Source organism: Salvelinus alpinus, chromosome 6 (assembly GCF_045679555.1).
Source record: "Salvelinus alpinus chromosome 6, SLU_Salpinus.1, whole genome shotgun sequence".
Taxonomy (NCBI): Eukaryota; Metazoa; Chordata; class Actinopteri; order Salmoniformes; family Salmonidae; genus Salvelinus; species Salvelinus alpinus.
Window position 1 is genome coordinate 56,564,382 of NC_092091.1, and position 71,207 is coordinate 56,635,588.

The 71,207-nt window shown below is 41.4% G+C and overlaps 5 protein-coding genes and 1 long non-coding RNA gene across 14 annotated transcripts in view; 3 read left to right on the forward strand and 3 right to left on the reverse strand.

Moving 5' to 3' along the window:
- The first annotated feature begins 2,179 nt into the window (after positions 1–2,179).
- Positions 2,180–6,498, forward strand: LOC139578940 (SLAM family member 5-like). Of its 5 annotated transcripts, none has more exons than XM_071407095.1 (6): positions 2,180–2,329; positions 2,802–3,122; positions 3,358–3,660; positions 4,202–4,303; positions 4,415–4,465; positions 5,404–6,498. In XM_071407095.1, the coding sequence occupies exons 1-5, from the start codon at positions 2,287–2,289 to the stop codon at positions 4,438–4,440; spliced, it is 795 nt and encodes a 264-aa protein (XP_071263196.1). In that variant the 5' UTR covers positions 2,180–2,286; the 3' UTR covers positions 4,441–4,465; positions 5,404–6,498. The 5 variants fall into 5 exon arrangements, with proteins under 5 accessions (XP_071263196.1, XP_071263198.1, XP_071263197.1 ...); XM_071407097.1 differs by having other exon boundaries at positions 5,485–6,498; XM_071407096.1 differs by having other exon boundaries at positions 5,511–6,498.
- Positions 6,499–15,256: 8,758 nt separating this feature from the next.
- LOC139578946 (uncharacterized) lies at positions 15,257–16,575 on the reverse strand. Its single transcript, XR_011675655.1, has 2 exons — positions 16,160–16,575; positions 15,257–16,010 (listed from the first exon to the last, which is right to left on the reverse strand). It is a non-coding gene; the product is annotated as an uncharacterized lncRNA (long non-coding RNA).
- Positions 16,576–31,316: 14,741 nt separating this feature from the next.
- LOC139579712 (uncharacterized) lies at positions 31,317–59,940 on the reverse strand. Its single transcript, XM_071408542.1, has 16 exons — positions 59,637–59,940; positions 58,306–58,638; positions 57,930–58,223; positions 55,615–55,938; positions 55,126–55,422; positions 54,885–55,022; positions 42,848–42,945; positions 42,675–42,734; positions 42,193–42,408; positions 39,290–39,403; positions 37,487–37,589; positions 36,156–36,488; positions 35,843–36,073; positions 33,480–33,803; positions 32,991–33,287; positions 31,317–32,889 (listed from the first exon to the last, which is right to left on the reverse strand). Exons 1-16 carry the CDS (start codon positions 59,722–59,724, stop codon positions 32,750–32,752), a joined length of 3,390 nt encoding a protein of 1,129 aa, XP_071264643.1. The 5' UTR covers positions 59,725–59,940; the 3' UTR covers positions 31,317–32,749.
- LOC139578939 (SLAM family member 5-like) lies at positions 40,986–50,650 on the forward strand. Of its 4 annotated transcripts, none has more exons than XM_071407092.1 (5): positions 40,986–41,104; positions 47,230–47,562; positions 49,561–49,860; positions 50,166–50,261; positions 50,391–50,650. In XM_071407092.1, exons 1-5 carry the CDS (start codon positions 41,059–41,061, stop codon positions 50,441–50,443), a joined length of 828 nt encoding a protein of 275 aa, XP_071263193.1. In that variant the 5' UTR covers positions 40,986–41,058; the 3' UTR covers positions 50,444–50,650. The 4 variants fall into 4 exon arrangements, with proteins under 4 accessions (XP_071263193.1, XP_071263195.1, XP_071263194.1 ...); XM_071407091.1 differs by lacking the exon at positions 40,986–41,104 and adding an exon at positions 45,377–45,964; XM_071407094.1 differs by lacking the exon at positions 47,230–47,562 and having other exon boundaries at positions 40,995–41,104.
- Positions 59,941–62,611: 2,671 nt separating the features above from the next.
- Positions 62,612–65,368, forward strand: LOC139578948 (uncharacterized). The gene is made up of 2 exons (XM_071407102.1): positions 62,612–62,796; positions 64,235–65,368. The coding sequence occupies exon 2, from the start codon at positions 64,240–64,242 to the stop codon at positions 65,176–65,178; it is 939 nt and encodes a 312-aa protein (XP_071263203.1). The 5' UTR covers positions 62,612–62,796; positions 64,235–64,239; the 3' UTR covers positions 65,179–65,368.
- A 780-nt stretch (positions 65,369–66,148) lies between these two features.
- LOC139578947 (ribosomal protein S6 kinase beta-2-like) overlaps positions 66,149–71,207 on the reverse strand; it is a 13,895-nt gene continuing 8,836 nt past the window's right edge. For both annotated transcript variants that reach the window (XM_071407100.1, XM_071407101.1), the window contains 3 exons: positions 70,747–70,854; positions 70,124–70,236; positions 66,149–68,441 (listed from right to left, as the gene is read on the reverse strand). In XM_071407100.1, the coding sequence (XP_071263201.1) occupies positions 68,249–68,441; positions 70,124–70,236; positions 70,747–70,854 (414 nt within the window). In that variant the 3' untranslated portion in view covers positions 66,149–68,248. The remainder of the gene's footprint in view (positions 68,442–70,123; positions 70,237–70,746; positions 70,855–71,207) is intronic.

Below are 71,207 nucleotides of genomic sequence, written 5' to 3' on the forward strand. Positions count from 1 at the left end.
AACGTTTTTCTTGTTGTCTTTGTGGGCCTGAAAGAGCAAACTTGAGGTGTGTAGGTGGGGAGAGGCTAGTTGCCATCAAATTGCATGAATGAAGTGACACCCAGTATAGAATGTCCTTTTAATAGAGTTGTGATAACATATTATGTTGTGGAGTAACAATTACAACCCTTCTCTGGAAAAGCCTACTTTTACCTGGGGGCATGCTTTGTGGACCATTCAAGGTGTTCCTAATTTTGGTCCCCCTAAAGAAACCCACATGTTAAGATAGCTTAGAAATAGTTGTAGTGGTTATGGTGGTGAATTCCCAAAGGAGAAGTTAAAATCCTTGCAAGAGCATGCCAACTTGCTTTTGTTGCCTTGACAGAACAATGTTGAGGTGGGGTTCCGGAAGGACATTAAACAGCAAGGGAAATTGGATTATAAAATGTTAGATTATAGCAACTGGTGTTGAGTAGGAGTGCTGAGCTACGATCAAACCCACCCCTGTCCATATAATCTTGTTCCAGAGACAACTGGTTCAGTATGATCTAGGCAAAGCTGATCGTAGAACAGTACTCCTCTGTACGCATTTATGAAATGTCTCAGGCTAAGAATGCTGAACTGGAATCAGTTCCCTCCCCCGCCAAAGTAATGTTATTCATTCTACTCAGAAATGCTAAACAGATCCTAGTTCAGCACTCCTACTTTAAGCCACCAAGTGAATGGTGGGTCTTGGGTGCTAAATGTCTTGAACAGTGGTTGAAAAAGTACCCAATTGTCAAACTTGAGTAAAAGTAAAGATACGTTAATAGAAAATGACTCAAGTAAAAGGGAAAGTCACCCAGTAAAATACTAAGTAAACTCCATTGGTAAAATATACTTAAGTATCAGTGGTAAAGTATAAATTATTTGATCTTCCTTATATTAAGCAAACCAGACAGCACGATTCTCTTGTTTTTTTATTGAAGAAATAGCCATGGGAACACTCCAACACTCAGACATAATTTACAAATGAAGCATGTGTTTTTGTGAGTCTGCTAGATCAGAGGCAGTAGGGATGTTCTCTTGATAAATGTGTGAATTGGACCATTTTCCTGTCCGGCTAAGCATTTGAAATGCAACAAGTACTTTTGGGTGTCAGGGAAACTGTATGGAGTAAAAAATACATTATTTTCTTTAGAAATGTAGTGAAGTAAAATTAAAAGTTGTAAAGAAATAGAAAGAGTAAAAGTACAGACACAAAAAACCTGACTTAAGTAGTACTTTCAAGTATTTTTACATCATGGAAACTGTATGGAGTAAAAAGTACATTTTCTTTAGGAATGTAGTGGAGTCCCAAGGCCAGTAGTTGAGAAGCATTTCCCTCTAGCAATGTAAAAATGTCCTTGAATGTACATGACCCATCTGAATGTATATATATAAATATACATGTAGTATATTGTATTTAAACTAGTGGAGTACTTTAAATACATTTATGTTAAGTAATTTACACCACTGGACTTGAAAGGAACACCGTAATTACCTCGACTAACCAGTTCCCCGCACATTGACTGTTCCACGTGTATATAGCCTCGCTATTGTTATTTTACTGCTGCTCTTTTTAATTATTTGTTACTTTAATTTCTTATTTTTACTTAACACGTATTTTTCTTAAAACTAAATTGTTGGTTAAGGGCTTTTAAGTCAGCATTTCACTGTAAGGTCTACACATGTATTATTCGGCGCATCTGACATACAAATTGATTTGTTCCACATGAAAACATGTTGTGAACCTGGTGTGACATTGAAACTGTGCTGACACCTAGTGGACATTAAGAGGGACTACACCACACACACACTATAACCTTAAAACAGATGGGATGCTTTACATACATTGCTCTTTTTTATTAGACACTAATATATATGTCCAATAAACAGACATTCAAAAGTCGGAATGTAAAGTCGGAATGTAAAGCACAAACGACTGGAAAGTTCTTCAAAAGCAGCTGTATTGAGTCAAGCATCTTGAGGTTGCCTGAATATATTTTTAATTTTCTAATTTATTTAATCTTTATTTAACTAGGCAAGTTGAACTCAACAACATCGACACAGACACAAGTTACCTGATATATTTGGGAAACAGGATTAAAACAGAGAGAACTTCCACCACTGATATCCATCCCGTTCCATCCCGTTCCACAAATGATACCTATCCCGTTCCACAAATTAAACCCACCCATAAACAGAAAGACACATGCAGACCGTTGCGTGTTGATGAAAATGTATCTTTGAATTACACTTAATCTGAGTACCCTATTGAAATGGAACATGATCAACTCCGTTCTCTGGATATTACTCTTGCTCGAAAGTGGTAAGTCTGTCTTGCCAAACTGTGAGTCAATTACAAAAGTAGTCTACTATCATGTTACATAACTAGTGTGTAAATTATGTGAATAAGCTATTACAAAAGTGCAGAAAGAAATGCTGTTATAATTTTGCTTTTTGGTCATGTCGTTATTGTAAAAGAGAAAATGTGTTCTCAATGACTTACTGGTTAAATAAAAAATAGTCTTATTTAGTGTTCATGAGTTAGAAATGTGAACTAGGCTACACCTAGGAGCCATAACTACGACTCAATGGAACACATTTTTTAAATAAACAATACAAAGACAATAGAAACAAAAGTAAGTAGGTCACTGCGTACTGTAAAAGTAGAAATAAATTAATCCTAGTCTATCATGTGCTTGGCTTGCATCCGGGATCACCTACAGGATTTCGTCCTGTTAATGTCTTGTATTGATGTAGCTACTGCCCTTAGCCTATGTTTTCTTTCTTCCTTTCAGATCTGATTGATTCTGTAAATGTGTCGGGAAAAGAGGGAATGAGAGTAACTTTACAGACTGGACTTACTGAACTACCTAGCGGCATTATTATAGCATGGTCTTTCCCATTGAGTCGTTCAGATTCATTTGATAACATAGCTCTGCTGAATGCTGGTGTAATTAAAACGGACTACAGTAGGAAGTTCAAAGACAGACTGAAGCTGGATACTCAGACTGGATCTCTCACCATCAGAAACCTCAACATCAACGACTCTGGACTTTATAAAATACTTATCATCAATACACAGAGTTCATCTAAGATTGCAAATCTAACTGTCTATGGTGCGTGTCTGGCTTCTTTTTTTACTTCCCTTTTTTCCATTCTCCCATTTAGTCTGTTACCCAGAGTTGTTTCAATGAAGATCAAGAAAGACCTTTGTATTTAGAGTTTGAAAAAGAAGTAGCCCACTTCTTCATATATGTTTAGGTCTCATTTATGACATCTTAGTTTTTACTGTAACACATTTTTAATCTCTGTTTGTCATTGAGTCACTGCCTAATCATTCTGCTATCCCAGCCTCAGTGTCTGCTCCTCACATCAGTCGCTCAGTGGACAGTCCATTTGAAAAAGTGAGCTGTTCCTTGGTGTGCACTATGAAGAACGGGAGAGAGGTGATCTTGTCCTGGTACAGAGGAGAGGAGATATTCAACCAGACCAGCAGCCCTGATCTTCTCGCCAATCTCTCTCTCCCTCTGGAGTTAAACAAAATAAATGTTGACACCTACAGCTGTGAGGCTTCCAACCCTGCTGACTCAAAACCAACTCCACTCAACATTCAAACGCTCTGCCCTCAATTGTCCTCACGCTCTGCCATCAAAGGTATCTCAACACTGCATATAGTATTGTTTTTCCACTTTGTGGATCAGTGAGGGACCATAATGACAAACCACTAAATAGCAAGCTCTGTTTATAATGAGCTCACCAGAGATCTCATTGGACAGAGCCAATGCCCAGACAGATTGTAGGGGGAGAAATATTTTAACATTAAAACCTGAGGGCAGTTTTTACAAAATCCCTCAACATGCGTATTATCATATTGTCATTATTTTAACTTATGTATTACAGCAAGCTGATTTCTGTATTTATTTGCCTATGAGCCGTGTAGCCTACCTTATATTACCTTCATCAATGTCATTCATCGGTATTGACTAAAGCACATGGCATGGGTTTGAACAGCTGAATTTCACTTAGACAGGACGAATATAGGCTGCAGGTGAATACAGGGCAAGGCCACATACAACATACAGTTGATTAACAAATATGGTAGATGAGAAAAAGTGAATGAAAAAGATATGACAAGCAATGCCAAATGAGTGACTGAACAGTTCCCTCCCCCCACCCTCCATTTTACTCCTGACAGAGTCTGGTCCCAATCCTGTCGCAATCACACTGGTCACATTGTTAGCAGTTGGGATAATAAGTGGTGGTATATACTGGGCAGTTAAAATAAGAACATGTGGCGGTAAGTACAATCTGTGTTACATTTCACATCATACAGAGTACCCTGAAGGTAACAAACACAGAACATAGGTAATCGTGTAATATTATGCCTTTTCCCTTTATTTCAATGCAGCCTGCAAGCAAAGAGAAGAAGAATGATGCTGATGTGAACTGTCAGAGATCGGTAAGGTCAATGTGTATGGATGTGCATGCATATTATGCTACTTGGTTTTCAATGCAACTTCTGTATCTGTGAACACACACATTTAGGAAGGAAGTGGTCACTTGTTGTTGGCTTGTATAACATACCAGCCAATGTGAAAATACAGAATACACAAGAACAAGCATAGTATGCAAATATACTGAACAAAAATATAAACGCAACACGTAAAGTGTTGGCCCCATGTTTCATGAGCTGAAATATCCCAGAATTTTTCAATACGCAGAAATAGCTTATTTCTCCAAATTTTTTGGCACAAATTTGTTTATATACCTGCTAGTGAGCATTTCTCCTTTGCCAAAAAAAATCTATCCACCTGACAGGTGCGCATATCTCGAAGCTGATTAAACAGCATGATCATTACACAGGTTCACAATAAAAGGCCACTCTAAAATGTGCAGTTTTTTCACACAACACAATGCCACAGATGTCTCAAGTTGAGGGAGATTGCAATTGGGATGCTGACTGACGGAATGTCCACCAGAGCTGTTGCCAGAGAATTGAATGCTCCCTTCTCTACCATAAGCCACCTAAAACGTTGTTTTAGAGAATTTGGCAGTACGTCCAACCTGCCTCACAACCGTAAACCACGTGTAACCATGCCAGCCCAGGACCTCCACACCCAGCTTCTTCATCTTCACCCACCCGGACAGCTGATGAAACTGAGGCGAATTTCCCCAGTGGGTGGGCCTATGCCCTCCCAGCCCCACCCATGGCTGCGCCCCTGCCCAGTCATGTGAAATCCATATATTAGGGCCTAATTAATTTATTTCAACTGACTGATTTCCTTATATGAACTGTAACTCAGTAAAATCTTTGAAATTGTTGCAAGTTGCATTGATATTTTTGTTCAGTATAGTTGGATTTTATTGAATACAGGTTTCTGTTTCCATTTGTTTAAGTGCTGACTTTACAAGTTGGGGATATACTGGTATCTGGCACCAGAGGAGTCTGTTTACCAGAGGAGTCTGTTTTGTACGCAGATGTCAGAATCTCACCTTCTGTTCAGACAGGACTGGATTCAATCACTCCTCTCTCAAAGCTGTGACCTTGGCGTGGTTTAGAGGCTTGTGTGTCTCAATGACCCTGAGAGCTACGCCGGAGGGGGCTTTGGCCCCTGGTAGGTTTAGCCATTCCGGATTGGTCTCCGGTGAGGGGCCAGACCAACGACAGCATTGGTCCTACATGTTTCACATTGGCATGGTGCTATAGGTATGCAACTATACCACTCTGACAATGTTACATGCTGTGTGTGTCTTTACTGTAATTTTAAATGTGTATTTTTCATGGTGTTGTGCATTACTTTGCAAGAAATGTGTTTGATAAAAATGCAATTGAATTGCTGTTGTTTAAGTCTTAACATTTGTCAACCACAAGGTTGACCTGGTCCTTGTGCTCCAGCTCAGCAAATTACATTTCCCCCCAAAAAACACCCCAAAAAACATAAAGATTTTATACCGATCTCACATTTATACCTTTCATTGCCACTATTGTATTATTGAGTATGACGTTTCACATACAAATAGCACCGCTATTTATTTGTCTGCTGCATGCTGTGTGTGTCTTTACTGTAATTTTAGATGTTTACTTTTTCATTGTGTTGTACGTTACTTTGCTAGAAATGTGCTTGATAAAAATACAATATTGTTATTTAGGTCATAACATTTGTCTGAAAACCAGGATTAGTAGCATTTAAACAAGCAAATTAGTTAAATCATGGCACCACATCCACTCCCTGAAACACTTTTACCATTTATTTTCAAAATGCTTGTAACCGACTGCCCAAACCTGCTGATCTCATGGGCATGTTTAAACTTGTGGAGGAATGTTTTCATGTAGGTTTGTCCTGCCTTTATCTCCACTCTAGAGAGTCTCTGTTATGTTCTCCACTATTTACCAAACTACATTAAAGCCTGATAGGAAGGTTTCTGTAGTGTTCTTAACCACATTGGACATAAGTGTCATAGTCATTAACTTAATAAAAAGTGAATAAGTTAGCTTATGTATTTAACATTATTGTATATCAACCAGATACAGCATACTACTACCAGCATACTGTAAGTAATGCAGGGTTAAGATGTGGATTTGGCAGTGAGGAATGTACATTTCCATGCAGTACAGAGAAAACTCTTTGGGAATGAGCAGATACGAGTAGTGATAAGACAATGGAAAAGTACACATAACAGGTAAGATAAGACAGGGAAAAAGGCATAGGTTGGCATAAATACAGTACCAGTCAAAAGTTTGGACACCTACTCATTCATGGGTTTTTCTTTATTTTTACTATTTTCTACATCGTAAAATAATATTAAAGACATCAACACTATGAAATAACATGGAATCATGTAGCAACCAAAGTGTTAAACAAATCAAAATATATTTTAGATTCTTCAAAGTAGCCACCCTTTGCCTTGATGACAGCTTTGCACACTCTTGGCATTCTCTCAACCAGCTTCACCTGGAATGCTTTTCCTACAGTCTTGAAGGAGTTCCGATATATACGATGAGCACTAGTTGGCTGCTTTTTCTTCACTCTGCAGTCCAGCTCATCCCAAACCACCTCAATTGCATTTAGGTTAGGTTATTGTGGAGGCCAGGTCATCTGATGCAGCACTCCATCACTCTCCTTCTTGGTCAAATAGCCCTTACACAACCTGGAGGTGTGTTGGGTCATTGTCCTGTTGAAAAACAAATGACAGTCCCACTAAGTGCAAACCAGATGGGATGGCATATTGCTGCAGAATGCTGTGGTAGCCATGCTGGTTAAGTGTGCTTTGAATTCTAAATAAATCAATGACAGTGTCACCAGCAAAGCACCCCCACACCATCACACCTTCTCCTCCGTGCTTCACGGTGGGAACCACACATGCGGAGATCATCCGTTCACCTACTCTGCATCTCACAAAGACACGGCGGTTGGAACTGAACATCTCAAATTTCAACTCATTAGATTTCCACCAGTCTAATATCCATTGCTTTTATTTCTTGGCCCAATCAAGTCTATTCATCTTATTGGTGTCATTTAGTAGTGGTTTCTTGGCCCAATCAAGTCTATTCATCTTATTGGTGTCATTTAGTAGTGGTTTCTTTGTAGCAATTTGACCATGAAGGCCTGATTCACACAGTCTCCTCTGAACAGTTGTTGAGATGTGTCTGTTATTTGAACTCTGTGAAGCATTTATTTGGGCTGGGTCTTCCTTTCCTGTGGTGGTCCTCATGAGAGCCAGTTGCATCATGGTCTTTTACCAAATAGGGCTATCTTCTGTATACCACCCTTACCTTATCACAACACAACAGATTGGCTCAAGTGTATTAACTTCTATCCAAGGCACACCTGTTAATTGAAATGCATTCCAGGTGACTACCTCATGAAGCTGGTTGAGAGAATGCCAAGAGTGTGCAAAGCTGTCAGCAAGACAAAGGGTGGCTACTTTGAAGAAGAAAAACGTTTTGGGTTACTACATGATTCCTTATATGTTATTTCATAATGTTGAAGTCTTCACTATTATTCTACAATGTAGAAAATAGAGAAAATAAAGAAAAACCCTGGAATGAGTAGGTGTGTCCAAACTTTTGACTGGTACTGTACATAAATCCATCCATGTTTGAGGATGTCGGGAGATTATGTAAAAACCGGCCACTAGGGACAAAAGAGAGAACCGTTTACTTCAAGTAGGTTCATCTGCCTCTGGTTCCAAAGGTTGCTGCTTTGGTTGCTGCCAGAGATAGAAAGTTATTTTTGTTTTAAGCCTATCCCAAACCTCAACCCTAACCTTAAGCATTCTGATTTAATGCCTAAACGTAAGAGTTCAGAGGTAATGCCTAAACGTCACCCTAACCTTAGAAATTCAGAGTTAAATGCCTAAACTTAACCTTAAACATTTGGAAATTTGACGTTTGAGAAACATGCATGAACGTCTAATTCTGACGTGTGACTGTGAGCTCGTTGGTTAGTATTCTGTATCTGCCTGGTGTAAGGCTAATTTATTTAATAGCATGCAGCCATTACACCACTCAGTTTAATTTGTAAGTATAATGAAATCCTATCCAGTCCAGTATGTGGTACAAAATAGAAACACTGCTGTATTAACAAAGCTTTCTCTCAAGCGTTTCGTAGCCAGTTACCAGACTGGCTCAGTAAGACTTTCAAAGGATTGGGGAAACAATTCAACAAGTCCATACCTGTTCATAAGATGAACAGGATCAGGCAGTCAGTTGATGGATGCTGTCTTTTGAAAGTAAATGAGGAACGTTTGCTTTAGGGAGAGTGGATTACCTTTTAGTGTACATACTGTAAATTACAAGGCACATGCAAAACATATTTTTAATGGTACAATCAAATACCAGTATGTGCATAATGGGTGCTAGGTATTCTGACTTGAGATCTACAGTGCATGGAGAAAGTATTCACACATTTGGACTTTTTCCCCATTTTGTTGTGTTACAGCCTGAATTTAAAATGTATTTAATTGGGATTTTGTGTCACTGGCCTACACACAATACCCCATAATGTCAAAGTGTAATTATGTTTTTAGAAATATTCCTTTGAGCACGGTAAAATTATTAATTGCACTTTGGATGATTTATCAATAGACACAGTTACTATAAAGATACATGCAACCTTCCTAACTCAGTTGCCGGAGAGGAAGGACACCACTCAGGGATTTCAACCACGAGGCCAATAGTGACTTTAAAACAGTTACAGAGCTTAATGGCTGTGATAATAGAAAAACTGAGGATGGATCAACAACATTATAGATACTCCACAATACTAACTTAAATGACACAGTGAAAAGAATGAAGCCTGTACATAATAAAAATATTCCAAAACATACATCCTGTTTGAAAATATGGCACTACAGACAAATTGCAAAACACATGGCAAAGAAATTAACTCTACGTCCTGAATACAAAGTGTTAAGTTTGGGGCAAATCCAACACAACACATCACTGATTACCACTTCATATTTTCAAGCATGGTGGTGGCTGCATCATGTTATGACATGTCAGCATTAAACATGAACTGGTTGTAATAGGGGTGGCCAAACTTAGTCCAGAGACTGAAGTCAGCAGGATTTTGTTCCAGTGAAGCACTAATAAAACAACAAACTGATTTAAACTAATTAACTTATTATGGTCTTCAGTCAAAAGAAGATTCATCCAGGTTGAGCTGGAACAAAAACATGCATGAACTTCAGCCTTGCAAGAGCATGGATTGGCCACCTTTGGTGATCTCCTACCCATGGGTTCTATAATCAACTCTATATTCCGAGATGTCAAACACATTTATCTTCTGTCATTTGCAAGAATACATACAGTGGGGAGAACAAGTATTTGATACACTGCCGATTTTGCAGGTTTTCCTACTTACAAAGCATGTAGAGGTCTGTAATTTTTATCATAGGTACACTTCAACTGTGAGAGAAGGAATCTAAAACAAAAATCCAGAAAATCACATTGTATGATTTTTAAGTAATTAATTTGCATTTTATTGCATGACATAAGTATTTGATACATCAGAAAAGCAGAACTGAATATTTGGTACAGAAACCTTAGTTTGCAATTACAGAGATCATACGTTTCCTGTAGTTCTTGACCAGGTTTGCACACACTGCAGCAGGGATTTTGGCCCACTCCTCCATACAGACCTTCTCCAGATCCTTCAGGTTTCGGGGCTGTCGCTGGGCAATACGGACTTTCGGCTCCCTCCAAAGATTTTCTATTGGGTTCAGGTCTGAAGACTGGCTAGGCCACTCCAGGACCTTGAGATGCTTCTTACGGAGCCACTCCTTAGTTGCCCTGGCTGTGTGTTTCGGGTCGTTGTCATGCTGGAAGACCCAGCCACGACCCATCTTCAATGCTCTTACTGAGGGAAGGAGGTTGTTGGTCAAGATCTCGCGATACATGGCCCCATCCATCCTCCCCTCAATACGGTGCAGTCGTCCTGTCCCCTTTGCAGAAAAGCATCCCCAAAGAATGATGTTTCCACCTCCATGCTTCACGGTTGGGATGGTGTTCTTGGGGTTGTACTCATCCTTCTATTCCTCCAAACACGGCGAGTGGAGTTTAGAGCAAAAAGCTCTATTTTTGTCTCATCAGACCACATGACCTTCTCCCATTCCTCCTCTGGATCATCCAGATGGTCATTGGCAAACTTCAGACGGGCCTGGACATGCGCTGGCTTGAGCAGGGGGACCTTGCGTGCGCTGCAGGATTTTAATCCATGACGGCGTAGTGTGTTACTAATGGTTTTCTTTGAGACTGTGGTCCCAGCTCTCTTCAGGTCATTGACCAGGTCCTGCCGTGTAGTTCTGGGCTGATGCCTCACATTCCTCATGATCATTGATGCCCCACGAGGTGAGATCTTGCATGGAGCCCCAGACCGAGGGTGATTGACCGTCATCTTGAACTTCTTCCATTTTCTAATAATTGTGCCAACAGTTGTTGCCTTCTCACCAAGCTGCTTGCCTATTGTCCTGTAGCCCATCCCAGCCTTGTACAGGTCTACAATTTATCCCTGATGTCCTTACACAGCTCTCTGGTCTTGGCCATTGTGGAGAGGTTGGAGTCTGTTTGATTGAGTGTGTGGACAGGTGTCTTTTATACAGGTAACGAGTTCAAACAGGTGCAGTTAATACAGGTAATGAGTGGAGAACAGGAGGGCTTCTTAAAGAAAAACTAACAGGTCTGTGAGAGCCGGAATTCTTACTGGTTGGTAGGTGATCAAATACTTATGTCATGCAATAAAATGCAAATTAATTACTTAAAAATCATACAATGTGATTTTCTGGATTTTTGTTTTAGATTCCGTCTCTCACAGTTGAAGTGTACCTATGATAAAAATGACAGACCTCTACATGCTTTGTAAGTAGGAAAACCTGCAAAATCGGCAGTGTATCAAATACTTGTTCTCCCCACTGTATGTGTAAACTGTGTTACCCAACTATTGTAGAACAATCAATGAAGTTGGGAAATCTAGTTCAGTTGGGAAGAATTTCACTCCAGTAAGCATGCTTTGCCAACATAACCACTGGAGTTCTTAAACAAACCACTTGTAAGTTAATACCAGACATTAGATTTCATAATGTGAAGAAGCAGGCCTATACTAGCCTCCTATAACCCTCCTGATCTTACAATGTGTTTCGCTAAACAAATTGCAAAACACATTCTAAAGCTCATGAGATTAGGATGGATATACGAGGCTAAGCCTATAGTGCCTTCGGGAAGTATTCAGACCCCTTAACTTTTTCCACATTTTGTTACGTTACAGCCTTATTCTAAATTGGATTAAATTAAATTTTTTCATCATTCCTCATTTTCCTGCATACAATACCTCATAATAACAAAGCAAAAACAGGTTTTTAGAAATGATTGCAAATTTATTAAAAATAAAAAACATAAATACCTTATTTACATAAGTATTCAGACCCTTTCCTATGAGACTCTAAATGTAGCTCTGTTTACATCCAGTTTCCATTGATCATACTTGAGACGTTTCTACAATTTGATTGGAGTCCAGATGGGGTAAATTCAATTGACTAGACATTATTTGAAAAGGAACAAACCTGTCTATATAAGGTCCCAGAGTTGACAGTGCATGTCAGAGCAAAAAAAAGCCATGAGGTCGAAGGAATTCTCCGTAGAGCTCCGAGACAGGATTGTGTCGAGGCACATATCTGGGGAAGGGTACCAAATTATTTCTGCAGCATTGAAGGTCCCCACGAACCAGCGGGAGGAGGTAGAGAACTGGTCTGTCTGTCCAATATAAAGGGTCAAAACTGGCAGAGGAATAAAAATAGCATAATTAGGAAAGTATACCAGTTTAATTTGAGGACCAGGATGTTGACAGCTGTGCCATACAGATTGCAAAAAAGTTGGTAAGAGATTTTTGATGTACCGATTCCAAGGTACATGATGTATGAGAGGATATATAAAACAACGCAAGATTCAAGACTTCGTCCTTTTCAGCTAAAGTTATTATAGAGAATTCTTTCCACCAACAAAATGTTGAATATTTGGGGAATAAAGTCATCACAAAACCATAAGTAGGCCCAGAATTGAAAATGCGACGCATTTAACTTGCATTTTTTATTTGGTACATGGTAATTTAAACACAAAATGTATTATTAAGTGCACTACGTACACTATATATACAAAAGTATGTGGACACACCTTCAAATTAGTGTATTTGGCTATTTCAGCCTCACCCGTTTGCTAACAGGTGTATAAAATTGAACACATTGCCATGCAATCTCCATAACAACATTGGCAGTAGAATGGCCTTACTCAGTGACTTTCAACGTGGCACCGTCATAGGATGCCAACTTTCCAACAGGTCAGTTATTCATATTTCTGCCCTGCTAGAGCTGCCCTGGCCAACTGTAAGTGCTTTATTGTAAAGTGGAAATTCTACGAGCAACAACGGCTCAGCCGGAGCGTGGTAGGCCACAAAAGCTCACAGAACGGGACAGCCGAGTGCTGAAATGTTAACACGTAAAAATCGCCTGTCCTCGGTAGCAACACTCGGTACCAAGTTCCAAACTGCCTCTGGAAACAATGTCAGCATAAGAACTGTTTGTTGGGAGCTTCATGAAATGGGTTTCCATGGTCGAGCAGCCGCACACAAGCCTAAGATCACCATGAATAATGCCAAGTGTCGGCTGTAGTGTTGTAAAGCTCGCTACCCATTGAACTTTAGAGCAGTGGAAATGGGTTCACTGGAGTGATGAATCACGCTTCAACATCTGGCAGTCCGATGGATGAACCTGGGTTTGGCGGATGCCAGGAGAGCGCTACCTGCTCGAATGCATAGTGCCAACTGTAAAGTTTGGTGGAGGAGGAATAATGGTCTGGAGCTGTTCATGGTTTGGGCTAGGCCCCTTAGTTCCAGTGAAGGGAACGCTACAGCATACAATGACATTCTAGATGATTCTGTGCTTCCAACTTTGTGATAACAGTTCAGGGAAGGCCCTTTCCTGTTTCAGCATGACATTGCCCCCGTAAGCAACGCAAGCGAGGTCCATATAGAAATGTTTTGTCAAGATTGGTGTGGAAGAACTTGACTGGCCTGCACAGAGCCCTGACCTCAACCCCATCGAACACCTTTGGGATGAATTGGAATGTCGACTGCCAGCCAGGCCTAATCGCCCAACACAATGCTGTTGTGGCTGAATGGAAGCTAATCCCCGTAGCAATGTTCCAACATCTCGTGGAAAGCCTTCCCATAAGAGTGGAGGCTGTTATAGCAGCAAAGGGGGGACCAACTCCATATTAATGCCCATGATTTTGGAATGAGATGTTCGACAAGCAGTTGTCCACATACTTCTGGTCATGTAGGGTTTTTAAACATTTTTTATGACAAATAAAATCAGCCAATCAATCAATCCAAACTCTGCAGCGGCCATTTGATGAATGGTTAGAGACATGTTACAAAACACCAAAAGGTTTTGCTCTGAAGTCCGAATACCGCCCATTATGCACATACTGCAATTAAGTGTACCAATATTAGATTTTTTTTGCATATGCCTTGTAATTTGTCTTGTAATCAGGTTTCTCAGGAACAGAACTTTAAACCTTGGGATATTTCGCAGCTACTATACATGTACAATATGTACACATACACACCCTAAAGCAAGATCGCTTATTTACTTTTTAAAGAAAGCTGCCATCAACTTTAACTGACTGGCTGAACCTGTTCATCTTATGAACATGTATGGACTTGTAGTATTGCTGCCTCATTCCTCTGAAAATCTTACTGACTCTGATAACTGGCTACCAAAAACTTTGTTCATACTGTAGTGTTTCTATTTTGTACCACATACTGGATATTATATATAGAAATTAGACTAATATAATGGCTGTTTTTGCAATTACATTGATTAGCCTTATACCAGCCAGATGCAGAATACTAACACATATCACTCTGTTGATATTGTGTGAGGATGTGTGTTTGGCAAGTAAGAATGTACCGGTAAACCTTTGTCCACTTTGGAAAATTGTTGAGAGATCAAAGGAAGTCTTTGTCAGACAACAGCAGATGAGGAGGGATAATATGTCCCAAGTCATGCGACAATGCACATGACAGGGATGACTTATGGTGGGCTGAGTGAATAACAAGTGAAAACAGCAGCAGGTTGGTTGTAGTTGGTCCCCCTACAGGCCTGAAATGTTATTTAATTTCAAATGGATTGACCATAACCATCACACATCACTAAGAACAATAAAAAATTGTTAACAATTTTGTTGCCATTTATTTGCACAAATGCAAGTATACAAAGCAAAGAAGCGGGATAGGAGACATTCAAGGCCGTTTTCCTGGACACAGATTACGTCTAGTCCTGGAGTAAAAAGCTATTTCGATGGAGATTCTCCGTTGACCGTGCATTGTAGTCATGGACTAGGCTTAGTATGTCACAGTGGTGCATAATAATAATTAATAATGAATTCAGACTCATGATTCATTGAATACTAGTCTCTCCATAAGATCTTTCAGAGTCGCTAAAGAGTATCTCATGTTATACAATGGCTCCCTCTAGTGTCTGAGACAGTTGAAGAGGACAGACTACCAAAGCACATAGAAGAAGAGGTGTCACAGAAGACATGTAGAAGACTGCTAAAGCCTTAGATATAAAGTTTGTTACTGTCATTTTTTGGGGAACATACAATTCTAATGAGAACGCAAAAAAAAGTGATGTCCCAGAAAGTCAGGTCTGAGGTCCTCTTCTGTGTAAAAGTCATGACGCCGGAGATGAGAAGTAGGTATGGAGAGTCAAACGTTTAATTGGGAACAGACATAGAACAAGACAGGAACAGCGTCAGCACACGGATAAACAAGGACATATGACAATCAATGCTGAAGCAGGGAACAGAGCGGGGAACCAGAAAGATATAGGGAAGGTAATGACAGAGGTGAGAGGTGGGGCAGGTGTGCGTAATGATGGTGGCAGGAGTGCGCAATCCTGGGGAGCCTGGCGCCCGAGGGGAAGAGCGGGAGCCGGCATGACACCAACAGAACAATTGTGGCCACACCCACCAGAGAAGACATGACTCATTGCACCACCAACTCAGGCTGATTCACGGGAATCAGAGAGACAAATGGCAGTGGAAAGAGAGAAGTAGAGAGGGAGTAAGGAAGATGGAGAGCATACATGTACAGAAATCAAATTGTGGGTATTCAAAGCACATCAAGTATGTTAATTCAATAGATTATTGTTATACCTGCACATTGCAGACAGTGCCCCTCAATGCTGAGTTTGATTGTCTGGTTACTGACAGGTTTAGCAGCCACACAACTGTAGGTATCATTATCCTCTTCCTTTTTCTCCAGAGGGAGAAACCAGTTGGTGTGTGTGTGTGTGACTATTTGTGTTATCCAGTCTTCCCTCTCCTTTGTACCAGGCCAGGGTAACGTCTTTTCAGTTCTCCACAGAACACACCACTGAACAGCTTTCAGTAACTGATGGACTAACAGCTGACCTGGGGCTCCTAATGTAGGGAGCTGGGACTCCAACTGCAAAACAAGAGGAGAAACAGGCAGATATACAAAAATAACCAAACTACCACAGAATAGGATGACCATCAAGGTTGTCATTGTGTAGTACTAAAACCTACACAATTGGTGTTTTTTTGTATATACTATTTAAATAATAACACACTCACCATATACATCTAAATGGAAAACGTGGGCAAAGACTGATCTATATGTAAATCAGATATACAACCAATAAAGTCAGGAGGTGTTGATGGTTGTCACGACTTCCGCCGAGGACGGTCCCTCTCCTTGTTCTGGCGGCGCTCGGCGGTCGACGTCACCGGTCTTCTAGCCATCGCCGATCCACTTTTCATTTTCCATTTGTTTAGTCTGTGGGTTTTTCACACCTGGTTTCAATCCCCCCATTACATGTTCATTATTTAACCCTCTGTTTCCCACATGTAATTGTGCGTGTTTGTTCTATGTTGATGGCTGTATCTGGCGGCTGGTATTTTGTTGCCGGGTTTTGTAATATGCACCCGTGTAATTTTCGTGGTACCGGTATATTTCACGCACCGTTGTATTGTTTCTATACTGGTGTTTTTTTGTGTATTAAAAACCTTGTCCACGCATCTCAGCTCTCCTGCACCCGACTCCTTTTCACCAGTTACCCAAAGCCTTGACAATGGTGAGGTCTCTGATGCTGAGAGATGTCCAAAAAAATGACTTGGCTACCAGAGCCAGATTTTTTAGGTGTTATACCTGGTTTATTTACATGAAGACATAAATAAAACATAACAAATGCTCAAACATGAAACTGTCTTCAATTTCCTCTGTATATTCTTTATCTCAAACGTGACTTTACCTTCTAGGCCTTTTTAATTTCCCCCACAAAAAACTGGTGCAAAAGCTGAATAATTTTGTGTCTTCTCGGTGTACAGTGCATGTATGGTATAAGAGGAAGGCAGAATCACATTATCTCATCTACAAGTCTTCTCTATGTTCACTTTAATGTGTATTAGTGCCCACTGGGACACATAAACAACAGATATTATATATTTCCTCTGTAGAATGAAAAGGATGGGACCTACATTGGAGGTAGGTTTGTTCACAGCACTGTCATAAATATATAGAGGCTTTTCAGCATATTTGATTCTTTGAATCATTAGCTTCTTTGATTCTGCAGGACTGTACCAACACTTATGGCAGTTTAGCGCCATCTACTGTAGAGCTCTAAGATGTAAACGACTTGTTAACATCTGCTGATGCAGGTGACCTCATCATCCTTATTCTCTAAATTCCCCTTGACCTGAAAGGGGCATTTTGTTAGGGCAGTATTGCAATAAATTGATAGTGCCGTGGCAAGGAGAATCAATTGCTATGTCATATGATGTGGTTATCTGATATGTTAATGTCTAATTTGACAATGGTTTCATTTCTCCAGCCCCATGCCTCACCTGTTTACCAAACTAGTTGTGGTGTACCCACTTTGTTATTGTTTGAACTGCAGATTGTCCCTTTAAAGGATTGTGCTTTTTGCCAATAATGCCCTATCATTGAAAGTGCAATTAACAGAGGAATAATAATATGCTCAGGTAATCTTTATTACCACGTGAACTTAATTTCAGGGTGTATACAGACATATTCATAGCGCTACCAGTCCTATCACTTGTTTCCTAACCTTCACATCAGGACTTTCATTTGCTACATTGCTATGTGATCAGAGAACAACTGTGATATTTGAGACAGTGAGTTGATCTCAGAGCTGTAGATAAAGTAGATGATGATGGGGTTTATGGAGAATATCATGCGCAAGCTGAGGTCAAAGGCTCCAGTGGGTAGAAGACTGTTTGCGGCTTTATGTCCCACCCGGGACGAAGAGGACTAAGTAATATAAGTAAGTATAACTTGAACCTAGAGAATCTTGAAGTTAATACCACCAGCACTTGAACATCCAAGACAGTCACACAGTAAACTGTTGCCAGTAAACTGTTTATTACATTGACTCATTACCGATTTGAGTTATTTCATCCACTTAACCTTAATTTAACCAGGAAAGACCCTTGAGGTTAGAAACATATTTTGCAATGGTCATGTTAGCTAGTTAAACTATTTAGCAGTTAAGCAAGGTCATTCCGACCTACTGAGGGCACTAAAGCGGTCTCTTTTCTTGGTCTATGGGTGGGTTTTTCTAGAACAACAACAGTTCCCTACAGTCTTCTGATTTCCAGATACTATGTCACTATGACACGGTGAAAATTTGTACACCCTCAAAACTCACACGTTTTTTTATTCTCATGCTACAACAGTCTCAATGTTGAGACGCACACAGCATTCTCAACCATTTACCCCATCACAGGGGAGTTTTACAACTCTGTCAGTAAGAGGAAATACAATAAACACAGCTGGGAATGGCAGTGATAACACATTAATCTGTCCCATTTGAACTTTGCTGTGCCTTTAAATGGTTGAAAGCACAGTGATAGATAGACATTTGGGTGACAACTAAACCAAAAATCAGACATTGTTTTTCCATTGAAATTTGGTTGTGCTTTTAGATGGTTGAAACCATAGTGATAACACACTGGAAATGTAACGATCTTTTGGCTGTCTTTTTGAGTGGGTGAATATATGGTAGGATGTACTGTAATATAGGTGTGTGTGTGTGTGACAAGAGATGGGGGGTCTATGTGTTTTGTACAGTATATCTCCCAAAATGAATATTGATCACTTGGGGAAAAATTCTCATGGAGATAAGTTGCATCCGATTATGTATATACTATGCAAAATTGGTTTATGGAAAACAGTGTTTTGTGTTGGCTTATAGACGGGTAAGCTGACAATGTCATGAACATAATGCCCATGCTTCAATGGGGCAAGTGTGACTTGTGTAGGGAGTCATTTTTATATCTTGGTCTTCAACATATCACAACTTATTTCAGCATATTGACAATGAATTTGGACATTTAAAACTGGTGTTTTGACACTCGGCTATAATTAAAAAATACATGACAACAGGAAGCACCAACAGTATCGTTTACAACTTGTTGCTTGTTTTTGGCTGAAGAATTGCGACATTTTCCTGGAGCTAACTCTACAAATAGCACTGCTAGGTGATTTGAAAAGTTAGTCAAGCAAACAAAAACAGGGGGAACCTGTAGACAGATAAAAGAACATACTCTTTGACAGAATTCAGCCAGCCTTCACAAGATCATAACATATGCAAATATGTCCTGATTCTCCTAAGACATGATGAGCATAGTGTTGTGTGCAGACTGTGTACCATGACAGTGAAGCCTGTAGAGCTGTTTATACCGTGTCAGTGTGAAAAGTAGTGAGTTAGCTAGGGAAACTGACAGATCAATAACGTTACATTGCTATACTGACTAATAAATCTCACATTATAATGAAGAAATGTCAGAATATATCGGTCTTCAATCATTTGGCCGCTGGTTTCATTGTTTGATTTAGGTCTAGTGTAATTGAGGCAAAAATAATAGATAAAGTTAGTGAGCTAGCTAGTTAACATTAGTCAACTTTTGGCTAGCTCTAGCTAATGGTACAATGGTACATTACAAAATGTACTTCTGTGGATACAGGACAAAACAAAGGCTAAAAAACGAATTTCTATACACACAACAGCAATTAGATACTGCTACCTGACAGATAGCTAGAGGATAGCTAGAGCTGAACTGGCTGTGGTAGCTACTAGCTGCTAATAGTTAATTCACTGGGAATAAATACTTTTTTTCTGTCAAACAACAGTTACCTTGCCAGCTAGATCAGTCAACTAATGAGTAGCCAGTTTCTGCTCTGCTTGCTTTTACAACTTGGAGAAAAAGCTCAACACAGACAGCAGCTGCCTCTGTTCATCTTTCCCGTGCTCGTCCTATCCTATACGCCAGCCTTTCAGAAGCTTTGCCTTCACACAGCCTGTCCGCAGTCCTAAATCAAGCCTGTTGAAACTGGAAAACAGACTACCCGACTGCTCAGAGGTGTCTGTATGGTCCTAAAGTGCACTGGGGCCGTGTTTTGTATCACAGTGCAATGATAAAATGGGACGGGGGAACAGAAATGCAATTTCAGATATGGGGGGGGTCATGTCCCCCCCAGTCCCCAGTAAAAGTTGCACCCCTGGTAAGATGTAAGGTACTTTTAAATACATTGGGCCTACCTCAATCATGACTACGTCTAGGCCATTGCCGGAAATAACATACAGGCAGTTCTCCTGCAATACTTTCACATATAGGCCTAAAAAAAAAGTCGCAAAAAGTTGGCCAAAAAAATGTATTGGTTCATAGCCTACCCTTGACCTTTTTCTCTATGTCGATTTATCTTTTGTGCTGGTACAACGGTTTGCATGGCAAGGTGATCTTGACAGCTTGATAGCTTTAAGGTCTTGGTTATAGATTCATGTGATGTCCTATAATGCAGCCCAGCCTCACATTCAATTCGCGCATATATGTACAAAATGTATTTCAGCAGATTTCGTGCGTTTTTGTGCATTTTTGGGGTGTTTTGGGGTGGTTCAATTCGTTTGAAAATACACGAATTTCTGTGCTACTTAATTCGTGCGAAAATACACGAATTTCTGTGCTACTTAATTCGTGCGAAAAGACACGAATTTAACCAGTTGGCGACACACAAGCCGTTGCAACAACCATAGACGCGATCGCCTGTATTTATTTATTTTACGTTATGAATATATAGATATTTTGTCTTTTTTTTTACCATATAACCATAAGAGGTGATATATATATTGTCTTTATTTAATCCCTATTAAAACATTGTGTTTTTATGCCTATATGTACTGTTTTCGATTTTTCTGAACAGACTTCAGTATAGAATGAATCATGCAATGCATGATGGCTAATGGTGTTTTATTCGGTTGTAGTTCCATGTATTTCTTAAAAAACAAACGTGTAAACCATTTTTATTGACCAGAATGTAACTGAAAATACATTTTACATTTTAAGTCATTTAGGAGACGCTCTTATCCAGAGAAAGTTCATACATATTCATCCTGGTCCCCCCGTGGGGAATGAACCCACAACCCTGGCGTTGCAAGCGCCATGCTCTACCAACTGAGCCACACGGGACCACTGGCAGCCTTGCCATTGTCCATCAATAACAAAACATATTTTTTTCGTATAACATTTGGGGAAACGTATGCAGTCATTGTAGTCTTACATTTTGTTGGCCAACCAAAATTACCAAAACGTTAACCCGTAATAAGGCTAGGGTGGCTGAGTGTAAATACATGGCTCTGAGTGTAAGCACCTTTTCACTAGAAACGTTCTTGTGTTCAAATTACCGTCAGTGCGAAATAGCTAGAAAGCTTTCGTATTTCCACTTGGCTGCACCTACGGTTACGATAACGATAAATCAAGTGCAATACCTGCGTCGACCTGTGTCGAGCAGCAAAACACCGGAAAGCTTCTAGCCTACCGGAAAGTTACAAGAAGAACAAGAATAGTTACCTCATCCGGTCATGTGACACTCTGGATGCCCCCTAAAAGCAATTTCAACCGTTTTGAAAAATGACGCCTGGTAACCCCAAAAAAATACCAGGTGCATGAAAAGTTTGGACTTAGAATATTTTTTGAAAACCTCCATAAATCACTCAGGCCAGCACCCATTGATTTGGGGCGGTAGTATAGCGCTCCCAGAGCGGGTATGGAAGTCTGGATCCCCCCTAAAAGCATTTAAGGCTCTGTGTGTCTTTAAGCACCATACTTTTTCACTCCGTCCTTGCTGTGTGTGTGTGTGTGTGTGTGTGTGTGTGTGTGTGTGTGTGTGTGTGTGTGTGTGTGTGTGTGTGTGTGTGTGTGTGTGTGTGTGTGTGTGTGTGTGTGTGTGTGTGTGTGTGTGTGTGTGTGTGTGTGTGTGTGTGTAAGAGAGCTTTTCTTCGACATCTGTTTAGCGAAATTACTGATTTACAGTTCATGAGGGTTGACCGATTCACACATTTAAAGTTTTGGAAAGATCTGACTTTTTTAAACTTTCGAAGCAGCACCTATGACCCCATTTTAAGGCACTTCCGGTTGGCACAGGAAGCTATAAGTAAATACATATCCTGATCGGGGTATGTTTTTACAGAATCCTGAGTTTTAAGTCTATACGTTAAGAACTGACTGATTTACACAGGGTTGAATGCACTATATATCACAAACTGCTGGTTGGGTATGGCAAAACACCTTTAGGGTGATTTTATCACTTCCGGTTGCTCCAGGAAGCTTAGAATCAACACAGGTAGACCTCATAGTGGCTTGATGGATTGTCATTGAAGACAGGTTCATAAGACATTCATAACCCACATAGGCTTCAGGTTGAATTTAGAGGTGCGGGCAATGTGTTCCAATGGGGTGAGATGTCATTGTAAACTGTTTGATGTAAACACCTTCTTTTAACTGTTAAGGGTTAATGCCACACGGTCAAGGTTAGGCTTGCACAGAGACCTTAGGAACGTTCCTGAGGTCAAATTGTGCTTCTAAACCTTAACAGTTCTCTCTCTGTCTCCCAAAAGCAAAAGACTTGAAATGTAGGTCAAGGGTCATCTTCTTGTCACTGTCGCTGCGCTCAGACCGAGCAAGCTACGGTCAAGCGGGGCATCTCGTTGAACTCGGCACGGCTATGGTGATGTCATTTTTAGTGGTGATTTCAGAATGCTATTTTGGTGGTTTTTCACTGTTGAAACATATTGCAAATGCACAAAAGTCAACTAGCAAGTCAGTGTCCATCAGCCAATTAGATATTTTCAGACACCAAACTGATACCATCTGACTCCAAACTCACTTTTTCCAACTCGTTTAGAAGCCAACTATCACATATTTCAGAGCAGGCCCAAAATTCACAGCGCCTTCCATTTAAACCATAATAAAACAAATAATACGTAGTTATGTTCTAGCTGCGGGTCCAGTTTTCATATTATGTTTAGCCCTATGTGAGGCAACCTCGAATCCAAAGTTTCGGCTCGATAGGTCATTCGGTGCCCGAGCAAAACCTTAATTGGTGCTGAAATTCCACTTTTTTCCATGCCTTGCTACGGGGTCCTTGAATGAGCTATCGGACAGAAATGTCGGGGTCCGTCTCTATTGGCCGAGCCGGTTTCAATGCATCTAGTCTTGCAACTCTGGGACTTTTCTAAATGTCACCATTTTGTAATGCTCAAAATGAATTGAAGTCAATGCAAATGCACCGAGGCTTTTTATCGGTCCGAGAACCTTCTAGAGCCACATAACTCACCGTGCTTAATCGACCTGAGCTCTAGAACAGGTTTGTAAAGTTTCAGAACTCTAGGTCTGACGGTTCTTTAAAAGTTCAAACAAAAGTAACTATTGCAGGCACTGTCTGCCTCTAAGCCCCTCAGTGTGTCACTCCATCCTTTCTGTGTGGGTGTGTAAATTTTTCCTTGAAATCTGATGGGATGAATGACTGATTTACAGTTCATGAGGGTTGCCTATTCACATATATTAAGTTTTGGAAAGATTTGACTTTTTTAACCCTTCGAAACAGCCCTTTTGACACCAATTATGGCACTTCCGGTTGGCACAGGAAGCTGAAAGTAAACACATATCCTCATTGGAGTGGGCTTTTACAGAATCCTGAGTTTTAAGTCTATACGTTAAGAACTCACTGATTTACATAGGGTTGAATGCACTATTTCTCTCAAACTGCAGGTTGGGTATGGCAAACACTTTTAGGGTGATTTAACCACTTCCGGTTGCTCCAGGAAGCTTAGAATCGACACAGGTAGACCTCATAGTGGCCTGATGGATTGTCATCGAAGACAGGTTCATAAGGCATTATTAACCCACATAGGCTTCAGGTTGAATTTAGGGGAGCAAGCAATTAATTCCTATGGGGAGACATGTCATTGTAAACTGTTTGATGTAAACACCTTCTTTTAACTATTAAGGGTTAATGCCACACGGTCAATGTTAGGCTTGCACAGATCGGGAGGACCTTAGGAACGTCCCTGAGGTCAAATTGTGCTTCTAACCTTAACGGTTCTCTCTCTGTCTCCCAAAAGCAAAAAAATATGAAATTGAGGTCAAAGGGTCATTTGGGTCCTTCTTCTTGTCCCTGTCGCTGCACTCAGACCGAGCTAGCTACGGTCAAGCGGGGCATCTTGTTGAACTCGGCACGGCCTGGAGATAATGGCAATGCCATTGCAGGCTTTGTGTGTCTTTAAGCACCGTACTTTTTCACTCCATCCTTTTATCCCCTTTTCTTCGTGGTATCCAATCGCTAGTAATTACTATCTTGTCTCATCGCTACAACTCCCGTATGGGCTCAGGAGAGACGAAGGTCGAAAGCCACGTGTCCTCCGAAGCACAACCCAACCAAGCCGCACTGCTTCTTAACACAGCGCGCCTCCAACCCGGAAGCCAGCCGCACCAATGTGTCGGAGGAAACACCGTGCACATGGCCCCCTTGGCTAGCGCGCACTGCCCCCGGCCCGCCACAGGAGTCGCTGGAGCGCGATGAGACAAGGATATCCCTACCGGCCAAACCCTCCCTAACGACGCTAGGCCAACGGACCTCCCGGTCGCGGCCGGCTGCGGCAGAGCCTGGGCGCAAACCCAGAGACTCTGGTGGCGCAGCTAGCACTGCGATGCAGTGCCCTAGACCACTGCGCCACCCGGGAGGCAGATCTGACCTTTTTAACCCTTCGAAACTGACCCTGTGGCACCATTTGAAGGTACTTCCGGTTGACATAGGAAGCTGAAAGTGAACACATATCCTCCTTGGGGTAGGCTCTTATATAATATTGAGTTTTAAGTCTTTATGTTAAGAACTGACTTATTTACAGAGGGTTAAATGAGTGTGTGTTATTTCATAAAATCACATAAAATCACAGAATTCTGGCAGAGCTTCGAGACCCACTTAAAAAATGTTCGTCTGAACACACTGCAACTGGATCTGTAACTTTTTATTTTTTTAACTGCTTTTTGTGAACATGACCAATTTGTCAATGTACGATTTCTCTTAAGTTACGATAGATAAATGGCTGGTTCTTTTTTTCCTGACACCGTATGCTTATGTACTTTGACGTGAAGCGGTCAAATTAGCACCCTACTCTGCGTTTTTGACCTTTAATCCCAGAAAAATGGCCATAACTCAAAAAGCGTTGAGGCCTCGACGCCATCTTGTTCGGGGCCAACTGTCCATTACGTCTTCAAAATATTTTCCGTTTAGGAGAAAAGGCCACATGCATTTGCAATGTGCTTGTGCATTTGCAATATTATTTATTTTCCCTCTGGTGGGAATTTCCGAGACTGCGGAAAAATGACCAAAATGTGTTATTTTTATAAAACGGAAACCGAACGTCCGAGAGATTTAGTTTGATGACTTCCTGAAAATCATTTATCGCCCTCCAGGTTCCCTTGGAGAGTTCATCAATGAGCTTGACGCCCTGATAAGTTCCTTTCCTGAGGATGGCTCACCTCTCACAGTTCTGGGTGACTTTAACCTCCCCACGTCTACCTTTGACTCATTCCTCTCTGCCTCCTTCTTTCCACTCCTCTCCTCTTTTGACCTCACCCTCTCACCTTCCCCCCCTACTCACAAGGCAGGCAATACGCTTGACCTCATCTTTACTAGATGCTGTTCTTCCACTAATCTCATTGCAACTCCCCTCCAAGTCTCCGACCACTACCTTGTATCCTTTTCCCTCTCGCTCTCATCCAACACTTCCCACACTGCCCCTACTCGGATGGTATCGCGCCGTCCCAACCTTCGCTCTCTCTCCCCCGCTACTCTCTCCTCTTCCATCCTATCATCTCTTCCCTCTGCTCAAACCTTCTCCAACCTATCTCCTGATTCTGCCTCCTCAACCCTCCTCTCCTCCCTTTCTGCATCCTTTGACTCTCTATGTCCCCTATCCTCCAGGCCGGCTCGGTCCTCCCCTCCTGCTCCGTGGCTCGACGACTCATTGCGAGCTCACAGAACAGGGCTCCGGGCAGCCGAGCGGAAATGGAGGAAAACTCGCCTCCCTGCGGACCTGGCATCCTTTCACTCCCTCCTCTCTACATTCTCCTCTTCTGTCTCTGCTGCTAAAGCCAATTTCTACCACTCTAAATTCCAAGCATCTGCCTCTAACCCTAGGAAGCTCTTTGCCACCTTCTCCTCCCTCCTGAATCCTCCTCCCCCTCCTCCCCCCTCCTCCCTCTCTGCTGATGACTTCGTCAACCATTTTGAAAAGAAGGTCGACGACATCCGATCCTCGTTTGCTAAGTCAAACGACACCGCTGGTTCTGCTCACACTGCCCTACCCTGTGCTTTGACCTCTTTCTCCCCTCTCTCTCCAGATGAAATCTCGCGTCTTGTGACGGCCGGCCGCCCAACAACCTGCCCGCTTGACCCTATCCCCTCCTCTCTTCTCCAGACCATTTCCGGAGACCTTCTCCCTTACCTCACCTCGCTCATCAACTCATCCTTGACCGCTGGCTACGTCCCTTCCGTCTTCAAGAGAGCGAGAGTTGCACCCCTTCTGAAAAAACCTACACTCGATCCCTCCGATGTCAACAACTACAGACCAGTATCCCTTCTTTCTTTTCTCTCCAAAACTCTTGAACGTGCCGTCCTTGGCCAGCTCTCCTGCTATCTCTCTCAGAATGACCTTCTTGATCCAAATCAGTCAGGTTTCAAGACTAGTCATTCAACTGAGACTGCTCTTCTCTGTGTCACGGAGGCGCTCCGCACTGCTAAAGCTAACTCTCTCTCCTCTGCTCTCATCCTTCTAGACCTATCGGCTGCCTTTGATACTGTGAACCATCAGATCCTCCTCTCCACCCTCTCCGAGCTGGGCATCTCCGGCGCGGCCCACGCTTGGATTGCGTCCTACCTGACAGGTCGCTCCTACCAGGTGGCGTGGCGAGAATCTGTCTCCGCACCACGTGCTCTCACCACTGGTGTCCCCCAGGGCTCTGTTCTAGGCCCTCTCCTATTCTCGCTATACACCAAGTCACTTGGCTCTGTCATATCCTCACATGGTCTCTCCTATCATTGCTATGCAGACGACACACAATTAATCTTCTCCTTTCCCCCCTCTGATAACCAGGTGGTGAATCGCATCTCTGCATGTCTGGCAGACATATCAGTGTGGATGACGGATCACCACCTCAAGCTGAACCTCGGCAAGACGGAGCTGCTCTTCCTCCCGGGGAAGGACTGCCCGTTCCATGATCTCGCCATCACGGTTGACAACTCCATTGTGTCCTCCTCCCAGAGTGCTAAGAACCTTGGCGTGATCCTGGACAACACCCTGTCGTTCTCAACTAACATCAAGGCGGTGACCCGTTCCTGTAGGTTCATGCTCTACAACATTCGCAGAGTACGACCCTGCCTCACGCAGGAAGCGGCGCAGGTCCTAATCCAGGCACTTGTCATCTCCCGTCTGGATTACTGCAACTCGCTGTTGGCTGGGCTCCCTGCCTGTGCCATTAAACCCCTACAACTCATCCAGAACGCCGCAGCCCGTCTGGTGTTCAACTTTCCCAAGTTCTCTCACGTCACCCCGCTCCTCCGCTCTCTCCACTGGCTTCCAGTTGAAGCTCGCATCCGCTACAAGACCATGGTGCTTGCCTACGGAGCTGTGAGGGGAACGGCACCTCCGTACCTTCAGGCTCTGATCAGGCCCTACACCCAAACAAGGGCACTGCGTTCATCCACCTCTGGCCTGCTCGCCTCCCTACCTCTGAGGAAGTACAGTTCCCGCTCAGCCCAGTCAAAACTGTTCGCTGCTCTGGCACCCCAATGGTGGAACAAACTCCCTCACGACGCCAGGTCAGCGGAGTCAATCACCACCTTCCGGAGACACCTGAAACCCCACCTCTTTAAGGAATACCTAGGATAGGATAAAGTAATCCTTCTAACCCCCCCCCCCCCCTTAAAAGAGTTAGATGCACTATTGTAAAGTGGTTGTTCCACTGGATATCATAAGGTGAATGCACCAATTTGTAAGTCGCTCTGGATAAGAGCGTCTGCTAAATGACTTAAATGTAAATGTAATGTAAATGAAAGATCTCTCCCCCGCGCACGGCCCGACGCCGTCCACGAATTTTAGAAACGTTGCAGGACGTCTAGTAAGGGACCTTACATTTGCAATGTGGCGTTTCTCACTAACCATATGGTGAGTGCTAAAATGTTCCCTTAAGGTATGGAAAGGCCTTGGAAAGGCCATAAGTGTAAGCCAACACAATTCATTATTTTACATTAACATGTAATACATGCATTATGAAGAAAATTGTGTAATTTAGGCTCCACGAAATATGAAATGGGTTATGAAGAAAATCGTGTATGGTTGCCTACATGAAAAAAAGGCGTTCTGATTACAAGTGCACCAGTATCCAAAGTATTAAGCGAAATCAAGCACAGAAAACAGCATTGGCATTAATAAAACAATATTTCCCACGAATTAAGTCGCACTTAAATGTGCGTCTTTTCTCAAAAATTCTGTTCAGCAAGTCTAAAACAGTACATATAGGCATACGACGACACATTTTAAAACATGGTTAAACAAAGACAACATTTCTGTATATTCATGACGTTGAATTAGCCATTAAGAAGAACAAAAATGAAATACAAATTATCGCGTCTACATGGTTGTTGCAACGGCTTGTGTCGCCTACTGGTTAAATTCGTGTCTTTTCGCACGAATTAAGTAGCACAGAAATTCGTGTATTTTCGCACGAATTAAGTAGCACAGAAATTCGTGTATTTTCAAACGAATTGAACCACCCCAAAACACCCCAAAAATGCACAAAAACGCACGAAATCTGCTGAAATACATTTTGTACATATATGCGCGAATTGAATGTGAGACTGTGTTGGATATTGTGATGGAGAAAATGAAAATGAGGTTGAAAAGTGGTGTAATTGCCCTTAAGCTTTTGGCTATTTACTGTATTACAAAAGTCATATTGAACTGTGTTTGGTTGACAACACAGAAAATATCAACATTTAAAAGATACTGTATGTATCTAATGGTTGGATAGTTTCATCTGAGCCACTGGTTTAATCCTATTATTTAACTTCCATTTTTGGTTTAGTTGGAGACGTAAATCCAACATATCACTTGTTAACTTGTCGACAAGTTAATAGGCTATTTACTGTATTAAAAAAGTGATATTGAGATGTGTTTGGTTGCCAATGCAACCAAATATCAACATTTGAAGGAGATGCATTTTTTGTGCCACTGACTTAGTCTGGCTTTAATTCCAGTTCGTCTTCAAATTAAGAATTGATATTATCCAGAGTGGTGCAGTGGTCTAAGACAGTGCAAGAGGGGTCACTGCAGTACCTGGTTAAAATCCAGGCTGCCTCACATCTGGCAGTGATTGGGAGTCCCATAGGGCGGTACACAGTTGGCTCAGCGTCGTTGGGGTAGGCCATCATTTTAAATAAGAATTTGTTCTTAACTGACTTCCCGAGTTAAATAAAGGTCATGTTTAAAATTAAAAAAAAGTCAGATTCACATCTCCATCTCAACCAAAATTCAAAGTTAAAGAATAGCACTAAATCAAATCAAACTTTATTTAAAGTGCATTTAATGTTTGATTGGTTTTGAGTAGTCCTTAACTTATGTGAATCCAACAAGTAAATGATTCATTTGTAGACATACTGGAATTAAAGCCAAACTAAGTCAGTGGCACAGATTAAACTATCCAAGCAGAAGATGCATCTCCTTCAAATGATATTTGGTTGCGTTGACAACCAAACGTAATTCAGTATCCAGTTTGTTTACAAAATATACAAATGATATGTTGGATTCAGGTATCCATGTCAAACACAAAATCTATTTCAAGTTTGATTTGATTTGGTCCTATTCTTTCTAGAAATCAACCACAGCTAAAAACTGTAGGCCTATATGTATTATCTATTTTTAGTTGGACCCTTTGTTGAATTTTAAACAATAGCTGTTGGTGACTTTGCAAATGCTATAAAGGCCTAAATAGTATAATTGATGAAATATGACCTATAAAGTATGGTTACGTTTCATTTGCTCTGTTAAACCTTTCCTTTGGAATGACTTCGATAGCAACAGTGAATCTATTTAGTTCTTAAGAGATCTCTCAGTAATCATTCTCACGATAGCACATTGGTAATAGTCAGTGACAAATATCAAAGCTGGGCTTGGTTAAGACCCTGGATGGGAGACCAAATGTGTATATAGATGAACTGTATATAGATTAACTCTCCAGTAGGAGGTGCTTCCCAGCCTATTGTTTTTTTTCTGATAGTGGATATAACGTTGAAGATCTGATGTTGTTTCAAAGGTACAAAATAAACATATGTTAAACAAGGTTTGTCTATGTTGAAAATTGGTTACCATGATGACACACTGTACACTGAGTGTACAAAATATTAGGAACACCTGCTCTTTCCGTGACAGACTGACCAGGTGAATCCAGGTGGGAGCTATGATTCCTTATTGACGTCACCTGTTAAATCCACTTCAATCAAATCAAGTTTATTTAAAAAAACTTTTTTTTTAGTTTAGATGAAGGGGAGGAGACAGGTAAAAGAAGGATTTTTTGAAGCCTCGAGACATGGATTGTGTATGTGTGCCATTCAGAAGGTGAATTGGTGAGACAAAAGATTGAAGTGCCTTTGAACGGGGTATCATAGGTAGTAGGTGCCAGGCGCACCGGATTGAGTGTCTCAAAAACTGCAACGGTGCTGTGTTTTTCACTCTCAACAGCTTCCCATGTGTATGAAGAATGGTCCACCACCCAAAGGACATTCAGTCAACTTGACACAACTGTGGGAAGCATTGGAGTCAACATGGGCCAGCATCGCTGTGGAATGCTTTCGACATCTTGTAGAGTCCATGTCCTGACAAATTGAAGCTGGTCTGAGGGCAGAGGGGGGTGCAAATCAATAATGGGAAGGTGTCCCTAATGTTTTGCAAACTCAGTGTGCTCCGGTGGTTGAAACGTTCCCCTCAAAACAACATTGATGACTTTTTCCAAATCCAATCTATTTTTCACGTCACAATGCGTTGACAAATTACGTTGAAACAATGTTGATTCAACCAGTTTGTGTCCGGTGGGATTTTATGGTTATTGTGACACCAACTGTGGGTTTGCTAGTATAGTAGCATAAAGGGTTATAGGTAACGTAGCATAAGTTGAGCTCTAATTAGGACAGTGTATTCATTGGTCGGACACTGTTGCAAAACGTTTAGCAATGGAAACCGTTTCCTCGAAACTGAAAACTTTTTGCAACAAAAATGAGAGTTTCTATTAGACATATTCAGGTGGCTCCCTTGCTGTTTCATTCCATTTGCTTCCGTAGAAGGTGCCATGTGGAGCTACAGTTTTCAAACGTTTTATATCAAACGTTTATATATCGCTTTATTTGGATTGAATTTACCTTCCACTTTCATCATTGTTTGCCATCAATATCGCTTAGATATTGAGGCCTCTTGCATTCTCACACCGCTGAGGTGTGCAGTTATTCCCTTACAAGGCACAGTCTGTTGCGTGTTAATGTTTACTTAACTACAACAGCAACCTCTCATCTCATCTATGGAAATGCATATGAAACCAAAACCTGTAGGCTATTTGGCGTCTATAGAAGTGTTTATTGTTTGTTTTATCTGTGCTGAGGAGCAGGGAAACTTTAATCAGCCCAACTGGGTGCTAGGGATGAGGGGCCAGATAAAAAAAAATAGCCTTTTGGGTTCCAGTTAGAACCCTTTTGGGTTTCATGTAGAACTCTCTGTGGAAAGGGTTCTACATGGAACCCTAAAGGGTTCTACCTGGATGGAACGGAAACAAAAAGGGTTCTTCAAAGGGTTTGCCTATCAGACCAGTCGAATAACCCTTTTAGGTTCTAGATATCATTTTTTTCAGCTAAGAGTGTAGGCACTAGACACTATTTCCAACTCATAACAATCTCCAGATTGCACAACAAAACGATTCTGGTTGTCATCACCACAGAAGAGCACTATTGCTGCACAGCTCCAGGAGCTCTGCTCAGGGAGCTAACTAGCCTAACAGTGTGCCAAAATACAAATGCTGAGAGAATGTTTTGATTTTAATAATTGATATGTAGTATAATATTTTTTACATATTTGAACATACAACAAACTGTTGATTCAATGTCCTTGTTAGTACCTGACAAGATTGATTCCTGCTGAAAGAAATATAGTTATTCTAAGTCTTAACAGGCCCCTGTTAAAGTGCTGTTATGTGTCTGACACGTGATCTCCATCAGTGAAAGCACCGATGACACTGTGATAGCATTATGACACGGAGAGCAATGTCCACCCTTCCTAAAACAAAACAAAAAAGCCCACCAACAAACACTATGACACTTTTCATGGTTATGACAAAGTTATGTAGTCTGGACAGGTATCCTTATGCTTTTGCTATAGCAATTGGCATTAGTGGGCAAGTAGAAACAACTTGTTAAGTTATAAAACTGTTTCCAATACATAGTTACTTTTCCATATACATTTGAGTAATTTCGCAGACGCTCTTATCCAGAGTGACTTACAGTTTGTGCGTTTATCTTAAGGTAGCTAAGAGAGACGTAACATATCACAGTCATAGTAATCAAAACATTTTCCTCATGAGGCTATCAGCAAAGTCAGTACTAGTAAGAAAAGAAAAGTACAAGTGTTACTTCATGAAAGGGAAGGGTGTTCGTTTTTTCTTCTCATTATGTCCTGACATTTGTCATGTCATGTAAATGACAATACCACGACACTGTTCAAGTCCACGCAAAACCATGGACAGTTTTTGAAATAGTGATACCCCAGAGAGTCAGGTCTGAGTCCAAGGGTTTCGTCTGTGCCAGAAGTGATGAACCAGCAGAGCCATCGTGGCCACAGCCACCAGGGCAGACAGGACTGATCGCACCGCCAACTCAGTCAGGGTGATGCACCGGGCACAGTCACTGGAGTCTGAGAGAGAGAGAGAGAGAGAGAGACACACACGGACAATGAGAGTCACATTACACATATCAATTGATCCAATATCAGTATGCTATGGATTGTTGACATACCTGCATGTTGCCTACAGTGCTCCTCAATGCTGAGTTTGGTTGTCTGGTTACTGACAGGGTTGGTTGCTACACAGCTGTAGGTGTCACTGTTTTTTCCTTTAATTTCCAGAGGGAGCGACAGGTCGGCCTGATGGGGACTACTTGTATTGTTCAGTTTCTCCTCTCCTCTGTACCAGGACAAGGTTACCTCTTTCCCGTTCGCCACAGAACACACCACGGAACAGCTCCCACTGACCAACTGACTGTCTACTGAGGGATTATGTGGGGTGTTTCTGATGTTAGGAGTAGGCACTGAAGCTGGGACACCAGGAGAGACCAACAGTTACTACGGTGATTACAGGACATAACATAGACTAAAAGTCACATTTATCATGAACAATAGCAAAGGGAATTTGTGGATTTACCATGAACAATTTAACTGTAAATACAGATCTTGTTCGATGTTGATTGAAAACTGGTCTCTTGCTCTGATATAAAACACACACTCACCGTAGACTGTGACACTGAAATTGTGGTAGGTGACCTGTTCACTGACGACTTGAAGCTGATAAACTCCAGTGTCGTCGAGGGTGAGATTTCTGATGGTGAGAGATCCAGTTTGTCTGTCCAGCTGCAGTAGGCCTTGGAATCTCCCTTTGTACTCAGTTATAACTTCTCCTCTGAAGACCTGACTCTCAACAATGACTATCTCTCGACTGACTGGTCCAAATATCCAAAATATCTTTGCGTCACTCTGTAGTTTGGCAAGTCCAGTGTGTAGCGTGACAGTCTGCCCTTCTCTCCCTCTCGGTGGCTTCACTTCCGCCTTCAGACCTGAAACACAGTAACACGTTTGATAAGTCACCCACCTAGTCTAAGAAGATTTCACACATCAGGGGCCTGAGTCCAGACCACACAGGAAGAGCCAAGCTTACTCTTTTTGAACAGACAGGAAATTCTAACAGCTTTGACTACTACAATCGCCATTGCTCTGTCTAAAAAATGTAAATGTATGTGGACATTTTCTTGATTCCTCAATATAACACCATCTTTTAAGTACACAATAGGAGAAATGCCACACCAATGAAAGTTGTATTCAGGTATTATATTATGTGCATCAGTAAAATAGGAACACAAAGGACATTTTAGATGATACAGGCTTTTCCCTCTTATTGCTACCTTTAGTATTGTATTTAACTGATATCTTTCAACCACTAATAAGCATAGTTTAAATACTTTGATTTAAATCAAATATCCACGTCATAACAAAATAACAGAACATAGCTGTAAAAACCTGTTAAAAAAATGACTTATGCTACCTGTCACCAAGAAAAGCAAGAGAGTAGGTATTAAATAGCGTACCATCTTCTTAGTCAGTCCAACATCTATCTGGTCGTAACTACACTGATACGACTTATTTCCAGTGGTCTTTGACTTCCTGTCTTTCCCCACAGGGCAGGCGGAGTCACCTCATCTACAACCTTATTCTCTCAGTTCATATATGACTGCTGTATTAGTTTCCACTGGGTGGCATAGATGATGTACAACAGGGGTGGCAGGTAGCCTAGTGGTTTGAGCGTTGGACTAGTAACCGAAAGGTTGCCAGATCAAATCCCCGAGCTGACAAGCTACAAATCTGTCGTTCTGAGCAAGGCAGTTACCCCACTGTTCCTAGGCCATCATTGAAAATAAGAATTTGTTCTTAACAACTGCCTTGCCTAGTTAAATAAAAAAATATGCTACTCTGGCCTTCATAAGACATTGATGGGTCTGAAATAGGGGTATGTTTTAATGAATTGTGTGACACTATTACAGAAAAGGGACTTCAGGGACACCTTGGTGGTCTTTGATCATTTGTACCACTGGCCTGTCCGTGCTCATGAGGAGGAGTCGATGCTGTTTCAACTGTAAATGTTTGTTGAATTTGTGATCTCAACAATAATATCCACTGGGTGGCGGCATTGTACAAAGTAAAGGAGTATTCAAGAGTTATATCCATGGCGGTGTCTCTGTCTACCAAAATAAAGGCCAAATCACACACACTGTAAATATTGTCCATCATCATAATCATTATAATAAATATGTTCCACCCTGAATTAGTTTATGTAGAAATAAGTTATTTTGCACCTCTACTACCTGAGGTGAATTCAGAGAATATGAACGGTGCTGACACATTCCAGATCAATGTTTTATTAAAAACTATGTACTTTACAGTAAGACAATGACAGGTCTGCATTGGATGAGTCTCACGCATAAGCATTGATGTTTGTGAATTAAGATCATTAACAATGCAGCAGAATTTTTGCAAAAGAAGCATCAATCTACATACATGTGTTATGTACAATGAAAGCAGTGACATAACATTGCATATTTACTTCAGAAGCATAGGCTTTTTAAAAGTCTTCTGAATCCTGACAAAGCTGTGAGAGTGACTGAACCAAAAACGAGAAGTCGAGAAGTCGGATAGAAGTTGGATAGAACTGAACAAACCAGAACAGAATGGTAGAATAGAATTGAATAGAATCTTCCCAAGTAACCTATTGTACAGTACTACACAGAAGTGTATTAGGGCATGTGATGAGACAGTCAGGGCTGAGCCTGAGAGTGTCTTTTTTGTCTGAAGTGATGAAACAGCAAAACAGTCATGGCCACACCCAGCAGAGCAGACAGAAACAAATCACACCACCAACTCAGTCAGGCTGATGCACCGGGCACAGGAATCTGACAGACAGACAGACGAGTTACTACAACTAGGGCAGACAAGTGTTCAAATAGCTGCTTCTTAAAATGAATATCCCATCATGGATTATTGTCATACCTACATACTGAGGACAATGCTCCTCGACGTTGAGTTTGGTTGTCTGGTTGCTGACTGGGTTGGCAGCCACACAGCTGTAGATATCTTTGCTTTATCTCCAGAGGGAGAGACAGGTTGGCGGAGGAGAGGTCGGGGAAGCTAGCCTTGGTCAGTCTCTCCTCTCCTCTGTACCAGGACAGGGTCACCTCTCTCCGGTTGTCCACAAAACACACCACTGAACAGCTCTTACTTCGATGGACTGACTGGTAAACTGTGAGGTTCCTGATGTGAGGAGTAGACACCGGAGCTGGGAAACCAGAATGAATAACATGTTATTTAAGTACATTGACACATTAAAAATACATTGACATACACTGGTAAAGACACACTCACTATAGACATTAAATTAAATCTCTGGAATGAGATCTCTTCGCTGATGATATGTAGGTCATAAAGTCCAGAGTCATTTATGATGAGGTTTCCGATGGTGAGAGATCCAGTTTGAGTATCCATCTGCAGTCTGTCTCTGAACTTCTCACCATAGTCTGTTCTATTCACACCTATGCTCAGCTGAGCTATTATTTTTTCTGGACTGACTGGACCATATGTCCATAGTATGTGATCGCCTCGGTGTAGTTTGGTACGTCCAGTGTGTAGAGTGACTGTCTCTCGCACTCCTCGTCTCACATCCTTCACCTCAGTCTGAGCAGAACTCTTCAGATCTGGGACACGGCGAAACAACAGTTGCTCACCGAAAATGGGTCAAACCAGAGTTCTTGCATCAGGGGCCAGAGCCCAGACCACACAGGAAGAGCTAAATCTACATAGAGCAGGGACAGGATGTGTTTTCTAAATGGTCATTTGATTTTGCTGGGCTACTAAAATCACTGCTACTTAAAGGGGAAGTTCAGTATTCTTCAACTGCATGTTAGTTGGTTCCTGAAAGTAGTCTTTTCGGCCAGGAGAAACTATAATCCATGGTTCAGTTTTCTTTAAACAGCCACAGCTATCTTTAGCCACCGCTAGCTAATAATGATGTAGTAGCCACCGCTAGCTAAAAAGCAATAATCTAGTAGTAGAGGCATGCAGCACATGTAAAAAACAACAACACCGTAACCAAATAATTGAGGTGATTTCAGTTTATTTAGCCCGAACATTTTTAACATGTGCCGCATACCCCTCTCCCTCCCATATAGATTTTTAGCTAGCGGTGACTAAAGTTAGCCGAAGTTTGTAGTGGCTGTTTAACATAATCTGAACCAATGGATTAGAGTTTCTCTTGGCCCATAGACTACTTTCAGGGGTGAGGAACCATCTAACGTTAAAATACTGTACCTCCCCTTTAATTTAGTGAAACATAATGTGGAAATATTAGCTTAGTGCAGCAATTTAAGGCTAAATGTATTTCAAACCTAAACCGGCATCAGAAATAATGCTCTTCTAGATAACAAGCACTTTTTAACAACAGGTAGATTTTCGTTAAAAAGCTGTTCTATTATGTAGAATAGACCAATAGAAATACAAGTGAACATCTTTATCATGTGGCTTTGAAGCTCAAATTCTCTCTTCTTGATTTCTACCATTAATATTTTCTTTCATTGATATTTTGCAACACATTTTAATAATTTGAAGCAAAATCAGAAATCAAATAACCCTAGAAACCTAGAAAACAACAGAACATGTCGTGAGACACCTGTTCAAAAATCCCTTTCCAGTTTACCTGCCAGCAAGCAAAGTACGAGAATAAGTATCAAGTATGGTGCCATCTCCTCAGTCAGTCCAAAATCTATCTGGTCGTAACTAAACATTCTGTTTTTGATTTTCGGTCACTTTGTCTGTCTCCACACACATAGAAGAGGCGGAGTCTATTCATCTACAATCTCTCTGTTCATTAAGATGTAGGTCGAGTTTTCAAAGACGTTGCATTGCATCAACTAATTGTTGCGTGCCACTTAATCGACTGCACAGTCGAGCATCAGATTGCGATATCATATGGGTTCGAGTTCCCCTGCTAACACGCTGCATGCATTAACCAATTGTTCCGTGCCACGTCATCGACTGTGCAGTCACGGAACCAGATAGCTACAACACGTGATGTGGTTAGCTGGCAAGCGTCTGCAATGTAGTCAGCCAGGAATGCCACCAGGTGGCGGCTGGACTGTACAGTGTGAAGCACTGTGATACAGCAATGAGTAGTGAAACAACTGTTCACTGCTTTTCCTATTATCAGAAACGTTGAACATGTAATATCCTATTATAGCATTTATAATTCACTTAGTTGTGCGTCACATTTTCCATTGTGTAGGCTGTGTAAGGGCTATTTGACCAAGAAGGAAAGTGATGGAGTGCTGCATCAGATGACCTGGCCTCCACAATCACCCGACCTCAACCCAATTGAGATGGTTTGGGATGAGTTGGACCACAGAGTGAAGGAAAAGCAGCCAACAAGTGCTCAGAATATACAGGAACTCTTTCAAGTCTGTTGGAAAAGCTTTCCAAGTGAAGCTGGTTGAGAGAATGCCAAGAGTGTGCAAAGCTGTCATCAAGGCCATGGGTGGCAAATTCAAAGAATCTCAAATATATTTAGATTTGTTTAAAACCTTTTTGGTTGCTACATGATTCCATGTGTTATTTCATAGTTTAGATGTCTTCACTATTCTTCTACGATGTAGAAAATAGTAAAAAATAAAAACCCTTGAATAAGTAGGCATGTCCAAACTTTTGACTGGTACTGTACAAAAGGAATGTTTCACGACCACCCAACGAGTGGCTCGGTTTCCTTCAGCACCTTGCCCCTTCACGTCTCTTCTCCGCCAGCCACTGTTCTACAGTCTTCCCCTCAGCAGCACTTAGTTATTTTCAGTTCACAATTTACATTTTGAAGTTAGAGGCCATAGAAATGACAGGAGTGTCTGTAACTGTCCCTTTGTAGTAGACCGTTTTAAACATTGTATATTCATGCCACACATTTGAGTGAAATGCTGATTAGTTACAAAATGTCACACTTAAAAATGTCACTTGTCAACATGGGTTACACAAGCCAACAATGGACCATCATTAGAATGGTGTCTCAAGCAAGTCTGTGATGAATTGTGCCCTCACCCAGGCTGGGGGCTTGTCAGCTTAAATGCCCACATGCAAAGCAGCATCCAGAGGAACAGTGGACATGCAAAGATGAGGGTCGGGCGATGGTAAACAGCGTCCTGCCAATCCACTGCTGGCCGCCAGCTCACACTGGACCGATGTTAGTCTGGTGTCTCTCAAGCAAGTCAGTGATGAATTGTGAACTCCCTATGCTGCTCCTGCCTAAACAGCGCCCGGGCCAATACACCGCTGCTGATGATTGTTGAGAGTTGCCCGCCAGCTCTGAGAGAGGGAGAGTGTTACACTACTAACAGTCACCCAACATTAGCAAATATTCAATTACCATTTCTAAGCTTCTCATTTATTATAGAAAAACTCACCACTGCACTTTCTGAGCCTGGCCTTGGAGGCAGGAAGGACATCACCCTCTTCAACTCACCGGGGCAAGGACAGTGATGAACTGTGAGCTCCGTAGGCGGCTCCTGGTAAAGAGCGTCCGGTCAATATACTGCTTCTTGTTGAGAGTTGCCCGCCAGCTCTCTGGAATCACTAGCTGCATTTCAGGGAGAGAGAGAGGAGCAGGAAGGACATCACCCTCTGCTGCTGGTCTTCACCCCACCGGGGCAAGGACAGAAGCCTTGGGTAGAGACAAGGGGGCCTTGGGTAGATCACCAGGGACAGGGGCCAAATGTGAGACAGGAGGGAGTGCTGGAGGTACCTGTACGTCCAAGGGTTCATACATAACACATAAGTGACAGCTACAATACTAAGCATACTCAGCACCTTGAGAGCAAATCTACAGCCAAGCCGCAGCATGAATGGTAAGTGGCAGGTACTGGTTATGTAGCTATAGGACAATGAATGTATAGACCTATATGACAGATACAAGAAGGGAGAGTCATCATGGAACAGTTTTCATCTTTGCAAAGTGCACACTGCATTTATGGAAAGCATGCATGTAATGTTGTGTAGCATTCAATGCATGTTAAATCTGCATGGGCAAGTATTCATGCTTGAAGAATGTCAAGTGAATTGAATAGCCTACAGTACAGCCTGCAGACCCATATAAAAAAAAGTGTTTTTATTTACAAGGAACAGTTAATAAAGGTCGCCCTGTAGCGCTGTCTTAGGCGTCTCACAGTAGTCCTCATGCCTCCTTGCAGCATGCCTAAGTCATGTTCAAGCAAATGAGCAGGGACCCGGGGCATCATTCTTGGTGTTTTTCAGAGTCAGTAGAAAGGCCTCCTTAGTGTCCTACATTTTCATAACTGTTACCTTAATTGATTACCGTAAGCTGTTAGTGTCTTAACGACCGTATCCCCAGGTGCATGTTCATTAATTGTTTATGGATCATTGAACAAGCATGGGGAACAGTGTTTAAACCCTTTACAATTAAGATCTGTAAAGTTATTCGGATTTTTACGAATTATCTTTGAAAGACAGGGTCCTGAAAAAGGGACGTTTCTTTTTTTTGCTGAGTTTACATGTATTAGCTAATGCATGACGGATACTGTTAGATACATGTTGAATAAAACTCCTATAGACTAGTATAGCATGCTTAAGTTATTGTACTGCATGTAGCCTGCATCACGTGCACACGATTTCACAACTTCAGACGTCTTATACCACACAACAAAGCACGAATTTATGAGATAGCTATTTTAACGCACACTACGAATGTAAAAATATTAGTGAAAATGCAGACAAGTGGTGGCTGATTCAACCGAAACCAATGCTACGTGTATAATAGTGTAACGACCCTGGGTTTATAAGCGCGGAAATCGACTCTGCCGCTTGAGCATGCTTTTGCTAGATTACGCCAGAGATCGCACTGTATAATAATGCTTACAATTCGCTTTTCCATTCTTACAACTTCACAGATGTAGCAATAACATTACAATCCAATTTTCCTCGGTCAGCTTCCGCAATATCTTCCTTCTATCCCCGCCTTCGTATTCGCACGTTCTCGGTTTTTTTTCTTCTGAAACTTCGAGATGGGGCGAGGGCCAATCATGGGGGCCAATCATGTTGGTAGTTGGATGGTTGGTTGATACTCTCGCATTACCATTGGTGGCATCTGATTACCAACAATGACGAGCCACCCGACAGGGAGGAGTTGGTGAGGAGGTGAGCGAAATGCGCTCCAAGATACGCGAATGTAAAGCAAGTGAATAGACATTTAAAGTCCCAGCAGTAGAGAACTGGAAAATGACAACGCTTCAATATTTGGGAATATCGGTACTTTTCATCATCGGTAAGTAGGCTTTTCCTATAGAAGTTGTATTTCGTGTTGGTGTTTGTTACTGCTGTAATATACAGGCAGGTATTATCATAATGTTTATACCTATGATTATTAATGTATACCTTTAATTCAAATCACATTTTATTGGTCACATACACATATTTAGCAGATGTTATTGCGGGTGTAGTGAAAATGCTGGTGTTCTTAGCTCCGACAGTGCAGTATTATCTAACAATTAACAACAATACACAAATCTAAAAGTAAAAGAATGGAATTAAGAAATATATAAATATTAGGACGAGCAAGGTCAGAGTGGCATTGACTAAATACAGTAGAATAGAATAAAGTATATACATATGAGATGAGTAAAGCAGTATGTAAACATTATTAAAGTGACTAGTGTTCCATTATTTAAAGTGGCCGGGTTGAGTAGCCGGGTGGTACCCTGCTAGTGATGGCTATTTAACAGTCTAATGGCCTTGAGATTGAAAAACAGCTTCCATCTCTCGGTCCCAGCTTTGATGAACCTGTACTGACCTAGCCTTCTGGATGACAGCGGGGTGAACTGGCTGTGGCTCGGGTGGTTGATGTCTTTGATGATCTTTTTAGTCTTCCTGTGACATCGGGTGCTGTAGGTGTCCTGGAGGGCAGGCAGTGTGCCCCCGGTGATGCGTTGGGCAGACCGTACCACCCTCCGGGGAGCCCTGCGGTTGCGGGCGGTGCAGTTGCCGTACCAGGCGGTGATACAGCCCGACAGGATGCTCTCAATCGTTCATCTGTAAACATGTCTTAGGGGCCAAGTCAAACTTCTTCAGCCTCCTGAGGTTGAAGAGGTGCTATGTGGGTGGACCATTTCAGATTGTCAGTGAAGTGTACGCCGAGGAACTTGAAGCTTTCCACCTTCTCCACTGCAGTCCCGTCGATGTGGATAGGGGCGTGCTCCCTCTACTGTTTCCTGAAGTCCACGATCAGCTCCTTCGTTTTGTTGACATTGAGAGAGATGTTATATTCCTGACCACACTTTGGCAGGGCCCTCACCTCCTCCCTGTAGGCTGTCTCGTCATTGTTGGTAATCAGACACTGTTGTGTCGTCTGCTAACTTGATGATTGGAGGCGTGCATGGCCATGCAGTCATGGGTGAACATGGAGTACAGGAGGGGACTGAGCACCCACCCTTGTGGGAGCCCTGTGTTGAGGATCAGTGAAGTGGAGTTGTTGTTTCCTACCTTCACCATCTGGGGGCGGCCTGTCAGGATGTCCCGGACCCAGTAGCACAGGGCGGGGTTCAGACCCAGGGCCCCGAGCTTAATGATGAGCTTGGAGGGTACTATGGTGTTAAAGGCTGAGCTATAGTCAATGAACAGCATTCGGACGTAGGTATTCCTCTTGTCCAGATGGGATAGGGCAGTGTGCAGTGCAACGGCGATTGCATCGTCTGTGGCTCTATTGGGACGGTAAGCAAATTGAAGTGAGTCTAGGGTGACTGGTAAGGTAGAGGTGATATGATCCTTAACTAGTCTCTCAAAGCACTTCATGATGACAGAAGTGTGTGCTACGCGTGATAGTCATTTAGTTTAGTTACCTTTGCTGTCTTGGGTACAGGAACAATGGTGGACATCTTGAAGCAAGCGGGGACAGCAGACTGGGATAGGGAGAGATTGAATATGCCAGTATACACTCCAGCCAGCTGGTCCACGCATGCCCTGAGGACGCGGCCAGCCTTGCGATGGTAACACGCTTAAATGTCTTACTCACTTCGGCCACTGAGAACGAGAGCCCATATTCCTTGGGAGCGGGCCGCGTCGGTGGCATTGTGTTATCCTCAAAGCGGGCGAAGAAGGTGTTTAGCTTGTCTGGGAGCAAGACATAGGTGTCCGCGACGTGGCTGGTTTTCCCTTTGTAATCCATGATGATCTGTAGACCCTGCCACATACATCCCGTGTCTGAGCCCTTGAATTGCGCCTCCACTTTGTCTCTGTACTGACGACCATATTCCTAGTCACCTTCCCATGGTTAGATGCGATGGTCCGCGCTTTCAGTTTTGCGGAAATGCTGCCATCTATCCACAGATTCTGGTTTGGGTAAGTTTTATTAGTCACAGTTGGAACAACATCCCCTATACACTTCCTGATGAACTCAGTCACAGTGTCCGTATAAGTGTCAACGTTATTCTCAGAGGCTACCCGGAACCAACCCAACACCAGACAATATCCCAGTCCACGTGATCAAAACTACCTTGAAGCATGGATTTCGATTGGTCAGACCAGTGTTGAATAGACCTTAGCACTAGTACTTCCTGTTTGAGTTTCTGCCTATAGGAAGGGAGGAGAAAAATGGAGTCATGATCTGGTTTGGCGGGGAAGGGTCTTGTAGACATTGCGAAAAGGCGAGTAGCTAGTGTTTTCCCTAAATGAGTACAGGCAAGGTGTTGATAGAACTTCGATAGCATTTTTATCAAATTTGCTTTGCTAAAATCCACAGCTACAATAAATGCGGCCTCATGATATGTGGTTTCCATTTTGTATGAAGTCCAGTGTAGTTCCTTGAGCCATCTCTTTCTTTAGTTTTGTATGCGCTATTTAGCCTACACAAGAGGCTTAGCCCTATTTAATTACATTTTACAAGTCTATTAGGGAGCAAATGTATTAACATAGGCATATTAATTATTTATAGGCTTATTTTAGAAATGAATCACATGTTTTGCTCCGAACCAATTGTTTGGCCCTATCCCGATTTGGGCAATGATTGCAGAATCAAAACTGTTTCTCTTTAACATTGACTCCTTCCCTTTGGCGTTGATTAATTGTTATTTATTACGCTATATCCGAGCATTTAAAACACATTATTGGTGAAAATGTTTCATAGCGACCTTAAAGAAGCATGCTCGTTTTACAAGCTGTTTTGGCCTAGCCTACTTTATGCAGGGAGCACTTTGCCCATCGGCTGTTCCTCTCTTTTGTAGGCCTATTTTGTTTTTACTAGGGGGGTAGAAAATGTAACGTATTCTACCAATAAAACTCCTGAAAAACACAACACTATAGAACAATCCTTGAATAGCTATTAAGGCATAGAAACCATAAATGACTTGTTAACAGGAATTACATTTATTTCCATGACAGAATTAAAAAGCAATTTTGGACTGACCAGTGTAAACTCAGCAAAAAAAGAAACGTCCTTTTTTCAGGACCCTGTGTTTCAAAGATAATTCGTAAAAATCCGAATAACTTCACAGACCTTCATTGTAAAGGGTTTAAACACTGTTTCCCATGCTTGCTCAATGAACCATAAACAATTAATGAACATGCACCTGTGGAACGGTCGTTAAGACACTAACAGCTTAGGCAATTATGGTAACAGTTATAAAAACGTAGGACACTAAAGAGGCCTTTCTACTGACTCTGAAAAACACCAAAAGAAAGATGCCCAGGGTCCCTGCTCATCTGCGTGAACGTGCCTTAGGCATGCTGCAATGAGGCATGAGGACTGCAGATGTGGCCAGGGCAATAAATTGCAATGTCCGTACTGTGAGACGCCTAAGACAGCGCTACAGGGAGACAGGACGGACAGCTGATCATCCTCGCATTGGCAGACCACGTGTAACAACACATGCACAGGATCGGTACATCCGAACATCACACCTGCAGGACAGGTACAAGATGGAAACAACAACTGCCCGAGTTACACCAGGAACGCACAATCCCTCCATCAGTGCTCAGACTGTCCGCAATAGGCTGAGAGAGGCTGGACTGAGGGCTTGTTGGCCTGTTGTAAGGCAGGTCCTCACCAGACATCACCGGCAACAACGTCGCCTATGGGCACAAACGGAGGGTAGGGCAGGTGCATCTGCAACAGCCAGACATTAAAGTTGTTTTCCAACAGCAAGGCTCAGATCAACATCACAGTGTTGGCATTGTTTATAAAAGTTTCGTTAAAATGTCAAAATAAACATATATCCTACCCCCAAACCACACACCCACAAACTAAAATCATAATGTGTGTAGATTACATTGTACAATCACTTTGTGAGGTAGACTCCAATTTTTTTTGTATATATTCACTGTACACATACATTGCAGGAAATTGGTTCGCGTTTCAGTCATGTCTTTGGTCACGTTCGCATGCGTCAAATAAAAGCACCCTAATGATTGGGTGACAATAGAGCCACCTACAATGTGATGGCTGCAGGATGACGTTTGTTAAGAGCAAATGCAGAAACTTGCAGTCGACTGCAGTCTCAACTTCATGACATTTGATCACATCATTTTTGTAAAGTTCGTGCAGTTGACATGTAGATGCAAGTCGGAAAATGTGTATCCCCAGAATGCAATACATTTTGACTTGACAAAAGCGATCAGCTCGAACGCACCCATTGAGATGAGTAACCGGGACCAGATTGTGGCAATTGACCAAGGAAAACTGGGTCAAACCCTCACCGCCGCAATACCGCTAGACCAAACCGAGTATCGCCCAGGTTGGCACAAGTAATAAAATCAAGGACGAAGAACAAACAAGATGATACAGCAGAGCACCCCGATGGAGAGGCTAGCTAGCTGCTCCAAACTATTGAATAGCTGCGGGTAGCCTATACTTATGCGCTTATACACTAACATAGAGCTCTTACCGGCGAGCCCTTTACCGGCGAGCCCTTTCTGGAATCCGCCGGTAAAAGGAAGAGCTGAAAGTTGCGACGCGAAAGCGCTACGCTGTACACTGGAACAATCTAGGGAGGAAATTTAAACTATTAACGGTGCGCCCGCCTGAAAGCGTAGAGCAAATAAAGCGGATGTGAAGAGACCTATGAAGTCCCAGTAATAGAGAACTATAAAATGACAACGCTTCAATATTTGGGAATATCAGTACTTTTCATCATCGGTAAGTAGGCTATTCCTATATAAATTGTACTTCGTGTTGGTGTTTGTTTTTACCCCCAAGTCATAAGAATCCTGAACAGGTAATCAAATGGCTACCCGGACTATTTGCATTGTGTGCCCCCCAACCCCTCTTTTACACTACTGCTACTCTCTGTTTATCATATATGCATAGTCACTTTAACCATATCTACATGTACATACTACCTCAATCAGCCCGACTAACCGGTGCCTGTATATAGCCTCGCTACTGTTATTTTTCACTTTTTTACTGTTTTTATTTCTTTACTTACCTATTGTTCACCTAATACCTTTTTGCACTGTTGGTTACAGCCTGTAAGTAAGCATTTCACTGTAAGGTCTACACTACACCTGTTGTATTCGGCGCACGTGACAAATCCACTGATTTGATTTGTTACTGCTGTAATTTACAGGCAGGTCTCCTCATAATGTATAGGCTAGCCTAGCCTATTAGATATTGCTTTGGAAAACAGCTCGGAGATTTTAAAGATGTTCCTATGAAGGTTCTACTGATTAACTTTTTACTGCTTTTGGGAAACCGGGTCCAGGTTGTGGCAATAGACCCAGTACTACAGTTTAGTTGGTGGTATCTACGTAATCTCGCTGAGTCTACCTTTAAACCTAACCTAACCGATGACCTGACCCATCACCTTATGCATTATGCCGATTTCAAAACTACTGGAAACTCAGAACTCTTCGACTTCAGGGCGTTTAACACAACTGGGAACTCGGAAGAAAACGAGCTCTTACAAGGAAACATCGTTTTGAATTTTGAACTGTCTTCCAACTCGGAATTCCAACTCGGGCCTTTTCCTAGAGCTCCGACTTTCCTACCTGAATTTCATGATTTAAAAAAAGAAGGTATATTTAAAACATACAATATACTTGCAGTGAAGCCGCTCAACAACTACTACAACACATGTCATGATTTTCCCAGTTGTCATGAACGTACCATTACCGCCCCACAGCTGCATGAAAGTGACTTACACCCAAAACACTAAAACATAAATGGCTCCTAGCCTCCCACAAATAGGCAACTTTCTGTCCCTAACACTAAAACAAATAAAATGAAAAATACATATTTTTATAAAACTTAAACTAAATAAAAACTAGTAAAGTAGATCTGAAAACAAACTTAAGCTAAACTTAAAACAAAACCATAATAACCTTGACACACACACAGTATGATTTGTGCCCATTGTCTTTGCTACTGAACAACACATTCATATTTTATTTGTTTGCTTCCAGATCTGTTGGGAGCTGTGAATGCTGAAGTGAATACATTGACACGGAGAGAGAGGCAGTCTGTCACTCTACACACTGGACTAACTGGACTACAGGCTGATAAGATATTTTGGTTCTTTGGTCCAGTCATTCCAAACACCTCAATAGTTGAGAGTCAGGTCATCAGAGGAGAGAACATCACAGAATTCAAAGGAAGATTCCCAGACAGACTGCAGCTGGACAGACAAACTGGATCTCTCACCATCAGAAATCTCACCCTCAACAACTCTGGAGTTTATCAGATAGACATTTTCAATACACACAAAACATCTCAGAGATTCTATCTAACTGTCTATGGTGAGTGTTGGTTTTATATATAACAGTGTTTCAAGTGGGACCCAATGCCCATACCTTACAGTCATAGGTGTGACACACAACATTACACAGTGCCTATAATATTGGGGATTTTTTTGTGATTAATCTACACAAAATACTCCATAATGTCAAAGTGAAAAGAAAACTCTATAAAATGTTCAACCCTTTTGTTAGGAGAAGCCTAAAATAGTTCCGGATTAACATTGGCCTAACAGATCACATACTCTGTGTGAAATAATATAATATATGATTTTTGAATGACTACCCCTTCCTCTGTACCCGATAGGCTGCATACAACATCTGAAGGTCCCTAAGTTGAGTAGTGAATTTGAAGCACAGATTCAACCACAAAGACCAGGGAGATGTTCCAATGCCTCATTAAATCCATTCCATTTTATAGCACAATAAAATAGTTATTATAGGCACTATATTATTATTATTATATAAGAGGCTATATTATAATGCTAGCCAAGTTGTTGCAGTTTTTTTCAATCACTTTGGCACATTTTTCAGATGTAAGGTATATTTTCTAAACTCTTGGTACAACACTTGTAATGCCCCCTGTCTTATGTTCTGAACCTTTGATTGAGGATTCATTTGAGGTCAAAAATCTTGCAACCCTGAGTCATTCATGAAAAAAATTTTTTTAGCAACCCTGAGTCATTCAGAAAATAACATGAACATTTAATTTAGTCACCAATACTGTATATCAGACAATGATATAGGCTCACCATTTAGTAATTTTAATGTAACATTTAACCTAATAGCACAAAATACATGACACAATTTTCAAAACGGATATTTTTGAAGTGCTGAATAGAATGAAAAATAGAGGATAAATAACATTTTCCATACAGTTTATCAAACTTTGGAGCATGTTGAGATTAATTTTTTTACAGAAACAGTTTCTTTAAACAGATATAGGAGTACTGTGGCATGTATTGTAAAACAGAAGCCTACAGTAAAAGCTATTGATGTAGCGTACTTTGTCGTTTCTGCCCCAAGCAACATTATACAATATCAACTTTTCTGTGACGTGTTACTGTAACTGCTACAGGATCATCAGCATAAATCATCAGCTTAAAGTGTATCAATTAAATTCTGATATTTACAACACCATTGTAGCGATTGTTATTATGTCCTCAGTCACCTAATCTAAAGCCGTATTATGAATACGCCTAACCAGACATTGAGAATGGAAACCGTTTATGCGAATCACATGTATGTTCTTATAATAATGTGGGGTTAGTCATGTTATCCGATGTCTTGTTTTTTGATCACCTGTCAAATCAAATAAACCATGTTTTGAGTTTGTGGTCGAACGCAGACAATTGGATTGTGCGCGCAAAACCTCTTGTTGTGCGTTGCTCGGTAGCCTAAAATGTTCTGTCTGATCATGTATTTAACCTAGGCCTACTTATCGAAACGTATTCAGTGTAGCCTACGGGTATAATGGAAATAGCTTATGCCAGAGGAGGCAGAAGCTATATGATATTTTTTTGGGGAGCATCCTGTTTGTTATATGTGTTTGTATGTAGTGTTCAGCATAATTCGTCACTTTCTAAATTAAAAGCCTCACTCTGGCAAGGAAAAACTAGATCCGCATTGTTGCCTCCTACCTCACTGTAAAATCCTACCACTGTGTCAACGTCACACCAAGTATTGCATTGTGACGAGCAAATACTTTGAATATGAATGCAAATTGAAAGGGTGATTTTGTGCAGTGAACAAGTGACTGTTGTGTTGCACAGTCAATTGAAAATGTGCTTAGTTTTGAAATGAGCAGTTTTGATCTGTTTAGATTTTGGTGCTTAGAGTTGTGAAAATGTACCACATACTTGTGAAATTTACACCAAAGTAATAAAAAAAAACTGAATGTGCTCACCACACTTTTGTTACTAGTGAGAGTTGTCCTCCTACCCAGAGGACCAATATTAATGACATGAATCTGTGTTAAATCATTGTATTTTTATATCCCAGCTCTAGTACCACTTCCTCAAGTCAGAAAAATCCCTGAAGGTGATTTTCTGGACAGTTCATCAGAGAAGGGGAGCTGTTCAGTGGTGTGTTCTGTGGAGAACCGGAGAGACATGACCCTGTCCTGGTACAGAGGAGAGAAGAGACTCAACCAGACCAGCAGCCCTGACCTCTCCACCAACCTGTCTTTCCCTCTGGAGATAAAGCTACAGGACAAAGATATCTACAGCTGTGTGGCTGCCAACCCAGTCAGCAACCAGACAACCAAACTCAACATTGAAACGCTCTGCCTTCAGTATGTAGGTATGTCATTAATGGTAATGTGCAACATTTTCTTTGTTATTGGACTGGTTAATTAGTTTACTTGGATCCCCATTTCGCTGCTATTCTTCTAGCGCTGGGGGTTAGACACCATATAAAACAATAATATTTATCTACAGGAACAGCCCACACAAACATCATTCGGTTACCTTTTTTTCCTGACTAAATTAAGCCAAAAAGTAGAATGATTTACCAACACTATCAAATTAGATTATGAGAAGAAACAGGGTAAAGTGTACATATTGTTTTGGGACTCATCAGTTTGTTTCCTGTTTTTATTTTGACAGAGTCTGGTCCTATTCTAATCACAGTCATTGTGATAGTCCTTGTAATAGGCCTACTGTTATGTGTATACTGCATTTGGAAAAAGAAAGATATTAAAGGTAAGTGACATATATCTTGAGTAGCCTAAAGACAAAGTACTCCTGTCATGGTTGATACTGTATGGTATGTCTGTATGTATGGTATGAGCAGTGTTGAAATGCGCAATTGTTTTTGTGCTCACTGTACAGGGTGCTGTGTATCCACCTCAGGGAGTCCAGAAGAGGAGGGCTCTGTGGTGTAGCCTACTCTGTCAGACCCTGCATTTCACCTTCTTCCCCACTGAAGAAAGATAACTCATTAGACTGCATCCCTGCCACTGTAAAAACAGAATGCACATTTTGACATGAACAAAGGATGTGTTTTATGCAGCAAATAATCACTCCTCTTCTCTGTACCAACTTCTGTCTACAATTGTATTACTAAAGGAGTATTTTAATACTTAAACAAAGAGTCTGTGTTTCCTTTCCATTACTAATGTATGTTTGGTAATTATATAGACCTGATCATTTGCTGAAGAAATTGACCAACAGTTGAATAAATATTGTAACATTTGTTTGTAAGATAGCCTTAAAGGGCAATTCCGCCACTTTTCAACCTCATATTCATTATTTCCAGTAGCAAACCAGTGTCTACAGCACGTTTCTGTGACATCACGGTGCTCCTCACTTCACTGCGATTCTTATGTTTGAAAATCACTGTTTTAACTTTTTTTTAAATATATATACCCCATTTTTCTCCCCAATTTTGTGGTATCCAATTGGTAGTTAGTCTTGTTTTTATGGCTTCAATTCCCTTACGGACTCGGGAGAGGCGTGCATCCTCAGAAACACAACCCAACCAAGCTGCACTGCTTCTTGAAACAATGCCCACTAAACCCAGAAGCCAGCCTGTGTCAGAGGAAACAGCATACACCTGGCGATGGTGTCAGTAATCCTATTATTTAACTTCCATTTTTGGTTTAGTTGGAGATGTAAATCCAACATATCACTTGTTAACTTGTCGACAAGTTAATAGGCTATTTACTGTATTACAAAAGTGATATTGAGTTGTGTTTGGTTGCCAATGCAACCAAATATCAACATTTGAAGGAGATGCATTTTTTGTGCCACTGACTTAGTCTGGCTTTAATTCCATTTCGTCTTCAAATTAATAATTGATATTATCCAGATTGGTGAAGCGGTCTAAGACAGTACAAGAGGGGTCACTGCAGTACCTGGTTAAAATCCAGGCTGCCTCACATCTGGCAGTGATTGGGAGTCCCATAGGGCGGCACACAGTTGGCTCAGCGTCGTTGGGGTAGGCCATCATTTTAAATAAGAATTTGTTCTTAACTGACTTCCCGAGTTAAATAAAGGTCATGTTTAAAATTAAAAAAAAGTCAGATTCACATCTCCATCTCAACCAAAAATCGAAGTTAAAGAATAGCATTAAATCAATCTTTATTTGAAGTGCATTTAATTTTTGATTGGTTTTGAGTAGTCCTTAACTTATGTGAATCCAACAAGTAAATGATTCATTTGTAGACATACTGGAATTAAAGCCAAACTAAGTCAGTGGCACAGATTAAACTATCCAAGCAGAAGATGCATCTCCTTCAAATGATATTTGGTTGCGTTGACAACCAAACGTAATTCAGTATCCAGTTTGTTTACAAAATATACAAATGATATGTTGGATTCAGGTATCCATGTCAAACACAAAATCTATTTCAAGTTTGATTTGATTTGGTCCTATTCTTTCTAGAAATCAACCACAGCTAAAAACTGTAGGCCTATATGTATTATCTATTTTTAGTTGGACCCTTTGTTGAATTTTAAACAATAGCTGTTGGTGACTTTGCAAATGCTATAAAGGCCTAAATAGTATAATTGATGAAATATGACCTATAAAGTATGGTTACGTTTCATTTGCTCTGTTAAACCTTTCCTTTGGAATGACTTCGATAGCAACAGTGAATCTATTTAGTTATTAAGAGATCTCTCAGTAATCATTCTCACAATAGCACATTGGTACTAGGCAGTGACAAATATCAAAGCTGGGCTTGATTAAGACCCTGGATGGGAGACCAAATGGGTATATAGATTAACTGTATATAGATTAACTCTCCAGTAGGAGGTGTTGCCCAGCCTATTGTTTTTATTCTGATAGTGGATATAACGTTGAAGATCTGATGTTGTTTCAAAGGTACAAAATCAACACATGTTAAACAAGGTTTGTCTATGTTGAAAATTGGTTACCATGATGACACACTGTACACTGAGTGTACAAAATATTAGGAACACCTGCTCTTTCCGTGACAGACTGACCAGGTGAATCCAGGTGGGAGCTATGATTCCTTATTGACGTCACCTGTTAAATCCACTTCAATCAAATCAAGTTTATTTAAAAAAACTTTTTTTTTAGTTTAGATGAAGGGGAGGAGACAGGTAAAAGAAGGATTTTTTGAAGCCTCGAGACATGGATTGTGTATGTGTGCCATTCAGAAGGTGAATTGGTGAGACAAAAGATTGAAGTGCCTTTGAACGGGGTATCATAGGTAGTAGGTGCCAGGCGCACCGGATTGAGTGTCTCAAAAACTGCAACGGTGCTGTGTTTTTCACTCTCAACAGCTTCCCATGTGTATGAAGAATGGTCCACCACCCAAAGGACATTCAGTCAACTTGACACAACTGTGGGAAGCATTGGAGTCAACATGGGCCAGCATCGCTGTGGAATGCTTTCGACATCTTGTAGAGTCCATGTCCTGACAAATTGAAGCTGGTCTGAGGGCAGAGGGGGGTGCAAATCAATAATGGGAAGGTGTCCCTAATGTTTTGCAAACTCAGTGTACTCCGGTGGTTGAAACGTTCCCCTCAAAACAACATTGATGACTTTTTCCAAATCCAATCTATTTTTCACGTCACAATGCGTTGACAAATTACGTTGAAACAATGTTGATTCAACCAGTTTGTGTCCGGTGGGATTTTATGGTTATTGTGACACCAACTGTGGGTTTGCTAGTATAGTAGCATAAAGGGTTATAGGTAACGGAGCATAAGTTGAACTCTAATTAGGACAGTGTATTCATTAGTTGGACACTGTTGCAAAACGTTTAGCAATGGAAACCGTTTCCTCGAAACTGAAAACTTTTTGCAACAAAAATGAGAGTTTCTATTAGACATATTCAGGTGGCTCCCTTGCTGTTTCATTCCATTTGCTTCCGTAGAAGGTGCCATGTGGAGCTACAGTTTTCAAACGTTTTATATCAAACGTTTATATATCGCTTTATTTGGATTGAATTTACCTTCCACTTTCATCATTGTTTGCCATCAATATCGCTTAGATATTGAGGCCTCTTGCATTCTCACACCGCTGAGGTGTGCAGTTATTCCCTTACAAGGCACAGTCTGTTGCGTGTTAATGTTTACTTAACTACAACAGCAACCTCTCATCTCATCTATGGAAATGCATATGAAACCAAAACCTGTAGGCTATTTGGCGTCTATAGAAGTGTTTATTGTTTGTTTTATCTGTGCTGAGGAGCAGGGAAACTTTAATCAGCCCAACTGGGTGCTAGGGATGAGGGGCCAGATAAAAAAAAATAGCCTTTTGGGTTCCAGTTAGAACCCTTTTGGGTTTCATGTAGAACTCTCTGTGGAAAGGGTTCTACATGGAACCCTAAAGGGTTCTACCTGGATGGAACGGAAACAAAAAGGGTTCTTCAAAGGGTTTGCCTATCAGACCAGTCGAATAACCCTTTTAGGTTCTAGATATCATTTTTTTCAGCTAAGAGTGTAGGCACTAGACACTATTTCCAACTCATAACAATCTCCAGATTGCACAACAAAACGATTCTGGTTGTCATCACCACAGAAGAGCACTATTGCTGCACAGCTCCAGGAGCTCTGCTCAGGGAGCTAACTAGCCTAACAGTGTGCCAAAATACAAATGCTGAGAGAATGTTTTGATTTTAATAATTGATATGTAGTATAATATTTTTTACATATTTGAACATACAACAAACTGTTGATTCAATGTCCTTGTTAGTACCTGACAAGATTGATTCCTGCTGAAAGAAATATAGTTATTCTAAGTCTTAACAGGCCCCTGTTAAAGTGCTGTTATGTGTCTGACACGTGATCTCCATCAGTGAAAGCACCGATGACACTGTGATAGCATTATGACACGGAGAGCAATGTCCACCCTTCCTAAAACAAAACAAAAAAGCCCACCAACAAACACTATGACACTTTTCATGGTTATGACAAAGTTATGTAGTCTGGACAGGTATCCTTATGCTTTTGCTATAGCAATTGGCATTAGTGGGCAAGTAGAAACAACTTGTTAAGTTATAAAACTGTTTCCAATACATAGTTACTTTTCCATATACATTTGAGTAATTTCGCAGACGCTCTTATCCAGAGTGACTTACAGTTTGTGCGTTTATCTTAAGGTAGCTAAGAGAGACGTAACATATCACAGTCATAGTAATCAAAACATTTTCCTCATGAGGCTATCAGCAAAGTCAGTACTAGTAAGAAAAGAAAAGTACAAGTGTTACTTCATGAAAGGGAAGGGTGTTCGTTTTTTCTTCTCATTATGTCCTGACATTTGTCATGTCATGTAAATGACAATACCACGACACTGTTCAAGTCCACGCAAAACCATGGACAGTTTTTGAAATAGTGATACCCCAGAGAGTCAGGTCTGAGTCCAAGGGTTTCGTCTGTGCCAGAAGTGATGAACCAGCAGAGCCATCGTGGCCACAGCCACCAGGGCAGACAGGACTGATCGCACCGCCAACTCAGTCAGGGTGATGCACCGGGCACAGTCACTGGAGTCTGAGAGAGAGAGAGAGAGAGAGAGAGACACACACGGACAATGAGAGTCACATTACACATATCAATTGATCCAATATCAGTATGCTATGGATTGTTGACATACCTGCATGTTGCCTACAGTGCTCCTCAATGCTGAGTTTGGTTGTCTGGTTACTGACAGGGTTGGTTGCTACACAGCTGTAGGTGTCACTGTTTTTTCCTTTAATTTCCAGAGGGAGCGACAGGTCGGCCTGATGGGGACTACTTGTATTGTTCAGTTTCTCCTCTCCTCTGTACCAGGACAAGGTTACCTCTTTCCCGTTCGCCACAGAACACACCACGGAACAGCTCCCACTGACCAACTGACTGTCTACTGAGGGATTATGTGGGGTGTTTCTGATGTTAGGAGTAGGCACTGAAGCTGGGACACCAGGAGAGACCAACAGTTACTACGGTGATTACAGGACATAACATAGACTAAAAGTCACATTTATCATGAACAATAGCAAAGGGAATTTGTGGATTTACCATGAACAATTTAACTGTAAATACAGATCTTGTTCGATGTTGATTGAAAACTGGTCTCTTGCTCTGATATAAAACACACACTCACCGTAGACTGTGACACTGAAATTGTGGTAGGTGACCTGTTCACTGACGACTTGAAGCTGATAAACTCCAGTGTCGTCGAGGGTGAGATTTCTGATGGTGAGAGATCCAGTTTGTCTGTCCAGCTGCAGTAGGCCTTGGAATCTCCCTTTGTACTCAGTTATAACTTCTCCTCTGAAGACCTGACTCTCAACAATGACTATCTCTCGACTGACTGGTCCAAATATCCAAAATATCTTTGCGTCACTCTGTAGTTTGGCAAGTCCAGTGTGTAGCGTGACAGTCTGCCCTTCTCTCCCTCTCGGTGGCTTCACTTCCGCCTTCAGACCTGAAACACAGTAACACGTTTGATAAGTCACCCACCTAGTCTAAGAAGATTTCACACATCAGGGGCCTGAGTCCAGACCACACAGGAAGAGCCAAGCTTACTCTTTTTGAACAGACAGGAAATTCTAACAGCTTTGACTACTACAATCGCCATTGCTCTGTCTAAAAAATGTAAATGTATGTGGACATTTTCTTGATTCCTCAATATAACACCATCTTTTAAGTACACAATAGGAGAAATGCCACACCAATGAAAGTTGTATTCAGGTATTATATTATGTGCATCAGTAAAATAGGAACACAAAGGACATTTTAGATGATACAGGCTTTTCCCTCTTATTGCTACCTTTAGTATTGTATTTAACTGATATCTTTCAACCACTAATAAGCATAGTTTAAATACTTTGATTTAAATCAAATATCCACGTCATAACAAAATAACAGAACATAGCTGTAAAAACCTGTTAAAAAAATGACTTATGCTACCTGTCACCAAGAAAAGCAAGAGAGTAGGTATTAAATAGCGTACCATCTTCTTAGTCAGTCCAACATCTATCTGGTCGTAACTACACTGATACGACTTATTTCCAGCGGTCTTTGACTTCCTGTCTTTCCCCACAGGGGAGGCGGAGTCACCTCATCTACAACCTTAATCTCTCAGTTCATATATGACTGCTGTATTAGTTTCCACTGGGTGGCATAGATGATGTACAACAGGGGTGGCAGGTAGCCTAGTGGTTTGAGCGTTGGACTAGTAACCGAAAGGTTGCCAGATCAAATCCCCGAGCTGACAAGCTACAAATCTGTCGTTCTGCCCCTGAGTAAGGCAGTTACCCCACTGTTCCTAGGCCATCATTGAAAATAAGAATTTGTTCTTAATAACTGCCTTGCCTAGTTAAATAAAAAAAATATGCTACTCTGGCCTTCATAAGACATTGATGGGTCTGAAATAGGGGTACGTTTTAATGAATTGTGTGACACTATTACAGAAAAGGGACTTCAGGGACACCTTGGTGGTCTTTGATCATTTGTACCACTGGCCTGTCCGTGCTCATGAGGAGGAGTCGATGCTGTTTCAACTGTAAATGTTTGTTGAATTTGCGATCTCAACAATAATATCCACTGGGTGGCGGCATTGTACAAAGTAAAGGAGTATTCAAGAGTTATATCCATGGCTGTGTCTCTGTCTACCAAAATAAAGGCCAAATCACACACACTGTAAATATTGTCCATCATCATAATCATTATAATAAATATGTTCCACCCTGAATTAGTTTATGTAGAAATAAGTTATTTTGCACCTCTACTACCTGAGGTGAATTCAGAGAATATGAACGGTGCTGACACATTCCAGATCAATGTTTTATTAAAAACTATGTACTTTACAGTAAGACAATGACAGGTCTGCATTGGATGAGTCTCACGCATAAGCATTGATGTTTGTGAATTAAGATCATTAACAATGCAGCAGAATTTTTGCAAAAGAAGCATCAATCTACATACATGTGTTATGTACAATGAAAGCAGTGACATAACATTGCATATTTACTTCAGAAGCATAGGCTTTTTAAAAGTCTTCTGAATCCTGACAAAGCTGTGAGAGTGACTGAACCAAAAACGAGAAGTCGAGAAGTCGGATAGAAGTTGGATAGAACTGAACAAACCAGAACAGAATGGTAGAATAGAATTGAATAGAATCTTCCCAAGTAACCTATTGTACAGTACTACACAGAAGTGTATTAGGGCATGTGATGAGACAGTCAGGGCTGAGCCTGAGAGTGTCTTTTTTGTCTGAAGTGATGAAACAGCAAAACAGTCATGGCCACACCCAGCAGAGCAGACAGAAACAAATCACACCACCAACTCAGTCAGGCTGATGCACCGGGCACAGGAATCTGACAGACAGACAGACGAGTTACTACAACTAGGGCAGACAAGTGTTCAAATAGCTGCTTCTTAAAATGAATATCCCATCATGGATTATTGTCATACCTACATACTGAGGACAGTGCTCCTCGACGTTGAGTTTGGTTGTCTGGTTGCTGACTGGGTTGGCAGCCACACAGCTGTAGATATCTTTGTCCTGTAGCTTTATCTCCAGAGGGAGAGACAGGTTGGCGGAGGAGAGGTCGGGGAAGCTAGCCTTGGTCAGTCTCTCCTCTCCTCTGTACCAGGACAGGGTCACCTCTCTCCGGTTGTCCACAAAACACACCACTGAACAGCTCTTACTTCGATGGACTGACTGGTAAACTGTGAGGTTCCTGATGTGAGGAGTAGACACCGGAGCTGGGAAACCAGAATGAATAACATGTTATTTAAGTACATTGACACATTAAAAATACATTGACATACACTGGTAAAGACACACTCACTATAGACATTAAATTAAATCTCTGGAATGAGATCTCTTCGCTGATGATATGTAGGTCATAAAGTCCAGAGTCATTTATGATGAGGTTTCCGATGGTGAGAGATCCAGTTTGAGTATCCATCTGCAGTCTGTCTCTGAACTTCTCACCATAGTCTGTTCTATTCACACCTATGCTCAGCTGAGCTATTCTTTTTTCTGGACTGACTGGACCATATGTCCATAGTATGTGATCGCCTCGGTGTAGTTTGGTACGTCCAGTGTGTAGAGTGACTGTCTCTCGCACTCCTCGTCTCACATCCTTCACCTCAGTCTGAGCAGAACTCTTCAGATCTGGGACACGGCGAAACAACAGTTGCTCACCGAAAATGGGTCAAACCAGAGTTCTTGCATCAGGGGCCAGAGCCCAGACCACACAGGAAGAGCTAAATCTACATAGAGCAGGGACAGGATGTGTTTTCTAAATGGTCATTTGATTTTGCTGGGCTACTAAAATCACTGCTACTTAAAGGGGAAGTTCAGTATTTTTCAACTGCATGTTAGTTGGTTCCTGAAAGTAGTCTTTTCGGCCAGGAGAAACTATAATCCATGGTTCAGTTTTCTTTAAACAGCCACAGCTATCTTTAGCCACCGCTAGCTAATAATGATGTAGTAGCCACCGCTAGCTAAAAAGCAATAATCTAGTAGTAGAGGCATGCAGCACATGTAAAAAACAACAACACCGTAACCAAATAATTGAGGTGATTTCAGTTTATTTAGCCCGAACATTTTTAACATGTGCCGCATACCCCTCTCCCTCCCATATAGATTTTTAGCTAGCGGTGACTAAAGTTAGCCGAAGTTTGTAGTGGCTGTTTAACATAATCTGAACCAATGGATTAGAGTTTCTCTTGGCCCATAGACTACTTTCAGGGGTGAGGAACCATCTAACGTTAAAATACTGTACTTCCCCTTTAATTTAGTGAAACATAATGTGGAAATATTAGCTTAGTGCAGCAATTTAAGGGTAAATGTATTTCAAACCTAAACCGGCATCAGAAATAATGCTCTTCTAGATAACAAGCACTTTTTAACAACAGGTAGATTTGAGTTAAAAAGCTGTTCTATTATGTAGAATAGACCAATAGAAATACAAGTGAACATCTTTATCATGTGGCTTTGAAGCTCAAATTCTCTCTTCCTGATTTCTACCATTAATATTTTCTTTCATTGATATTTTGCAACACATTTTAATAATTTGAAGCAAAATCAGAAATCAAATAACCCTAGAAACCTAGAAAACAACAGAACATGTCGTGAGACACCTGTTCAAAAATCCCTTTCCAGTTTACCTGCCAGCAAGCAAAGTACGAGAATAAGTATCAAGTATGGTGCCATCTCCTCAGTCAGTCCAAAATCTATCTGGTCGTAACTAAACATTCTGTTTTTGATTTTCGGTCATTTTGTCTGTCTCCACACACATAGAAGAGGCGGAGTCTATTCATCTACAATCTCTCTGTTCATTAAGATGTAGGTCGAGTTTTCAAAGACGTTGCATTGCATCAACTAATTGTTGCGTGCCACTTAATCGACTGCACAGTCGGGCATCAGATTGCGATATCATATGGGTTCGAGTTGCCCTGCTAACACGCTGCATGCATTAACCAATAGTTCAGTGCCACATCATCGACTGTGCAGTCGCGGAACCAGATAGCTATAACATGTGATGTGGTTAGCTGGCAAGCGTCTGCAATGTAGTCAGCCAGGAATGCCACCAGGTGGCGGCTGGACTGTACAGTGTGAAGCACTGTGATACAGCAATGAGTAGTGAAACAACTGTTCACTGCTTTTCCTATTATCAGAAACGTTGAACATGTAATATCCTATTATAGCATTTATAATTCACTTAGTTGTGCGTCACATTTTCCATTGTGTCATAACAAAACAGTGAATGATCTTCCCACTCACTCTCCTCTCACCACCACATTACCCGTTACCACACAGTCAAAGATCCCATTCGGAAACTAAACAGTGGTGGAAAAAGTACCCAATTGTCATACTTGAGTAAAAGTACAGATACCTTTAATAATAGAAAGTTACTCAAGTAAAGGTGAAAGTCACCCAGTAAAATACTACTTGAGTAAAAGTCTAAAAGTATTTGGTTCTAAATATACTTAACTATCAAAAGTAAATGGAATTCCTAAAATATACTTACGTGTCAAAATCATTCCACATTCCTTATATTAAGCAAAGCAGATGGCACCCTTTTCTGTTTTTTTTAAATGTAAAGACAGCCAGGTGCACACGCCAACACTAAGACATCAATTACAAACGATGCATTTGTGTTTCGTGAGTCTGCCAGACCAAAGGCAGCAGGGAAGACCATGTGTTCTCTTGTTCAGTGCGTGAATTGGACTATTTTCCTGTCCTACTAAGCATTCAACATGTAACGAGTACTTTTGGGTGTCAGGAAAAATGTATAGATTAAAAAGTACATTATTTTCTTTAGGAATTAAGTAAAAGTAGTCAAAAATATAAATAGTAAAGTAAAGTACAGATACCCCAAAAAACTACTTAAGTAGTACTTTAAAGTATTTGTACTGTTGTGACGTTGCCCTCTTTGGGTACAGCAAGCATCTCCCTCTCCCTGTCTCCTACACCCTGGCTGCTGTGGTCAGAGAGAGGTCGTACATTTCTGGAGGAGATTATCTCCTCATGGCCACAGTATAGAGACAGAGTGAATTTTCATAGAGAACAAATTAATTTCTTCCACCTCACAGAACTTGAGGTACAAACAACATTTATGTTCTGGAGAAGGTATAAAAGATCGGTGAAGAATCCAGCTACAAACTGGTCCGTTTGGTACAATTTTGTGAAACTCATGGGAGACAATACGGCCACATTACCATAACACTGTTTATATAATAGCCTCAGATATGAGGTTTACATCTAATTGTTGTATAAGATGGATGAGTGAGGGTGATACTGTTTGTGAAATTGTGTAATGTGATTTTGGACTGTTAATGAAGGAAACTCCAATTCCCTTTGGAGTTTAACTAAATCAGAGGACCGCCCATGACCACAGTTATGGTCCGGCATCCTGGGACAGGCCCTTTTCTGCAATTTCGAATATAACCCCCACCTTGAGAATTTCTCAACAGACCATGTTCCTCTCAATTACGAGAGGACAAAGGTTGCAGTCCAGCTTACCTCGATAACGAGAGGGCCAAGGTTTGAGGCCAGACTGCTGAATCTTTTAACCATCCCACGTGGTTAAACTCTTAGACTATCGATATCGACAGAATAAGAACAAGTCTTTGATATTAATTACTAGTCTGCAGCTAGGAATTCGGTATCATTGAACGCGAAGAGCGACAACTGCCGAAACATCTATCCATAACGACATGAATGAATGTCTCTCTGAACTATCCATTCTAACCACGACAGAGAGGGCGGACAAACTCTCCAACAGAAACAAACTTTTCAACAGAGACCCCGACGACACACTGAGCGTAAATATATATATTGATTGCAATTGTTCCCAAATGAGTGAGCGTTCATGTGCAAAGGAATAGCATTTCAATTGTTATAATTATCAACTGTGTTTTGTCTTATCTCAGACGACCCCCACTTCCCTTTTGTACACCAAGCCGCCATGCCGGTTTAGCCCGCTAGGGCACATTCCCCTATCATTTCTTGTAACCATATTTACTTTGTTTGCTTGTGTGTGCACTTCTGTGATTGTTTAGTTAGTTAATTAATAAATGATTTAAGACAATTGAAGTATGGATGACTCATAGTGAAGACTGGGTTCGTGCAGATAACCATCAATTTACAACGTTTGGAATGAGACTAATGTGAGGTAAAGAAGAATTCATTAATCAGAAGACTATTGATCAGATATGAAAACATCTGAAAAGTTATATTAGGAAAATTATAACTTTGTAATCTAAATATTTTCCTTGGTGCCCCGACTTCCTAGTTAATTACAGTTACATGATTAATCAGTTTAATCGCGTAATAATAATCACAGAGAATCTTTGATAAAAACGAAGTCTTCAGTTAATGATAGTAAAGACACGACAGTACTTAAGTACTTTACACCACTGAATTAAACCAATCATCTTTTTTAATCACACCAATAATCTGGGGTCAGTTCACCCACTTATTTCCCCCACCATCTTTTCACCTGGCTGATAAACAAAATTCAAATCATACACATTTTGTCTCTCTCTCTGATAGTATTTTTATCACAGATTTTTTGTGATTTATCTGAACCATCTCTCACTCTCTCTTTCTCTCTCCTCTGCAGCCTCACACACGTCAGTCTCACCGTGTTTTACCCCCACCCACCTTCCTTCCTTCCCTCCCTGTTCTGTTCTTTTTTTCTCTCTCTAACTGATTTTCGTACACATCTGCAAGAGCCCCCGCTCTTTCAATCTTTTCTCTCCGTCTCATTCATTCAGTTTTATTTCCCTGTCAACTTCAGAACCGATCGATCACATTGATCAGGTGAGTTGAACGCTTTGATTTCAAGTCATGTTTATTCGTTTGATAAGTCATTGTTTTCTTTGTCATGTTTGATGCTTTCTGCTCACTCTGACCGTCTTTCTCTGTGCCTTTGTCGTTGATCCTCTCATTTTCTCTGGTGTCCATCTCTACATCACCTCCCGATGTTCACACCTTTCGCCCCCAACCGCTCTCGACCCCACCACTTCAAAAACATTTACAAATATATAACCTTTATTTAACAAGGGGAAGTCAGTTAAGAACAAACTCTCATTTACAATGAAAGCCTACCTTGAACAGTGGGTTAACTGCCTTGTTCAGCGGCAGAACACATTTTTACCTAACAGCTTGGGGATTTGATCCAGCAACCTTTCCACTAGGCTATCTGAACATGACAGTGTTTTGGGGCAGCACATTATGTGACCACACTTGATTTCTTCTTTTCTCATCCTGTATTCCACTTCCTATTTAAGCAGGACTTAATATTCCCATTGATGTTCTTGATTTCCGTTTTTTCACGATTGAGAATTGACCAAGCAAAATTAGCATCGTTTTGGTTGTGTTCAAGAAGGATTTAGACTCCTGAGGATGGACATAGTCATTCCAATCCAATCCAACTTGATTTGTTTTATCAGTTGGAAACATGCACAGACACAATCAGTTGTCCGTTTTAGAAATTCATGTTGGTTTGAGTGTTGGATTCTAATAGTTCTCTGTGGGCTGGGCCTGGTTACCACAACACAGCTCAGCAATTGAAGCACTACAAAGATTATACTGACAGAACAGATGAGGTTATATAGTCTATAGTTCTGCTTTATTACTTGAATTGAGTGAAAGAGAGTAAATTGGCCATACAGTGGTTATTGACCTCTTCTGTGTGTGCTGTTGTTCAGGAATGTAGAGAAGGTTAGAAGGCTTTGCAGTGGTCCGAATCTTCAGTTACTTAAGTGTTTCTGCTTTCTTACTGGAAAAATTCAGCCATTCTGAATCTGCGATAGCAATGTGAATGTTTAGACTGGGTGTTCTATTTCTTTTTCCTCTCGTGGACCTTCTTCTGCTCGTTCGCATGCGTTGTCAAATGGTGGTTCAGTTTGCAAAACGAGGGAGGATGCGGGACAGGTGGCTCAGCCGCAAGCAGTCTTAAGTTCCTGTTAACAGCAGCTTCTGGAGCACACCGCCATTTCCTGTGTGTCGGTGCGTGCGCACGCTAGCGCACCTTTGTGTTTCCGATGCATGAAATAAATCTTAACATAAATATGAACTTGAAGTCCCTTTTGTTGTTACACTTAAAATAGCAAATAAGTTGTGACCTACTTTGGTGTTCTGTTTCTTGTTCTCATTCTCCACCTCATATGAGTCTTTTAGGCCTGTGTTACATTTCTTCCTATCACCCACCATGTTAGGCTGACATCACCTTATCCTCCATTTCTCTCTCTCGCAGTCACAATGAAGGCCAATATCACCCTGGCTCTGAGCATGCTCTCTCTGGTCCCCTTGATCTTCGCCCATGAAGCCACGCATGCCTCTAATGGAACTGTCAACGATGACACACAAACTACAAAGACGACCGCGAGAGATGGACTGTTGAATGATACCGGGACCTCCACTGACCAATCCACAACTGAGAAGCATGACAGAAGCATGCATGGTCATCATTCTGGCATGACAATAGCCCCCCCGAATGGTACACCCACATCCACAGAGAGTCAGACATCTGCAACATCAGGAAACACAACCCAGCAGACTGAAAAGACCACATCCCCCCCACTCACTAAGCAGACAATACCTACATCTCTTCCCAAGACCTCCCCCACCACCTCAACCACTCCATCCCATATTAAACCCACACCTGCTCTGTTAAGTACGTGGTTCATCGTGGTCCCGGTCATCATTCTTCTCATACTGATTACCGTGCTGTGCTTCTACAAGTGGAACACCCGCCACTCAGGCCAGGACAGCTCCGCCCCTCGGCTGTTACTGGGTGTCAGGGAGCGCATGAGGGGCAGGGTTAGAAGCCTGGAGGATTGGCTGGGGCTCAGCCTCTGGCCCGGGAAGAGAGTGGTGGAGGGGGACGAGGAAGAGGGGGACGAGGAAGAGGGGAAGAGTGGAGATGGAGAGGCTGCTACAGGAGCGACAGGGGGACAGGATGTAGGAGATTCCTCAGACGACTACTCCAGTTTAGACGGGATTGACCTCAGCGAGAGAGCCAAGAACCTGGAGGATGAGGAGAAAAAGGAGGAGGCGGTGAAGGGAAAGAGTGGGAGCGAGGGAGGCCAGGATAACATGAAAGGAGAGAGGACTGATGGAAGGAAGGAGGGTGGTGAAGAAGAGCGAACAGGGGAAATCTCCGGTGAGGGAGATACTTGTGACCTCACAGCACTGTAAGGAAAGAGGGAGGAAGGGGTTAAGAGTGGGATAAAATAAGAGAATTGTTGAAGATGTTAATTTTGTGACTCAATTCACTCTTCCTATAGAGTCTATTTTTCATTTAAGCATGTAAATGTTAATTTCAGCCAAATATATTTTTTTGGTAATCCCTGTTACATGTGTGTTTTAATAAACCGACTAATAGATACCTGCTTCTAATTTATATTACACACATTTGCACAATTCACTATTTCTGCTAAAATAAGTTGACGTTGAAAAAAACTGCGTTCACGTGTATTTGCTTGATTTTCAACTGCACCTACACTTATTTTTTTAAACAAATATTGAGATTTGTCACTTCAAAGTAAATGTCCTGGACTAAATTATAATTAATTTGGTTGGAGGTAGGTGATTGTGTGTCATTTCTCTCACCTGTGGTAAGTTGCAGGTGCCTACTGGGTAAAAATAGCCATTCAATCAGTTTAGTGAAGAGAAAACAGAACATTCTGCTGCATTGACCTCCATTGAAAAAGTGCAAGGGCGCCAAAATACACCGAGTACACAAAACATTAAGAACACCTGCTCTTTCCATGACAGACAGACCAGATGAATCCAGGTGAAAGCTATGATCCCATATTGATGTCACTTCTTAAATCCACTTCAAATCAGTGTAGATGAAGGGGAGACAGATAAAGTAGGGATTTCCCCCCCCAACTTAACGTTAAGGTGTCCCTAATGTTTGGTGTACTCAGTGTATTTGACCGCAACCGTACGTGTGCAAGAGAAAGTTTTCAGTGATTATTTAATCAGTGTTAGAATTATTCAATTATTAGGACTGACCCACAGGTCAACAGCACAGTTAGGGAAATATATCCCACATTACCTCTAGACTATGGAGGCTTTTGTTCAATTCCTGTGACAGACAGATGGACTGACCATACAGAGCCAGACAGACATGGCATTAAACCAAAATGAATACCAGAGTCCAGACATTCAATATGTCTTTATTCTTCAGGATTCTGCAACCCAATCTTCCTCACCACATTAGCCAGAAAAAATCGAATCAAATATTCCACTTTGATCCAGAAAATATCAGTCCATTAAATAATACTATATTTCAATGAAATATACATTTGTCAATATTATTTCCCTCCCCAGACCAATATATGACATATAGATAAGAGGTCTTGTGTCCTCCAAAACGAGTCCTCACAATTGTAAGACAGGATGGTTTATGAAAGAGCCATGGATAAACAGAGTTCGCCAAGAATGTGAACGGGTGCCACGTTGACACCAGACCTGGGTTCAAAAATCAAATAGTATCCATTTTCTTTCATCATTTGATTGAGGCTGACTGGAGCGCCAGATGGGCAGAGTTCCGACCATTGGTCCCATTTCGCCAGACAAGCTCAATCAAGCAGAGCTAAAGCGGTTAGAAAACAAATACTATTTGAACCCAGGTCTGCCCACATATACAACAGTTTGCTAGAACTATGGTTCTACGTGACATGAGTAAAGTAAATGGTAGGAGTGCATGTTGAAAATAAAAGGCTAATTCAACATCGCTTCAGACACATGGGACTCATACATATGAGCCGGATTGCGTCACAGCTGTAATACGAGCTCATGTACAAATGCGGTCGTTCCCATAAATCAAAAAATACTATATATTTTAAAGATGATCTTTAAGCTGAGTGTCTATTTTACACAAGTGTTTTTGGAAATGTGCGTCATTCAATACTTTAATTCCTGCATTATGACAATGATCACTAGCCTAAAATGAACCATTTAGAGGTCGACTTTGGGAACGAAATACGGTCCAACTCTGCCTATTTCTCAACTTCCAAACAGAAAATGGGCTGTGCCTTTGGTGGTTCATTGATGTGTTTTTCTGGTCATGCGTGCCGCGACCAAGTTCGCTACGCTAGCCAACGTAGCTAGCCAGGAACTCCTCCAGTACATGTGGACGACATGTCACATGATTTGTTTTATGCCAGAAACTGTGGAGCTCAGGGAGAAATGCCACTTCTGTAGTGAAATGTCTTATTCATCAATTTTTTTTTTTTTTTTTTAAAAGCATTACATAACCTGGTATGATAGTGCATTGATCAGTTATACAGTTTAAAGCTGTTATTTCTGCCCAAAGTCGACCTTTAACATTTTGATAACAGCAATGTCAAATGCTTTGGCAGTAGTTGGTGTTCTCTTTGCTTATGTGCCAAGTTGAGAAACATTTCAAGTGAAGTGGCTGGATCCCAAACTGATAACTCGACCCGTTCCCTAAACTCTTGTGGACTTCCCTTAGTGGGTCTGTGACAACTGGACATGTAAAAGCAGTGGCTGGCCCTCGTAGCGTAAGCAAGGTCAGGGTCAATTCCATTTCAAGTCAATTCAGGAATTAACAGATATTGACCCCACCCTTGGTAGCTGGTTCTGACTAGAGGGAGTACAGCTACGACCAAAAGTTACTTTTATGCTGCAGGTTAGGCTCATTAACGTGGCAGGTTAGGAGACCTAGGTTAAGAAAAAGGTTAGGGTTCGCTAAAATGATCTCCTAACCTGCTACGAAAAGTCACGTCCGGTCGTAGTACTTCCCTCTAGTCACAACCCTGGTAGGTGGCGGTGGGCACCAGCCCAGCACTAACACATCTGATTCTACTAGACTAATCAGCAAGACCTGAATCAGGTGTGTTAGTGCTTGGCTGGAACAAAGAGCTATACACCCTGTAGCTCTTCAAAATGACCACTAAGCTCACCCCCATTCAGACCTCAAAGGAATGAGTCAACGAGGGTATAAGGGGAAGGGCGAGTGCGCAGTATGGGGTTTGGGACTCAGCCTATGAGAAACACAGGGCCTCCTGAGGACGGCCGCGTTCCAGACGGACTAGCAGTCGTCTGCCCGATGTCACAATGCCTGGATAGGTGTTAAAAATATCAGCTAACCACATCGTATGATATAGCAACCAGCGCCCAACTGTCGATGAAGTGGCAGTCAGCCATTGGTGGATGCGCGCGGCACGACTGCAAAGTAAATCGGCCTGGAACGCGGCCAAAAGCTCGGACTCCTCCTGACTCCGCCTACTCCAGTTCATCTCCGGTTACCCTTCTGCTTCTTGTTCCGGCCCGGCGTGCGGATTGGCTGCGTGGCGCCGTTGTCAGTGGGCGGGGCGGTTGGCGGGAGATGGAACGAGGTCTGGGAGAGAAGGTCCGACTCGCTCTCTCCTCCCCCTGATCCTCCTGTGGACTTGGCGAACGACCCGGGGAGAGAGAACTTGAGAGGACTGAGGAGAGAGAAGAAGAACAATAATAGAAAGAAATGAGACATTAGATAAGGGAAATACATATCAATCATGGGGTGGGGTTGAGGTGTGTGTGTGTATATTATATATATATATATATGGCGTGCATGTTTATGCATATACACTACCCTAAGTATTTATTTGGACAGTGAAGCTAAATCCTTTCATTTGTCTTTATACTCCAGCATTTTGGATTTGAGATCAAATGTTTCATATGAGGCGACAGTACAGACAGTACAGCCACCTTTTATTTTAAAGTATTTTCATACATATCTGTTTTACCGTAAAGAAATGAAAGCACTTTATGTATCTAGTCTCCCCCATTTGAAGGTCTCATATGTATTTGGACAAATTCACTTAGTGTATTAAAGTAGTCAAAAGTGTAGTATTTGGTCCCATAATCCTAACACATGACTACATTACGCGTGTCACTCCAAAAACTTGTTGAATGCATTTGTGGTTTGGTTTCATTTCAGATTATTTTGTGCCTTACAGATATTAATTTGAAATAACTGTCATTTGAGTCACTTTTATTGTAAACAAGAATAGAATATGTTTCTGAACACTTCTACATTAATATGTACGCCATCATGATTATGGATAATCACAAATTAAAATCGTGAATAATGAAGTCTGAGAGGGTTAGGCATAAATATCATTCCCCTCCCCCCAAAAAGTGTTAACCTCCCCTGTTATTGGTAATGGTGAGAGGTTATCATGTTATGGGGGTACAGTGCCTTCAGAAAGTATTCACACACCCCAAATGTATATATTGAGATTGTGTCACTGGCCTACAGACAATACCTCATAATGTCAAAGTGGAATTATTTTTTAGACATTTTTTTAAAATTAATTGAAAATGAAAAGGCACAAAAATTTCTAAAAATGTTTTAAAAAATTAACTTTATGTCCTGAATACAAAGCGTTATGTTTGGGGCAAATCCAACACATGACTGTGTACCACTCTCCATATTTTCAAGCATGGTGGTGGCTGCATCATGTTATGGGTATGTTCATCATCTGCAAGGACTAGGGTTTTTTCGGGGGGGGGGGGATAAAAAACATCCTAGAGGAAAACCAGGTTCAGATTGATTTTCAGACTGGGAGACAAATTCACCTTTCAACAGGACAATTACCTAAAACACAAGGCCAAATATACACTGGAGTTGCTTACCAAGATGACATTGAATGTTCCTGAGTGGCTAGTTACAGTTTTGACTTAAATCTATTTGAAAATCTATGGCAAGACTGGAAAATGGCTGTCTAGCAATGATCAACAACCAACTTGACAGTGCTTGAAGATTTTAAAGAATAATTGAATTCAGGCTTCAATAACAAAATGTGGAATAAGTTGAGGGGTACGAATACTTTCTGCTAGAGATATGGGACCAAACACTAAAATGTTGATTACTTTAAACACACTAAGTGAATATGTCCAAATACTTATGACACATTCAAAATGGGGAGACTAAACGGTAAAACAGATATGTGAAAATACCCTCACATTTAAAAAAAGGTGGATTTCTGTACTGCCGCCTCATATGAAACATTTGATCTCAAATCCAAAATGCTGGAGTAGAGCCAAATTAAAATATATAGCTTCAGTCAAAAACAAATCCGAAGGCGAGTGTATGTCCGTGCATACGTGTGTGTGTGTGTGTCACCTGATGGGGGTGCGTGGACTGCTGTTGTGTCTGCGTACGGGACGTGTCCGTGGCTCAAAGGAGAAGCCCTCCTTCAGACTCTCCAACACAGAGGGAGCCACATAGGTAAAACCCTGACAGACAACATCCATTAATGAATTATATAGGATGACTAGTCATTCCAGCAACACTTTCACTACTGTTGGTTTGGGAAAGACCAGAATAAGAGGTGTTTTATTAAAGGTGAGAACAGGGTCGCGTTCAATAATACTCGCAACTGAAACCGTTTTAAAACTAAAACACAACCTTTTATTGGACTAGTCCCCATTTGTCAATTTTGTTCCGTTTAGTGCCAAATGAACATGACCCATGTGTCAGGTTGAGAAGAAAGCGTGAACCCATGACAGAGAGAGGATGTGAAAAGAGGGAAATTACTGAAGGAAAAGATGAAGGGAGCAAAAGGCGAGAGATGGAGCGGTGAAAAAGGTGGACAACGGAGGTAATCGTGGTCCCGTGTGGCCCAGTTGGTAGAGTGTGGCGCTTGCAATGCCATGTGTGACCAGTACTGAAAATGTATGCACTCACTACTGTAAGTTACTCTGGATAAGAGCATCTGTTAAAGGACTAAAATGTAAAAGTCTCACAGTGAAGGCGTGTTCGTGCTGGTGGCTGATTGTGGAGTCGTCAGGACTGTCCACCGGAGTCTGCTTGGTGAACCTTGTGTCAAACTGACTCACGTCCTCATCCGACTGCTACAGGGGGTGAAGCGAGAGAGAGGAGAAAAAGAGAAGGGGAAGTGGTTGAATAGAGAGAGAAATGGTAAGAGAAGATAAATAAATGCGGGGGATGAGAGTACGTTTACATGCACACTAATAATTAGATCTTCAACTGATTATGGCAGTAGGCCGAGCACAGCAATAGTCATGTAAAGACTTTACTCTGCTTATCATAATCTAAGTAAGGTCAAAATCAAAGTAAGCATACGCCGATTAAAACACCTGGTTTTCTGAGCAATCGTTTGAATTATTAGGAGGTGTAAAACAGCTCAATTGGTGTCCCAGCAGCGCAAGCCTCCGTCTAATGTACGAGTGAAGTGAGTTCGAGT

Excerpts from the sequence above, each read along its gene's own strand:
- LOC139578940 (XM_071407095.1), top strand. The coding sequence starts at position 2,287 with ATGATCAACTCCGTTCTCTGGATATTACTCTTGCTCGAAAGTG. Across the intron at positions 2,330-2,801 it reads ATTACTCTTGCTCGAAAGTG|ATCTGATTGATTCTGTAAAT; the intron begins GTAAGTCTGTCT and ends TCTTCCTTTCAG. Across the intron at positions 3,123-3,357 it reads TGCAAATCTAACTGTCTATG|CCTCAGTGTCTGCTCCTCAC; the intron begins GTGCGTGTCTGG and ends CTGCTATCCCAG.
- LOC139578939 (XM_071407092.1), top strand. The coding sequence starts at position 41,059 with ATGACAACGCTTCAATATTTGGGAATATCGGTACTTTTCATCATCG. Across the intron at positions 41,105-47,229 it reads ATCGGTACTTTTCATCATCG|ATCTGTTGGGAGCTGTGAAT; the intron begins GTAAGTAGGCTT and ends GTTTGCTTCCAG. Across the intron at positions 50,262-50,390 it reads GAAAAAGAAAGATATTAAAG|GGTGCTGTGTATCCACCTCA; the intron begins GTAAGTGACATA and ends CTCACTGTACAG.
- LOC139579712 (XM_071408542.1), bottom strand. The coding sequence starts at position 59,724 with ATGTTTAGTTACGACCAGATAGATTTTGGACTGACTGAGGAGATGGCA. Across the intron at positions 55,939-57,929 it reads GCACTGTCCTCAGTATGTAG|GTCTGAAGGCGGAAGTGAAG; the intron begins GTATGACAATAA and ends ACTGTGTTTCAG. Across the intron at positions 37,590-39,289 it reads TCATCACTGTCCTTGCCCCG|AAAATCAAAAACAGAATGTT; the intron begins GTGAGTTGAAGA and ends ACAAAGTGACCG.
- LOC139578948 (XM_071407102.1), top strand. The coding sequence starts at position 64,240 with ATGAAGGCCAATATCACCCTGGCTCTGAGCATGCTCTCTCTGGTCCCC.